The sequence below is a fragment of the Odocoileus virginianus genome, chromosome 16, assembly GCF_023699985.2.
Source record: "Odocoileus virginianus isolate 20LAN1187 ecotype Illinois chromosome 16, Ovbor_1.2, whole genome shotgun sequence".
NCBI classification, from domain to species: Eukaryota; Metazoa; Chordata; class Mammalia; order Artiodactyla; family Cervidae; genus Odocoileus; species Odocoileus virginianus.
Window position 1 is genome coordinate 56084174 of NC_069689.1, and position 72089 is coordinate 56156262.

The window sequence follows — 72089 nt, forward strand, 5'->3', positions numbered from 1 at the left end:
ACCCTCACCCTCACTAATAAAAACCTAAAAACAAGTTAAAGAATGCCTCTCGAGGAAGTGGTACGCACTTTGACCCGCCAAGTCAAACCAAAAACACAAGGACTTCCAGGTAGTCCAAGTTAAGACTCCAAGCTTCCAATGCAGGGGGCATGGGTTCAGTCCCTGGGATGGGAAATTCTGCATGCCTATGGTGTAGCCATAAAAAACAAACAAACAAACAAAATAACAGAACAAAAACAAATCAAGAACACGAGTAGGCATTGTGCACTCACAGCCGTGCCAGGCTCAGAGCGTGAAGACAGAGCACAGTGGCTTTATTCTTGAATGAAGAACCAGGCCCACAGCCGCAGTGGGGGCCCCTGGTACCCCCCCCCCCCTAGGGAGGTGGAGGGGGCAGCGTGCCAGTCTGATGTTTCTGGGAGAGCAGAGAGGACCTCAGGCGGGCGAGAGGGCCGGCAGCACTTTCCCCGCACACTGGCCGAAGCCAATGCGGTACCCATCCCCCTGGCAGTGCCCTGCAACAGAGAGAGGACAGGGGGTCAGCCACAGAGCCGCCAAGCTCAGGGAACCAACGCCCAGGCAGCCACAGCACCAGTCAGCACACGGCTGGGCCTGGGGCAGAAAGGCACCATCAGGATGACAAATAGGTATATTCAACAGAAAACTACCCTCCCCAGGACCTGGGCAGAGCACTGAGATGGAACTCCAGGCCCATCCTGCTATCAGGGACCCCAGAAACTAGTGCAAGGATGGAGCGATGGCTCTCCTGATAGGTGAAGGAAGAGGCAGAGGTCAACTCTCCCTATGTGAGTCTGAGTTCAAATCCTAATTAGGTCTGCTAGCCTGAGGCCAGGGTTCAAAGCCTGGTTCCTCCACCTACCTGGGTCTCCTGGGAACTCAGTTTCCTCATCTGTGAAATGGATCTATGACAGTACTCACTGAGCAAGACTATTACAAAGATGATGTGAGTTAATACACAGAGAAGTCCCAGAAGTGCCTGGCCCAAGGCAAATGCTCGGTGTCAGCTATTAGGAGAATTAAAGCTGGGGGCCTAGGGGTAGCTTGTTTAACCTCTGAGCTCAGCTACTCCCTTGTCTACAAATGGGAACAGCAATCCTTTCCTCTCGGGGTGGTGGGGATTTAATGACACACTTGGGTGAAGCCCCAGCATGACACCTCTCCCAGAGCAGAAGTTTAACAAATTCAATCAATTCCAGAAAGGCAGACAGCAGGAGGCCCTTGTGCCTGTACCTAAGAAGGATCCATTCAGCAGGAGCTGCCAGCTAATATGAATTAGAGTAGGAAAGTCTATGAGGTGCTGGGAGAGCAGTGTGGAGGAGACAGGAGAGGAGACGAGGGAACTTTCTGTTGATGGGAACCCCACCTGAGTGGGGACTTGATGGGTGGGTAGGAGTTCACTGGGAGAGGGACAATGAAAACGGCGTGCTCAACAGAGGGAATAGCATGAGACCGAAGGCAGCCTTGGGAGATGGGTCAAGGACGTCCCCAAAAAGCCCTCCCAGTGAGCCCGGGCACAGTCAACCCAGCCACCTGTGGCTTAGCCCTGCTGACCCAGCCCGTCTCCTCCCACCTCCCCCCTCCTGACTGGCCAGCCGCCTCATTCTCCCTGCGTGGGCTATTCTGACTGCTGGCCTTCTCTGGGAAGGTGGCCAAGTGGACCCCACAGCAACACCCCCAAACCTGCCCCTCACCATCCCTGGCATCCCCAAGGACATCCTGGCCACCCCAGCACTGACCCCTAACTCTCAGGGTCACCTTTGGTCCAGAGCAACATCCTTGCCTATTTTGTTGCTCGGTTTCATTATTTTTCCATCAGTCACTTTTGAATCTCGATGCTCAGAAGTATTCGTGTCCCCAGGTGGGGAAAAAGTCTATTAAAGCAAACCCTGGCAGAAATGCATCAATCATCTATCAAGACAAGTCACGCCAAGAGGATTTAAGAGCCTTCTTCCTGGAGAGCTGCAAACACTGATGGAGTGTCTTTCTCCTCCCCACCCCCAAAGCTGGGCTCTCTGTCAATCACATGCCTCCTTCCTGCCCTGGGGACAACAGCACCAACCCTCCCAGCAAACGGCACTGCCTCCTTCCTTAAGCACAGATGCACAATGACATCTTGGTAAGAGAGCCAACCACTTCCTCCCCATCTTATAGCTGGAGGGCAGATGCCTGAACAGGGTTTCTGAACCTTAGTGACTAGGGACAGTTTGAGCTGGATGGATGATTCTCGAGACAGGCTGTCCTGTGCACTTGGGATGTCTACCAGCATCCCTGGCTGCCCTTCAGAGTTGGGTGAAACTGGCTCCAGACGATGCCAAATGTCCCCCAAGGGCCATGGCCCTGAGGATGGAAGTGATGCTCTGCATCCAGAACCATCTTTCTGGGTTCCCAGGCTGCTGCTCTCCAGGCCAGGGAGGAGGAGTTGGGGGCAGGTGTATCCAGGCAGGGACAAGGGGCCCAGAGAGGCCAGAGAGTGAGGAAAGTCTACACCCAAGTCAGAGCAAGTCACTGAGACCTGGGCAGAGCAGGAAGGCAGCTCCCTGGCCTCACTGAGTTAGGTTCCATCAACTGTGGACATGGAAGGGAAAAGTGTGCTCATCTCCTCTGGGATGTCAGCCTGGTCGTGCTGATCTCACTGGCTTTTTCCTGGAAACTGACCCTCTGTCTGGGGCTTCCCTGGTGGCCCAGATGGTAAAGAATCCACCTGCAATGCAGGAGACCTGGGTTTGATCCCTGGGTTGGGAAGATCCCTTGGAGAAGGAAATGGCAACCCACTCTAGTATTCTTGCATGGAGAATCCCATGGAGAGAGGAGCCTGGTGGGCTACAGTCCAACGGGTTGGATATGACTGAATGACTAAGCACAGCATAGACCCTCTGCCTGCTCCCCACTGCATCCCAATGGGAACAAGTGTCCACAGTGACAGCTCAGTTTTCCAACTTCCCAAAATGCCCCATCTGCCAAAGTATAATTTTTATTCTTCTTCCTGGGACTTCCATCCACCTATCTCCATTTTCCTCTTCTCTTTTTAAAATTTTTTTAAAATTTTACTTATTTATTTTTGGCTGCACTGGATCTTTGCTGCTGCACGAGGGCTTTCTCTAGTTGTGGGGAGCAGGGGCTACTCTCTAGTTGGGGTGCCAGGGCGTCTCACTGCAGGGGCTTCTCTTTTGTGGAGTACAGAGTACCGAAATTAGAGAGTAGCTCCAGTTCGCAGAAACTAGAGAAAGCTCGTGCACAGCAGCAAAGGCCTAGTGCAGTCATTAAAATAAATAAATGAATAAAATTTTAGAAATAATATGCATTTTTTAAAAAAAGAAGGGGTCAGGATGCTGGGCCTTCTCAAGAATAGGTTCTGGAAAAAAACATCAATAATGATGAGGACAGCGATGAACAACTGTTGCCAATTTTAAGTGCTCACAAAGTAATGCATGCTTTGTGAGGCTCTTTAGATGCTATCAAAGGGGTGAAGAATCAGGGTTCTGAAAACAAGCTACCTGGATGGGAAATCTCTTTCCTGACTTACTGGTTGCAAGATCCAAGGCAAGTCATTTACCCACTGCTGGGCCTTTGTTTTCACGTCTGTAAAATGGTGCTGCAGTAGTGGTGGAGCATGACCCCAGATGGGTGGGCCCTGAGGCTCCCTGGTGAACATCGGAACCCCAGCAGGACCCACAGCCCCTGCTCCTGAGCGATTAGACTGGGTTGTCTCATCCTTACAACCATGCTGTGAGACTAGGCACCGTGTCCTTAGCTCCATTTTAAAGATAAGGAAACTGAGTCTCAGAAAGGCTCAGTAACCTGAGGAAGGTCCCAGGGCTACTGGGGATGTGGGAGTCCAACCTGAATCTGTGTGACTCTGACCACGGTGGTGCCTTCCTCTCCAGCAATATTAGATGATAGGCCTAACGCCCCTCAAGGGTAAGGGTGCCTGAACCTGCTTGGATTGTGCATGCTCATATGCTCAGTCATGTCCAACTCTTGTGACCCCATGGACTGTAGCCCTCCAGGCTCCTCTCTCCCTGGGGATTCTCCAGGCTAGAATACTGGTATGGGTTGCCATGCCCTCCTCCAGGGCATCTTCCCAACCAAGGGATCGAACCTGCATCTCTTACGTCTCCTGCATTAGAAGGCAGGTTCTTCACTACTAACGCCACCTGGGAAGCCCCTCAGAATGGGCTGTTGAAATCTTGTCAGTAACTCAGGTAATAGGCACAAGGTCTCTGCACTGCAAAGTCCAGAATGTGAAACCTGCCATTATTGTATCACTTTGATCTGGGAGGAGGGAGACCAAGGATCTGGACTTCCCTAGTCTTTTCGCTCCAGGAAGACTCTCATTTAAAGTTCGCGGCAGGGACTTCCCTGTGGCCCAGTGGTAAAGACTGCACTTTCACTGCAGGGGACACAGGTTTGATTCCTGGTCAGGGAACTAAGATCCCACATGCCACACAGCTTGGCTAAAAGATTAAAAGCAGATAAAGCCAGTCCCTGGCAGGCAGGGCTGGGGTGAAGGCCAGAACAAGCAGACACAAGAGCCGGGAAGGCTGGAGTGGGGACAGCTGGAACAGATGGCTTCCCGGCCAGATGGCGAGGACGGCAAGGAGGAGATGCCGCCCGTGGGCCTGGCGCCCTCCCTCACCTGTCATGATGACTTCATCCCCGTCCAGCAGGAACTTCCTGGTCTGGCCGTTTCCCAGCTCTACGGCCCTCGTGCCCCTCCACGACAGCTCCAGCATGCAGCCGAAGCTCTCTGGCTCCTTCACAGCAAGAAGGGGAAGAAGTCGTCATGGGCATTTACATCACAGTATTTACATCACGGTGTTTACATCACGGTTAGCAAGGCGAGGGGTAGGGGTGAGGCCTGGGAAGGAGCAAGGGACCCCACAGCCCTCAGAGACCCTGCCTTGGTGGGAATCACCCTGGAAATGTCCTCAAACCTGGGCACCCTACGTGCCCTGCTCACTTCATTTAGGACTTGGGGGTTGGGGGGATGCTGGACCAACCTGCCCAGGCCCATCCTGCCAGGCCCCTGCCCACTCTGGAGGCTGGGGCTTACCCAGATGCCGTTATGCCTGACCAGCCCCCCCACCCTCGCTAGGAAGAGACTTTCCATCAAAAAGAGCCTAAGGTCTAGACCTTGCAGGAAGTGGCTAGTCCATGCACCAGCCAAAGTCATCACCAAAGGTTCATGGTCGGGGCGGTTAGCAGTGGGGCCATCTCATCCTGGAAGGATGCGCTGTGAGGTGGTGACAACCAGATACAACAGTGGCCCCATGTGTTGTACTCCCCTGTATTGTTCTTACTCCCCCGACCCCAGTAGACAGAGGCAGCCGCTCACCCCTATCCTGATCTCTTCTGCATTTGAAAAAGGCAAAGACGGATGAAGCTATGAGGTGGACAGGGTCGTAAGATGTGCCTGCTCAGGCTGGACGCCCCCTCTCGAGGGAGAACCCTCCAGTCTGTACAGGGAATAGGGATGCTCCACGCAGGCAGCTCCCAGGGGAAGCAATCACATACTCACCGGCCCGCTGATGGTTCCAGAAGCCAAGAGGTCGCCTGGCTGCAGGTTGCAGCCATTGACAGAGTGGTGGGTGAGCTGCTGCAGCATTGTCCAGTACATGTACTGCGGGCGAGGACACAGAGATGGGGACGGGCAGGACCGGCTTCTCCCGAGCTGCCCGGAGCAGCCAGCCCCACTCACAGCAGCCCGCCCCGGGCTCTCTCCCAGTCCCAGGAGCAAGGACAAGCTGGCCTCCTGCACTTACCCTGTGACCTACCCCAATTCTCTCCCCGCCCCTTCACCAGCTAGAGCCCCAGCTCCTCGGCTCCTTCTAGCCCGACCCTAACCCACATTCTCCAAGAAGCACTCCTGGAGTTGCAAACCTCACTGCTCAGACCCTCAATGTGCAGCGTGCTCAGGAGTCCATGATCCCACTTTGTCCTGCAATCACCCCAGAGTCCTAAGTTGACAGGGTCTAGGTCCTGACTATAGCAGAAGTGTCCCATGAGCAAAGACCTCAGGCCTTGGAACAGACACGGGACAAAAGCGCTGAACAACTCAAACAGGACCTCAGAGCAGCCCGAGGGATGAGGGAGCACTGCGGGAGGTCAGGCCTGGTGGGAAGGGACCAAGGACCACGGCCCACCGAGCATCTCAGGGGCTGCACTCCTGCGCCTCAAATCCACAGCTCCTCAGGTCTGCCCCTCCTGAAGCTACACATCCAGGCAAAGGAAACCTCAGAAATGGATTCTTGCACAAAAGCCTCCTCAAGCAGGCCCCCTCATTCCTTCTTAGCAGCCTAAGGAGCCCAGAATAAAGTTAAATTAAGAGGGAAACTAGAAGAAACAGGAATACATTGAATCAGAGGATGTTCAAATGGTCAACAAGCATATGACAGGATGCCCAGCTGCATTCATCCTTGTCGTTGTTGTTCAGTTGCTCAGTCATGTCTGATTCTCTGCGACCCCAGGGACTGCAGCACACCAAGGCTTCCCTGTCCTTCACCATCTCCTGGAGTTTGCTCAGACTCATTTGCTTTGAGTCAGTGATGCCATCCAACCATCTCATCCTCTGCCGCCCCCTTCTCCTCCTGCCCTCAGTCTTTCCCAGCATTCATCTTTAGGGAGATGCAAAGTGAAATCACAATCCCCAGAACAGCTGAAATGAAAATGCCAGTGGCTCGCCTGTTGACCAGGATGTGGAGCAGCCGAAATGCTCAGATGCTGCTTGTGGTGAGTGCAAATTGTAACAAGCCCTTTGGAAAAGTGTCTGGAAGGACTCCTCAGCCAAGTATGGATATACACCCTCTATGACCCAGCACAGCACTTCTATCCCTGGATATCCAGACATATGCACATTCATGCACCCAGAGACACGGACTAGACTTCACAATAGCTCTACCAAAAAATGGAAACAACCCACCACGTGCTGACCTGTCATCACATCCCAACATGGATGCTTTTCTCCTGGTCCTGCTGGGAAGAAAGGTCTCCCTCAGCTCCAAAAGCAGTCTGCCCAGCCTCAAAGCTTACCTTAAAATTAGACCGGCATATGGTAGCTGCTTGGCTCATTCCTTCTCCTGTTGGGAAGACAAGTAACATTGACAAGAAGACTTAATTCCATTTATCAAGGAGAGGGGAATCCCACCTTGTAAGAGGAACTGTTTTGTGGCTTAGGCTTTCCATTGTCTAATATGACTCTGCCTAAAGAGTCTATGAACAAATAAGCTCAGAGGGTAGGGTCTCAGAGCTGGGGGACTTCCACAGAAAAGTCAATACCATCATTATCCCATTTGCCAGATGACAAACCAGACAGATTTAGTAACAGACAGACTCAGTAACATGCCCAAAGTCCCAGAGCTGGTCAGGGATGGAACCAAGACTTGAACTTCAGCTGTAGCCTGCAAAGCTGGGCTCTCTCACTACTGATCCACTGGCCTTTAACTCAGCCCAGCCGAGCAGCCTCAGAAGTCCACCCAGCTGCACACAGCCTCCGACCCCACGGCAGTACCTTTCAGGGCAACAGAGAGGTTGATGTCGAATGTGTATGGCTGGTCATGGCAGAGATACGGCAGGGGCTTGGGGTCCTGTGAGGGCAGAGGAACACAGAGGGGCTGGGTTGGCTGGCCGAGCTGGCCAGGCTGGCCCCACAACAGGGCAGCTGGCCAGGAGGACCTGGGAAGAAGGGGTGTCCCCTCTTTCCAGGACAGTGGTGTGTCCCTGGACCCTGGGGGGTGAGGGTGGCAGAGGGCAGGGTGGTCAACAAAGGGTGCACAGCCCCCTAGTGCTCCAGGACTCAGTGATACAGGCCACTCTGATAGCCAGGCCAGAAGGTCTGTACTTTGTCCAAAAGCAGTGTCTTCCCCAAGAGCATCTGTGACTCCTTAGTGATCCCTGAGCTAATGTGGGGTGGCTTTATTTTCATGATTATGTGTTTCTTTTCATGATTGACTTGGTGGCTAGTGACATGGATAGGGACCTAGAAGTTCCTTTTCTAAATATACTATGTTTTCAAATGGAAGCTGCTTTAAAGAAAAGCATTCAGCCTGCATCCTTTGTAGATGCTTGCATACATTTATATCTAAGACAATTCTGTGGCTATTTTTGTAGTGTATGGATTTACTCTTTTTTAGCACTACTGGGGTTGTAACCATAAAATCTCAATATAAAGAACCCTTGTTGTTTAATTGCTAAGTCATGACCAGCTCTTTTGCAACCCCTCGGACTGTGGCCCACCAGGCTCCTCTGTCCATGGGATTTTCCAGGTAAGAATACTGGAGTGGGTTGCCATTTCCTTCTCCAGGGGATCTTCCTAACCCAGGGATCGAACCCACATCTCCTTCATTGGTGGAGAGATTCACCACTGAGCCACCAGGGAAGCCCAAAGAACCATTGTAGGGATGGGAAAATAAAAAGAAAGAAAAAGAAAAGCATTCAGTAAGTCATCATTCAAAAGTGGCAAGAATCCTGAAGGTTGCACTTCAACAGTATTTGGGAAGGACTGGTAGATAAGGAGATAGAGCCCAAAGGTCTTCAGTGAGGGTGATCAGTGCCTGTGAGCAAAGAGCTGGACCAGGGATAAAGCCTGAAGGGGACAAGCCAGGGATGTGACTGTGGGCCAGGCAGTCCTCGGAGAGTGGGACTCACCGAGGAGGGAGGAGAGAAGTCTCAGAGACTGAACATGATGGGGAGGCAGATGCTGGCAGGAGCAGTGGAGGAGGGAGTAGGGGGTCCTGCCAGAGAGCCCAAGGAGCCTCATGAGGAACTGGTCTGCAGGGAAAGACTCCCAGTGTTTCAGTACAGTTCCATGAGAAGACAGCAGGCTGAGACATGTACAGGGAGCCACATGTGAGGTGGGGGCAGAGGCCATGAGTGAGCAAGGTCAGATGTTCAGGGGAGCAGGACCAGGATTGGGGGAAGAGCAAGGCTGAGGGCTCAGCCCGAGCTGCCCCCACATGGAGGACAGAGTCCACTGGAGCATTGCAGGAGACACAGGAGGACTGAGACTGGTCACGTGCTAGAAGCCAGGGGCACAGTGTCTAGGAACAGTAGGGGGCTGCCAAAGGGTCAAAAGGAGATCAAACCAGTGTATCCTAAAGGAAATCAACCCTGGGAATATTCACTGGAAGAACCGATGCCAAAGCTGAAGCTCCAACACTTTGGCCACCTGATGCAGAGAATTGACTCACTGAAAAAGACCCTGATACTGGGAAACATTGAAGGCAGGAGGAGAAGGGGAGACAGAGGATGAGATGATTGATGGCGTCACTGACTCAATGGACATGAGTTTGAGCAAACTCCAGGAGATGATGAAGGACAGGGAAGTCTGGTGTGCTGCAGTCCATGGGGTCACAGAGTCGGACACAACTGAGCGACTGGACAACAGCAAAGAGGTCCATATTGAAGAGGGCACAAGGCCATGGCGTCAGTCAAGGTCAAGTGCACTTTGGTGGAGGTCACTTGGGGTGATGGGATGGAGGCAGCAGCAGACTGTGACAGCCTGAGGAGTGAGGACCAAGATCGGGAGTTGGGCCAGGACAGTGGTACAGGGACCAGGACGCCCTGTGGTCTGACTCCACACTGCAGTTTGCCAGTTGGCCTCCAGGGGGCGCCATCACACAGAACACAGCTTGGCGACCCGGGAGGTTGTGCAATGTGGTGATATTGGAAGCGACCCCTTCTCCTGCCAGCTAGCCAGTTCCTGTGTATTCAGAGGATTCTAAAGGTTACAAAACTCCATGTTTTTCCCCAGAACTGTGCAAGGAACAGGGAAAACACAAGGCAGAATGACTGGCGCCATGCTTGCCTAGAGGTCCCTGCAGTCAAGACCTCCAGCACGTGGGCATGCTGAGGACACAGAGCTCACCCTCCAGACCCTCTCCAAGCTGGATGGCAGAGCTGGGAGGCAGAGGGGCCCGGGTGTGGGACTTCTCCCGGAGGGCGTCTTACCTGATCCGGGTTGGGCAGAGCAAAGGGCATGAGGGCATCCATGGGCACCACCCATGGAGAGATGGTGGTTCCAAAACTCTTCCCGAGGAACGGCCCGAGGGGGACGTACTCCCATTTCTGGATGTCTCGAGCTACAGGAGAAGGGACAAGCAGGGCTGACAGAAGCTGACGGGGCCACCGGCCAAGTCTCCCCTCTCCCCTTGATGAAGCAGCAGACGCCCAGCTCAGCCTTGCCCCACCCCTGGGGCTCCAACCCCAACGAGCTGGTTGCCCCAGGACCAAGGACAGAGGTCCTCTGAGGTCACCGTGGCAGGCTGCGGCCAAGAGCGAGATGACCAAAGGGCAGGAAAAAGAAAAGTACTCTTCCAGTACCAGGAGGGAGAGAGACATATTTGTCACAAGAGAGGAATTCAAGGCCAAGAAGAGTTTGCAAACAAATCTTGTTACTTCTTCAAAAATTTAGCACCCCAGACCCAAAATCCTGTGTTTCGTCCGTTGTTTACAAATTTATTATTTGTTTGTAAAAAGGTATAAAACCTGCCTGCTTTGTTCACTTCCTTAATTCTCTTCTGTGCACTCCTGTATTTACAAATTATATTTGCTTTTCTGCTGTTTAAATAAAAGGGGGAAGCAGGCAGGATATTTTCCCGTGAAGGGTCTGGAATCTCAACCTCATAGTTCCTGGGACACCTGGCACCGGTTTCCCCCTACATAAGGCAGAGGGGTTGAGACAAACTTAGAAATGGAGCTGTTTGGTTTGAAATCTTAGCTCAGCAACCAGCTGAAATCACTCTGTGCCTCGTTCCTCACCCCTGTAAAATGGGAATAGTAATATTATCATTGGGCTTCCCAGGTGGCACTAGTGGTAAAGAACCTGCCTGCTAATGCAGCAGACATAGGAGACATAGATTCAATCCCTGGGTTGGGAAGATCCCCTGGAGAAGGGCACGGCAACCCATTCCAGTATTCTTGCCTGGAGAATCCCATGGAGGAGCCTGGCAGGCTACAGTCCACTGGGTCTCAAGAGTCGGACATGACTTAGCGACTAAACAACAGTATTATCAGTGCCCAGTTGGGATCTGGCAGGAGAGTCCACAGGAGGAGTTCAGCCCTGGGGCCTGGCACAAAATTGCTCAAACATATTAGCCATGTCCCTCTGTTCTACTTACAAGAACACTGGAGCTCAGAGAGGTCAAGTGACTGGCCAAGAGCTCAGAGCTATGATGTCTGTTGGATACCCAAGCCTGTGCTCTCAACCACTGATCACGTGCTGCCTCTGACCACACCAGACCCAGGAGACCACCTTGGCTTCTGCAAAAAGCATCCCAAACACCCAGCCTTCCCCCAGACCCAAGAGTGCACAGGATGCTCAATACCAGGATGCCCAATTCCCCATAATTACCACTCCAGTCGTTCATAAGGACCATTCCAAAAATATGCTCGTGGGCCTTGGAAATGGGGATTGGCTCTCCGAGTTTGTTCCCAGGGCCTACAAAGAAAGCCTGACATGGGAAAGCTGATGAGAATCTGGCTCTGACCTGCTTCCCTGGGGCACTTGCCTGGAAGGCAAAGGTCAGGCATTTCTAAACCCTGGCTGATACCTGGACTGCTCCGTACAAAGCCACCCTACTTCTACATCATGAGCTGCACCTGAGTTGACAGACAGCCACCCCGGGGCCATGGTGAGCAGCAGCGGGCCAGTGCCCACCCAAGACCCCTGCACACCGTCCCTGATCACACAGCAGCCCTCTTCACCTCCTTCAGCCCACACCTCTGCCCTTTCCCAAACTGCATTTTCAGATTTGACAGCTACACAAGGCTTGTGAAAAGTGAAAATACCAGGGTTTGTATTCACGTCATAAAAAATCAGAAGGCTGACTCCATGATGTGGCAAAGAGAGCCTGTGGGGGCATACTCCACCCCCTAACCATCATACAATTCCAAGTGGATGAGAGATCTACATTTTTGCAGAGTAAGGTTCTAACAAGTACTAGAAAAAAAAACACGCCCCAAATCTTCAAATTCTTCAGGCGGGGAGAGTCTAAGATGACATAAAAGGAAATGCTATAAAGGAAGTGATTGATGTGTTTGACTTTATAAAACTGTAACATTTCTGCATAAAGACAACAAATAAAATCAAAATGATACCACACTGGGAGAACATATTTGCAATGTATTACAGTGAAGGGTTAATTTCTATTAAATACAAAAGTGTATTAGTTGCTCAGTCATTTCCAACTCTGCGACCCCATAGTCTATAGCCCATCAGGCTCCCTTGTCCATGGGGTTCTACAGGTAAGAATAGTGAAATGGATAACCATTCCCTTCTCCAAGGGATCTTCCTGACCCAGGGATTGAACCCACATCTCTTATACTTCCTGTACTAGCAGGCGGGTTCTTGTCCATCTCAGTCACCAGGGAAGCCCTTAAATACAAAACAGACTTTCAAATTAATAAGAGAGCACTGTGCAGAAAACTGGCAGAGAGTAGCCAAGAATATCTGTGAAAGGAAAGTATCATTAACACAACATCCAGGAAAAAAGAGAGTGTCTAGACATCACTAGGGGAAAATGTTGGGGAAATAACTACCAGAAGTGCACAGAATCAACTATGACATTTGCAAGACCCAAGTCCGTTATATTCATTCTGTGATGGTGTTTAAACATTGCACATTTTTCGTCAAGATTATAAAAAGAAAGATGCCATCTTATAGAGAATCTCACACCATCATCAAGATGATCTGTGCTCCCTACCCACCCATACACCATTTCTTCACACTCTGACTTTCCATTTACCTTCTGCCCACCCCCTGACAGGAACCAACATAGCTAAAGCATCTGCCTGCAAAGTCCTCCATACTCCCAGAGAGAAGACCCTGGTCCCAGGGCTCTGTGCCCTGCTCTGGGGCATCTGGCTTGGGGAGACCTTCTCTTAGGGGCCACGTGGCAGCCTCACAAAGGCAGTTAGAGGCAGAGGGCTGGCTCGGCACAGCCTCCTGGGACTAGTGACAATTTGTCTCCCCTGGACGGAATCCAAAGATATCACCAGGAAGGACCAGAAATAGAGGGAGATCCAGCCTGCCTCCAATCAACCAAGATGCCCATGCTCACAGTCCAACCAGGGGAGCCCAAAGTGCACACCAGGGGACCCACACCAGGAGCCACTCCGAGGACCACCTAAACCTGAGACTCAAATTTTCTGCCACCCTGTGTGTGTCTTCAGGTGACCCCTCAAAACCTCTCCGATTACTGATTTGGAGGTTACAAATGAACTGTTAGAGAACTTAAACATACAGAATCAGTGAGTAATGAGGCTGGACGGTACTTCTGAAGGCCAGGTGGGGACCCAGAACTGCCATCAACATGGTTGAGATGAGGGAACGGCCTGTTGTCCAGGGCGGCCACTGGGAGAGCCCTCCTGCCCTAGCGTGTATACAGACCCCACACCAGTAAAACACTGAGACAGGGCTTACCATCTCCAACTCGAAGTCTAGGAGTTTGCAGGCACCATAAATGGGAGGCTTAGCTGGAATAACAGCAGAGAGAGAGTTTAGTGGGTGCCAGGCGTGTGGGGACAAAGAGCGGAGCCTGGAAGGCCTGGACACTGGGGGAACTTACAGTCGTCGGGTTGCATCTGCCCCAGGGGCCTGCGGATCGGGGTGCCAGACACCACCACGGAGGATGCGCGCCCGTGGTAGCCCACAGGCAGGTGCAGCCTGAGGAAGGAAGGCGAGAGGAAGCCTTGATGCTGTTACATGTACAGATGAAATTTCAAAGTGTTTTCAGATGAAACAAAAGGAAGTCAACATATACATACATGAGCTTCCCTGGTGGCTCAGATGGTAAAGAATGTGGGTGATCTAGGAAGATCCCCTGGAGAAGGGAATGACTACCTGCTCCAGTGTTCTTGCCTGGAGAATCCCTTGGACAGAGCAGCTTGGTGGGCTACAGTCCACAGGGTCACAGTGAGTCTGACAACTGAAGCAACTTAGCACGCACACACATATATAAAATAGATAAGTAATAAGGACCTAGGGCTTCCCAGGTGGCACAGTGGTAAAGAATACATCTTCCAATGCAGGAGATGCAAGAGATGCAGGTTCAATCCCTGGGTTGGGAAGATCTCCTGGAGCAGAAAATGGCAACCCACTCCAGTATTCTTGCCTGAGAAATCCCATGGGCAGAGGAGCCTGGTGGGCTATAGTCCGTGGGGTGGCAAAGAGTTGGACACGACTGAGTGACTAAATTTCAAAATGCTTTCAAAATAAAAATGAAAGTGAGTCAACACATACATGATTCAAATATCGAAAAGAACTCCCAAGTGTCCAGAAACAAATAAATGGATGAGCAAGAATGTGGTCTCGATAGACAATGGAATATTTTCTGTTGTTGTTGTTCAGTCTGTCAGGCTTCCCTGTCCTTCACCATCTCCTGGATTTTGCTCAAACTCATGTCCATTGAGTTAATGATGCCATCCGACTATCTCATCCTCTGTCATCCCCTTCTCCTGCCTTCAATCTTTCCCAGCATCAGGGTCTTTTCCAACGAGTCAGGTCTTCACCTCAGGCAGCCATTGCTCAACATTAAAAAGAAAGGATTTCCTTGGTGGTCCAGTGGTTAAGAAACTGCCTGACAATGCAGGAGACACAGGTTCAATCCCTCCTCCAGGAAGACACCACATGCCAGATACCATGCAACTAAGCTCATGCACCCTAAGAGTCTGTGCTCCACAACAAGAAGCCACCGCAATGAGAAGCCTGTATGTATGTAGGTATATGTATGTGTGTATTTGTGTATATGTATGAGTGTGCATGTATGTGTGTGAGGCCAAATAATAGCCTCTCCAAAGATATCCATGTCCAGCACAGGGAATTCTGCTCAGTGTTATGTGACAACCTGGATGAGAGGGGCGTTTGGGAAAGAATGGATACAAGTGTATGTATGGCTGAGTCCCTTCGCTGTCCACCTGAAACCATCACACCATTGTGAGTCGACTATACTCCAACATAAAAAGTTAAAAAAAAAAATCCAGGTCTTAACCTCTGGAAGCTGTGACTATCACCTTCTATAGTAAAAGAGACTTGCAGATGTGAAGTCAATGATCATGAGATTATGGAGATTACTCTGAATTATCAGGTGGTCCCTACATGTAACTATGTGTGTGTGTGTGACTGCTCAGTCACGAGCAGCAACTCTTTGCAACCCTTTGGACTATAGCCCGTCAGGCTCCTCTGTCCATGGGATTTCCCAGGCAAAAATACTGGAGTGGGTTGCCATTTCCTACTCTAGGGGATCTTCCCAGCCCAGGGATTGAACCTGAGTCTCTCATGTCTCCTGCATTGGCAGGTGGGTTCTTTACCACTGAGCCACCTGGAAGGATCCTTATAAAGGGAAGAAGGTCAAAGGAGGAATTAGCACTGTTGCAGATGGAGCCTAGAGGCTACAGTCACCTGAGGAAGGGGTCCCAAGCTAAGCAGTGCAAGCAGCCTCTGGAAGCCAGAATAGTCAAGGAAATGGATTCTTCCCCTAGAGCTTCCCAGAGGAACCAGTATTAGAATTCACCAATAGAACTATAATTCACAGCTTACAAATCAAAGGAGCTAGAAGGATGTTGGTGACTCAGTATCTAATTCCAACCATGTTCCCTAGATCAAAAGTCTCAAGGGACTGCCCCACGATTCCACAGCAGGTTCAGGACTGAGCCGAGAGGAGACCCAGAAGCTGGGGTCACTATTTCCAGGTATAGTGATGTCATGGCCCTTGTGGGCTTTCCTCCCTGGTTCCTTTAAACTGAGAAGACCTGGAAGCTCTCAGAACCACATGCTGCTGGACACAGAAAGACATACTTGGAGCTCAGCCACACCAGAGTACGGGACATACCAGTTTGGCATCAACGCATTCTCCTTGCCCCTGAACATGACCCCGACATTGGTGGCATGATGCCGAGAGGAATAGAAGTCCGTGTAGTCGCCTGCAGGGGAAAGGACGGAGATGCTGTCAGCGACCTGGATGCTGAAGGATGGGGAAGGGCCGCTTCCAAGGGTCAGGGTTGGGCAGTTGAGCCAGGAAGGCTAGCCAGCAGGGGCTGGAGGCACATGCCCGGCAACACTGGCACATCCAAAAGCTATTTACACCACTGAAAATTTGTTTTGAGAACTCCCAATTGAAAAATCAGAAACAAATTAGGGGATTTCCCTGGAGGTCCAGTGGTTAAGACTTCGAGCTTCCCACTGCAGGGGCACGGGTTTGATCCCTGGTCCGTGAACTAAAATCCTATCTGCCGCATTTCATGGCCTAATAATAATAAATAAGTAAAGGGCATCAAAAATAGTTCCAAGTTAATAATAAAAAATAAGTTCTTAAATTTGTAGAGATAATAATAAAAATAAAACAGATTTCCTGAAACAAACAATGAAATTTGCGAATGAATAGCTGATACTCCTCCCACCCACCAGCTCCGATTACCAGGCCTTTGCTCAAGCTGTGACTACCCCTGGGTGGACTGGCGTCTTCCTTGTGTCTGTGTGTCCAGACCCTGGCAGCTCAGTTTAGGCTCCATCCCTTAGACCATGAAGCCACACCCACTCTCCCTAGCGGGACCGCCCCTCCTCCAAGTCTACCCAGCATCCAAGCCAGCCCTTCTCCTGGCTGGAGGGCTCCATGTCCCACTTGTGCCCCAGTCATGAGTGGGCAGGTCTCCTCCCTCTGCAAGACTGAAGCCATTTCAGAGCAGCCTCGCCCAGGCTGCATTTTGTCTGACTCTCTCTCAGTGCCAAGAACAAGGGGCTTCCTTGGTGGCTCAGACAGTAAAGAATCTGCCTGCAATGCAGGAGACCTGGGTTCAATCCCTGGGTCAAGAAGATCCCCTAGAGAAGGGAATGGCAACCCACTCCAGTATTCTTGCCTGGAAAATCCAATGGACAGAGGAGCTGGCTGGGCTACGGTCTATTGGGGCCGCAAAGAGTCGGACATGACTGAGCAACTAACACACACATAGTGCCAAGAACAAGGTCTCAGTGGGGCCTGGTGATGAAGACTGGAACAGACTAGGTGGATTGCATACTATAGGCACAGGCTCCCTAAGACAGGGAACTGCTCAAATAGGCAGAAATAGTAAGTTGGGGCAGTTTGCCTGTTTATCCTCCACAATCTCTCTTTCAAAAAAAATGTATTTCTAGTAGGTAAATAAAAAGTTGGATAGAGCCAGTACCAACAGCCTAGACTAGAAAAGACAGTGGTGAAGGATGCATGCTTAGTGTCTGCTCAGTCACTCAGTTGTGTCCGACTCCTTTGCGACCCCATGGACTGTAGCCCGCCAGGCTTCTCTGTCCATGGGATTTTCCAGGAAAGAATACTGGCGTGAGTTGTCATTTCCTCCTCCAGGCGATCTTCCTGACCCAGGGATAGAACCCAGGTCTCCTTAGTCTCCTGCATTGCAGGTGAATCCTTTACGCTGAGCCACCTGATGAAGGATGAGAAGAGAGAAAAGTCTATGAGGGTCTGTTAGAGCAGGGGCACCCTGAGCTTTCATGGCTGCTTTCCATCTTCAGTCCCAAAGCACAGACAGAACAGTTGACATATTTGTTAGAAGCATAAATCCATAACAAGAAGGCACCACCGGCCAACTGGAAATCATAAGGGATTCCTGAAAGCCAAGCAGTGAGCCAAAATCCAGCAGGGCCCCAGGAGAGCATGGGAAGGCAGAGGGAGGGGCTGAAGAGAGTGCAGGGGATTGAGTCCCTGCTGGCCATCCCCATCTTTACCCAGCTTTGCCCAAGCAGCCAATAGCAGGAGACGGTGCCTGGGCTAAGGGGTGGGTCCGGGGAGCTGAGGTAATGCCTCCAGAGACTACAGCACTAGGCAGAAGCAAGGCAGTCTCCCCATAACCACGAAACAAAACCAGAGCTCCCCATCAGAAGTAGACCATGCCCCTTTCCTTGGGGCTGGTTATAGGAAAAGCTGCATTCACCAGCACCTTACGGAGGAGAGTTTCCTACACAAATAAAGATGAGCACAAGGGACTTCCCCGGTGGTCCAGTGGTTAAGAATTTGCCTTCCAACGCAGAGGATGTGGGTTCAATCCCTGGTCAAAGAACTAAGATCTCACATGCTACAGGGCAACTAAGCCTGCCTGTTGCAAAGAAGACCCAGTGCAACCCCAAAAAAGATGAGCACAAAAAGACCCAGAATCACCAAACATCCAGAAGAATCCTCACCATGAGAGAGGTACTAATTCAACTCACAAAAGAAATGAAAGAGAAGAAGCAGGATTAATAGAGACGCCAGAAGGAGACTGAAAAAGAAGCATCCTTTAGGGGACCTCCCTGGTGGTCCAGTGGTTAAGACTCCATGCTTCCAATGCAGATCCCTGGCCAGGGAACTAAGATCCCATATGCCTTATGGTGGGGCAGGAAAAAAAAAGAAGAATCCTTTAATATATCTAATAAAAAAGGATGTCGCATCCACAAATCAAGAAGGGGTCTTTGGGGGACTTCCCTGGCAGTCCAGTGGTTAAGACTCGGTGCTTCCAATGCAGGGGGTGTACTGGGTGCAGTTTCAAACCCTAGTCAGGGAACTAAGATCCCACATGTGTGGCCAAAAAAAACAATAAAAAAATTTTTTTTAAAGAAGAGGTCTCTGGGGGAAAAAAATAATCTGGGATCTTAAAAATGAAAAGTGGCTGGACTGTGCCCACCTCAGAGTCAGGGAGGGGGTCCTGGGCTCCTGCCTGTCCTCCTCCCTCCTTGGAGAAGCCTGGCTGGGTTCCCACCATTTGTTGCTGGACATGTGGAACCCTCTTGCATGATGGAAAGCATGTAAGACACAGAAAACAAAACTCCACGTTATAGCTCTTCTCTTAGTAACAGAAACATGGAAACAAGTGCCTTTTATTTCATAAAATCATAGGTCTCAGGGCCAGAAGGAACCTGCTTTAAAACGATGCCTTCAGGTAGATCATTCTGTTGTCATTTCAGAGATGAGCAAGGCCCACACAGTAGACATCGTGCCCAAACCTACCTGTGAATTCTGATTCTGCTGTTTCTTGGCTACATGTGGCCTTGAGAAAGTCCCTTTGATGCTTTAGAACTCAGTTTCTCCACTGGGAGTAATAATGCCCATCACAGGCATAAAAATGCAGTAAAGGAAATAATACGTCTATAGAATGTGTCTCATCCCAGTGCTTGGCACAACATTGATCTTGCTGTGCTGTCACGGTCAACTCTTTGCAGCCCCATGGACTACAGGGCACCAGGCTCCTCTGTCCATGAGAGTCTCCAGGCAAGAAGACTGGAGTGGGTTGCCATTGCCTTCTCCAGGGGATCTTCCCAACCCAGGCAGAGTCTTTACCACTGAGCCATCAGGGAAGCCCATGCCTGGCACATAGCAGACCCCAAATAAAATCCCTTCCCTTACCCCACTGGGAGTCACTGCTGCCGTGGTTATTCCACTTTCAATTTCTCCTTTGAGAGAATCCAGGCAGACTCAAAGACTGAATCTTTTTTTAAATCATAATCTTTCCAAAAAATTATAAAAACTTGTGTGATACACTATAAAGTGTAGTAGAAGTGTATTTAGCATTTACTTGAGAACAACACGCTGCTGAATTTTGCAATAAGACCTGCCCAGGTAGGAGCCCAGGGTAGAACCAGCACACTATTTCAGAGCATTCCTGCCAAAGAAAATTAACAGCTTCTACTTCCTTGTTTGTTTTCAGTATCTATACACAAAGTCCATTTCATGATCACTTAAAAAGGATTGGAAAAGATGGTGTCCAGGCCAGGCTATAAGACAGTGACAGAGGAAGAACCCCAGCCACTCACCCACTCACCCCACACCCCAGCCAGTGGTGCTTACAGCCCAGTTTAGTGGGCAGGACCTCCTGTTCCAAAAAGCTAAAAATAATATGGGGGACAACGTCATGTACTGGATACCAGTGATACACTTAAAAATCATGAATATGGTAAATGTTGTGTAACGTGTATTTTATCACAATTTTTAAAACATTTTTTAAAGACCTCCTAGACTACAAAACTGAGTGGTTTGTTTTATGTGTGTGCCACATGGCATGTGAGATTCTAGTTCCCTGACCAGGGATTGAACCCGTGCCCCCTGCATTGGAAGCATCAAGTCTAAAGCACTGAACGACCTGGGAAGTCTGTGATTTTCATTTAATAAAAGAATACATGTTATGAAAAAGTAATATGAGGGAAAGAATAATGAGGGGGAATACCAGCTGAGATAGACACAGTAGACCTGCATATGGTGTAATGTTATTTATATGAAATCACTAGGTGAGGTAAAACTGGGGACAGGCCATGGTTGCCTGGAGTGAGAGCAGGGACTGACTACAAACACTTTGTGCTGACTGAGTGTTTTCCAATGTGATGGTGGGAATGACTGCACAGCGGTATATATTGTCTAAAACTCATTAAACTGCACATTGACAATGGGAGAACTGTGGGCTGTGTAAATCATACCTTGGGAAAGCTGCTGCAAAGGTGGAGCATTTAGAAAGAAGTCAAAGGGAAGAACCAAGAGAAAGGACATGAAGGGGGAATGGGAGGAGAAGCGGGGAGCCCAGGGGTGATGATCAGAAGGGAAACGATTGCATTCTCACTATACTCGGGTTTGAGCTATGAGCTTCTGAGCACAGCATCCCAGCTGCCTTTCATCCTCAAACCCTTAGATGAGGGGCAGTAAATACACTGAACCTGTGCGTGCCTGTCTTCTGGAAGATTATCCTCAAGGCAGGCCTTGGGATGCTGCTCCAGGACGTGGCCCATAGAAACAGGGGCAGAAGCAGAAGTCACATCTTCCCGGAAGCACTGGCAGGACCAACTGGCCTCTCAGCGCCCAGGAGCCCAGGCCGATTCAGCAGGCAGGCGCCGCCCCGCCCACCTGCCCCACCACCAGGGCTAGCAGGAAGGGCTCAGCCTTCTGCCTGATCGTAACTCTCTGCTTTGGGCCAAGAGGGTTTGGACAACTGCAACTTTATGTGTGTGTGTGTGTGTGTGTGTGTGTATGTGTAGGAATTCTCCAGAATGGCTCAATGGGTAAAGAATCTGCCTGCAGTGCAGGAGATACGGGTTTGATCACTGGGTCAGGAAGATCCCCTGGAAGAGGAATTGGTAACCACTCCAGTATTCTGGCCTGGAGAATTCCACAGACAGACGAGCCTGGGGGGCTACAGCCCAAGGGGTCGCAAAGAGTCGGACATGACTAAGTAGCAGCAGCAGCAGCAGCATATATATCTATATATAATTTATTTGGCTGTGTCTGGTCTTACGACCTAGTTTCCTGATCAGGGATGGAACCTGGGCCCCCTGCATTGGGAGTGTGGAGTCCTAGCCACTGGACCCCCAGAAAAGTCCTTGGACAACTGCAACTTTCAGACTGAAACTCCAATCAGACATCCAACCCACGGCTCAACCTGGGGCCCTCCAGGACCCTCCGGCCTCCCTCCTCAAAGCTGCTGACTCGTGGACTGAGCTCTGGGCACCCCCACCACAGCCCTCTGGGAAAGGAGAGTGAGTTCCTGCACACACAGGGAGCCAGGCAGCCAGCTACAAATCTAAGCAGTGAGCAACTACCCTCGGCGAAAGTGCTGGCCTTTAGAGACGCCTGGGTCAAGGCTGGGCCTGGGTCCCTGATGGGGAGGCATTGACAACCCCAGAGCCCCTTATCCGTGACCTTCCCCACAGGAAGCAGGGACAGGGCCCTGGGCAGGCAGCTGCTCCACGCACATCCTGTTAAAGAGACTATACTCACCTATGGCGGCTGGAAGATACATCGTAGCGGAAGCCTGGGATGTGAACGCACTGAAACACCAAAGAAGGGGCTTCAGGGTCAAGCATGCAGCAAAGCAGGGTCCCTGCTCTGATCATCCACAGGCTCAGCCTGGATCATGCCCCAAATCCTGCTCATGATCTGCAGTGAGCACTTCCAGGCAGGCATGGTGCCTCACCAGGATGGACGTCCACCCACTAAAGGCAAAGTGACTCCCTCCTGCTTCTATGTTCCACTGTAGGAAATGAACCAAATTACCCTTAGTTTGGAGACCAGACAAGCATACGAATGATGCTGATGAGGAATAGTTGAGTGAAAAGCCGGGGGGGCTGGCATGGGGGGTGGTGCCAGACATGGCCTGGACACCCCAGTCCAGCAAGAGAGGTAATCCCCATTGGTCCAGAGCCCTCCCACCAAAATGTACCCAGATGAGGCCAAAGTAGCTGGGCCATGACTCAGAATGTCCCTGATGACCACACTGTCCCCCTCTGCCCAGGCAGATCTCCTCGTCCCTGCCCACCAAGGTCCACGGACTCCTCACCGCTGCCGAAGCTCCACGTCATCTCTGAGCCTGGCTTGGCTGGCAGACAGCAGGTTCTGCAAGAATGCTCTTGCCTCCTTCCAGGCAGCCTGACCCAGGCCCATGAAGCTGTTGAGAGTTGGCTAGGACCAAGATAGGGAGGAAGAAAAGGAGATCACCGGTGGGAAAGCCCCTTGCACTACCCCTCCTGTTGACAGGAGCCAGCCTAGCAGCTCTCTGGGGCCCCTGTCACTTATCTCTAGTTCATTCAAACCCTCAGGACTGTAGTTCTTAGTTCCATCATTTGTTCATCAAGTGGAGATGTGTCATTGCTCCTATTGGGGTTTCATCCCCACATGGCCTTATAGGTAACTGGCCAAGCCCAAGAGCTGCCTTCTGGGATGGCTGCCCTGTTAAGCTTGGCCCAGCCTGCAATGAAAATGGCTCGTTCCTCCAGCAGAGGCCTTCAGTCTGCAGGGGTCTTGCACCAACTCCCTTCACATGAGCTAAGAAGAGGTTTCTGAGCCACTGAGGTGCAGCCTAAAAAGCACTTGTGGATTTTCAAGGCCAGAGTTCCAGTCCTGGCTCCAACCCTTACAGTCATGTGACCTGGGAGAATTGTGTCTTGTTTCAAATTAGACCCTCATCAAATCTAATGAGGATGCCATTCCTATGCCAGAGGGTCATTGTGAGCATTGAATGAGAGGTATGTGTAAAACTCCTGACACATAGGGAGGTACTCAATAAATATCACCTTCCTTCCGTGGAAGGAGAGGATGCACATCAAAGCACTTAGACAGGGACTTCCCTGGTGGTCCAGTGGCTAAGATTCTGTACTTCCAGTGCAGGGGGACTGAGTGTGATCCCTGGTCAGGGAACTAGATCCCACATGCTGCAAAGACTCTACATGAAGCAACAAAGATACCCCATGCTGCAGCTAAGACCTGTGCAAATAAGTAAATAAATATTTTTTTTTTTAAAGCATTTGACTATTCACAGGGAAGTATATTCACATCCATTGCCCATGGACGTGTCTTTCAGGCTGACTTCTAAAGTGGTGGCAACAAAAAGGGCACTTGGGGCCAGCTGTCCATTCCTCCTAGGCTGTATTTAAACCTAGAGAGTGGAGCTTCTGGCTTCCTCCCTCAGAGGGCCCAGCATCAGCCTGGAACAAGCAGAGACTCAAGCTTCTTAAAATGAGGAAATTAACTAGTTGTCGGAGAGCTTCATGTCAGAGACAACTGGGGAGGGCCCAGGCCTGTGGAGAGACTGACAGTCATCTCACCTCAGAACTCACCGTACAGGGTCCCAAGGCTGCCTCCTGCCAGCCTGTCTGTCTCATAACAACCTCAAACTTATCCAAGGAGTCTACCTGCAATGCAGGCGACCCAGGTTTGACCCCTGGGCCAGTAAGATCCCCTGGAGGAGGGCATGGCAACCGACTCCAGTATTCTTGCCTGGAGAATCCCATGGACAAAGGAACTTGGCTAGCTATAGTCTATGGGATCGAAAAGAGTTGGATACAACTGAATGATTGACTATCCAAGGAAAATCCCTGAGATCTCAAGGCACCACCGCTGTCAGAAATGCAAGGCAGGGACTTCTCTGGCGGTCCAAGACTGCGCACTCCCAACACAGGGGGCCTGGATTCGATCTCTGGTCAGGGAACTAGATCCCCATTATGCAACAAAGATCTTGCCTGCCACAACTAAGACCTGGCACAGCTAAATAGATTTTTAAAAAGAAAAGAAATGGAAGGTAAAGAGCATTTTCTTTTTTTCTGTTTGGTTTTTTTTTTTTTTTTGAAGAGCATTTTCTTAGTGGCATTTGCAACAAATGGCCACTGAGATCCAGGGCAAGCCACATCCCAATGTTCTACCTTATCGAAGACATCCTGGTGTCCGGAGAGGATCGGCCCAGTGAAGAGGTGCTTGATGACACTGAGGTCCAGGATCTGGTCCCCAATGGCCACGCCGATCCTTGGTCTTGGCTGGAAGGAAGATGGCATGGTCAGCACTGGGAACAGTTGGCCGGGCTGGGCTCACTTACCCAGCAAGTCTGTCTATCCAAGAGCCCAAGGGCCCTGCTTTACAGATGGCCCTCTGTGGAGAGGAAGGGCTTCCCAGGTGGCTCAGTGGGTAAAGAATCTGCTTGCAATGTAGCAGATACAGGAGATTCAGGTTCTATTGCCAGGTCAGGAAGATCCCCTAGAGGAGGGCATGGCAACCCACTCCAGTATTCTTGCCTGGAGAATTCCATGGACAGAGAAGCCTGGGGGGCTCAATGCATGGGGTTGCAAAGAGTCCAACACAACTGAAACAACTATGCATGCATGTACACTGTGGAGAGGGGCTGAGGAATCGGATCCTTAGCATCATACCCCAGCTGCTTTTGCCTCTCAGAGGGCTGAAATTGACCCTGTCATCTCTGTCTGGGCAGAGCCTGGCACCATCTCTGCCTTGAGGACACAAAGAGGAAAGATTCTGTTTCCTGCATAATCCAAGCCCCTTATCCAGGCAAAGTCCCCAGGAAAGTTTCTCAGGTGTCACTTAAATGCCTCTGGTGACAGAGAGCTCACCACCTCACCAGGCAACTGGATTATTTCTTAGGTTAAACCTAGGCCTTCTCTTGAGGGCAATTCCTCTGCACAGCAGAGCAGAGAGTGTCCCAGGCACAGAGGAGGGTCAGGGACTTGGGCTAATGTACTCTGTTACGGCTCAATCAGAGCAGAGTTCAGGACATGAGGGGGCAGGAAGCCAGACTGTTCAGAAAATTCGAGGGAAGTTCCTTTCTGCACCATTAGATCCAGGCTTCAAGCCTGAGTGTGAAGATGTCTCAAGTATCTGGCAAAGCGTGGTCTTTGTTCCCACGGTGCTGAACTTGGTTTATCAATGAGGAATCCAAGAGGGACTTCCCTGGTGGTCTAATGGTTAAGAATCTACCTTGCAATGCAGGGGACACACGTTCGATCCCTAGACAGGGAACTAGGATCCCTCATGCCATGGAGCATCTAAGCCCACACACATGCCACAAATACTGAGCCCACATACCAGTGTGCAACTAAAGATCTCGAATGACACAATGAAGATCCTATGAACCACAACTAAGATCCGGCACAGCCAAATAAATAAATAGAAAGTATTTGACTCTTGGTAAAGCTTAAAAAAAACAAACAAACAGAGAAGGAACCTGAGAGCATGTCTGTAGACTCAACCAGCTGGGCTTGTCCTGAGTTGACCTTCCAGTTCTCCTGAACTACCAGCTTTGCCATCTCAGGTCCAGTGAGTTTAAGAGGTAGGGCTACTGACTGGCTTTATCTCCACTGGCTGCTCATTCTGGGGGACTAAGAGAAGACGGTTACCTCTCCACGCACATCAGCCCCTGGGACAGGTGTAGACCAGAGCCACACCCTCACCCGGCCCTGAGGCCCCAGGCCACCCAGGAGGAGGCTGCCTGGAGAACCAAGCGCCTCATTTTCAGCTCCACTGCTAGCTCCCTGGGCCTCAGGCTCCCTGGACAATGAGCTGGGCCACCTGGACCCCTGGGGGATGCCCGCTAAGGGGATCTGCAGGTGGACCCTTGAGCCATTTCTCTGACTCTGGCGCCCACACTCTGCTGGAGGAAGAAGGGCGCTGAGGCCACTAGCAGCAGCCAAGACCTAATCATAAGGGTGCTTGCTTCCTCAGCTGCAAGTAAAGGTGAGAAGCAGCTCGTGTGTTCCAACCCTGACCCTAGGACTCGAGATAGCAAGTCCCTCCATTAATTGTTGGGACTTCTCTTTTTTTATGGCAGTATACTTGCTCTACAATTTTGTTTAGCTTCTGCTATACAGCAAAGTGAATCAGCAGTATGTACATATATCCCCATCCCACCCCTCTAAGTCATCACAGAGCACCAAGCTGAGCTTCCTATGCTATACAACAGCTTTCCACTAGTAGTGTACATATGTCAAGAATACTGGAGTGGGTTGCCATTTCCTCCTCCAGGGGATCTTCCCAACCAAGGGATCAAACCCATGCCTCTTACATCTCCTGCACTGGTTGGCAGGTTCTTTACCACTAGTGCCATCTGGGAACCCTTGTTCACTACTGTTCCACCCAAATGATGCACGGCTGGCCTCTGGCATGAAGGAGAGGGAGGACTATGCCTTGGCAACCAGACGAGTCTGGAGAGGTGGTCACCACCTCTGGAATGTCCAGCGCCTGCAGCCAGAGCTTCAACACAGCCAGTTCCACTTGAAGGGCCTCAGCCTTTTGGAATGCCAAGGGAGCCAACTCACAACCCCCAGCATTCTTTTTAGAAGGCAGTGAACCTCTGTACAGCGGCTATCCTTGCACAGTCTAATACGAAAACAGCTGGGGCATGGGGTCTGCAAGCCACTGGCCACACTCTAAGGAGCATTCATTCTAGAGTTCTCTGGGATAGCAAGTCAGAGCACACCCCCTGCCTCTTGCAAAGGCTTCTGCCTAAGCGATTTGTCCTCCGGATTTGCCCCCTGAGGAAAAGTGCATACCCTTAGCTGAGAGCAGAATGTTAGAGGAGTGCAGAGGGAGGGCTGGCCAGCAGAGTGTGCTTGGCCAACACAGGTTAAGGTTTAACATGCCTCTGGCCCTTCAGGGGACTGTTAACCTTTGGCATCCTTGCGACATCTGGTCAGGCTTGGCAGTTGTGAAACCACACGCTGACTCTTCTAGATCCAAGCATTTGCTGCACATGGGGACAAGGATCAGTCATGGGGGCAGGAAACCACTTTCCAGAAGGTGCTAACTGCCACAAGCTCCATTTAGCAAACGGTTCCTGAACACTGCTGGGCACAAGCAAGTTCTGGAGTTCAAGGCTTCTCAGAGCTAATCAGGAGCTTACCATGAAAGTTGGGAGCAGAAAGCTAAGCCAAAAATGCCATGAATGTATCCAAGGGAATCTGCTCCGCCCCCCCCCCCCCCCCAGAGCTTCTTATATGTGTGTTGGTAAACCCCGCAGTTTTCAAGATTTCTTTTCTGCCCATCAGACTACAGTTACTAAGTGAACTTTCATTTCCCTACCCCCAAAGGGATTCTGATCAGCAAGGGAATGCCAGGGAGCTCAAGAAGCTTAAAGGCCAGTTGGAGGTAAAGAAATTAACTTCTAGGATCCCAGGCCTCTGATGTGAATGAACTCATCCCTTTGAGTTACTAAATATACCGGGTCAATGAATATTTCTAAGGCAAGGGGCTAACATGGAGGATGAACAACCGGCCATAATGTGGTGTCTCCAGGGAAGGAAACAGAGCGAAATGACTTCGGAGTAGGCAGTATGACTGCGCTTTAACTTCTCTGTAATAATAATATTTAATATAACTTGCTCTGCTTGCCTGAGAGGGAGAGCCATGCTTCGTTTCATTTTGCGTTTAATTTTCGTGCAAATGTGCAGAAACAAGCTGACGGTTTCAACAACTCACATCTGGAAAGCTACCAGGAGGGATCTGAACCAACAGCAGGAGGGATCCTAACCAACATTCACCCTCGGCGATCAGCCCCAGACTCCAGCCCCCTCCCATTGCACTCCCAGAAGGGGAGGCACCGCTCATGGGGCCCCAAAGACCCCGGGGGTCTTCGCGAGGGGCGACGAGCCGGGACGGGAAACGACGGGCCCCACATCCAGCTCGGTCGGGTGCCGGCAAGAGAGGGCAAGGCTGGACTGAGGCCAGGGGCGGGGCAGGACGGTGGGGGTCCCGGGCGGAGGGGACGCCCTCCCTCCCCGCGCCCGGAAGCGCGCGCTGCAGCTCACGTTGCCTCGGGTGGAGAAGACGCCGTAGGGCAGGTTGTGAATGGGGAAGTCAGAATCCTCGGTCACCGGGACGAAAGACATGCTGGCGAGCACGGAATAGAGAGGCAGGGTGCGCTGCGGGACAGGACTCGCAGAGATGGGCAGGCCGGGCCACGCCCCCTGCGGATTCCGCCCCCTCAGACCCCCGCCTCCCACCAGAGCTGACCCGGTGACACAGCAGGGCCCGGCCCGCCCCTTTCGAGGGCTCTGCCCCTCCCCGGACCCCTCCCACAAGAGACGCCCCTCGCTGAGCCCCGCCCACCAAGGGACCGGGCCTTCCAGGGCCCCGCCCACCAAGAGCACGCCCTCTCGGGGCCCCGCCCACCACAAGACCTCCCCTTCCCGAGCCCCGCCTCTCCTGGGGCCCCGCCCCTCCACGAGGCCTGTTCCTCAGCAAATTCCAACCCCGCAATATCCATCCTGTCCCTCCCACTACAGCTTTGTCTCTGCGCAGCCCAGCCTCCTCTTTGAGGGCCCTCTGACCTCGGTCCAGCTGCCGAGGGCAGGGCCCTTGTTCCTACCGAGAGCAACACCCATCTTGGCATTTAAGGCTCTTGCCCCGGGTGACTTCAGCCTCATCCCGCACCCCACCCCACCCCCGCCCCCCGCTGCATGACCCGATCTTCAGCTCAACACGAGCTCAACACGAGCTCAACGCGAGTCTTGTCGGGTGTCCTGGTCACAGCAGACAGTCAGAAGCCAGACGGCGCTTCCGGGCTGGAGCTATGTTTTCAGTCGCATCTTTTCTGCCTTCATCAGCTATGCTCATCTGTCAGCTATGGCATTTTCACTTTATTGGTGAAAGGAACAGGCATGCCTGTTTGGAAGGCCTAAACTAATGAAAATTAATGTTCTAGAAAATCTAAGTCACCTGTTTATTTCACATTCCAGTGTTTAAATGACATTGATAAGCTGTTTGACCTTGGACAAGTTACTGAACCCCTTTCTGTCTCAGTTCTTTTCTCTGAATGAGGTTGATGATAATGGTTTCTTCTTCACAGAGTTGATAGAATTGAATGAATCGTGGAGTATCTGTGGAGCTTCTGGCATACAGTAGCTCTACGTGTTTGAGTGTAAAGTTTGAAAAGAGAGACTGAGGGGGAAAATATAGAAAGAAAAGAAAGAGAAGGAAAGGGAGTGAGGGAGGAAAAAAAGAAGGGAGGGAGGGGAGAGGAAGAACAAATTTACATGGTAATACTCTTTCCAGTTCTGGAAAGGATGAAGCTAAAAGGATGAAGATTTGAGAGCCACGTCTGACAGTACCCTCTCCAACCATCTGTTTCCTCATCTGTAAAATAACTGTTGTTCACTTGCTCAGTCCTGTCTGACTCTGCAGCACACCAAGCTTCCCTATCCTTCACTGTCTCCCAGAGTTTGCTCAAACTCCTGTCCATTGAGTTGGTGATGCCATCCAACCATCTCATCCTCTGTTGCTCCCTTCTCCTGCCTTCAGTCTTTCCCAACATTTCCAATGAATTGATTCTTTGCATCAGATGGTCAAAGTATTGGAGCTTCACCTTCAGCATCAGTCCTTCCAATGAATATTCAGGGTTGATTTCCTTTAGGATTGACTGGTTTTATCTCCTTGTTGTCCAAGGGACTCTCAAGAGTCTTCTCCAAAAAGAGAGGTACCAATAATACCTACTCAAGGATTTCTGTTAGTCAAATAATGCCTGGCACAGACTTGGTTATCAATTCCTCCCAAGGGACATTCAGCCAGAAAGGTAACCATTTCTTAGTGTTTGAGTTTTGCTTTTCTTCCTTAAGAAAACAATCAGAAAAGGAGAGAGTATAGCTGTTAAGGTGAAGTGGTCAGCAGTGACGTTTATAATAGGAATGCAAATTTCTCACAAACCTCACAAAGTATTTTTTAAGTGAGTTAAAATTATTAAAGTATAGGCTGCACAATACATATCAATACACAAATCAGTATTTGAAACACTGGCTTTTGATTAATTTGCTTGGAAATTCTTACAACCTTAGAGGCAAAAGTTAATGAATTAATTGATATGCAAGCAGAGCTGACTGAATACATTTGAAAACAAATTAAAGCCAAAATCCTACAAATTATAATTTGAAAAAATTTATTTATTATTTATTTGGCTATGCCAGGTGTTAATTGTGGCACATGGAATCTTTAGTTGTAGCATTCGAACTCTTAGTTCCAGCATGTGGGATCTAGTTCCACTACCAGGGATCAAACCTGGGCCCTCTGCACTGGCAGCGCAGAGTTTTATCCACTGGGCCACCAGGGAAGTCCCCTAGAAATTATTTTAAAAGAGTATTTTAAAGATGGGAGAATCATCCTAAGGTTTGTAAATATAACCCTTTCCCTTCAAAAACATTTCATAATGAATAATAGACAGAAAGATCAAAAAGTAAATAAGAAGTTGCACCTCCTTTTCCTGCAACATCTTGCCCTATATCTCCTGTCATCCACTGTCCAACTCCCTAAATCAGATTCAATTATCTTCGTTCTTGAAGCACACATTTGTCAACAGCCAGTCCCAAGTCCCCCAGCAGTTCTTCCCTGTCTTCCTACCTCTGCCCTCACCTCTAAAACAATGCTGCCATTTCAATGAGATCAGCAGTAATGTGCGTACCAAGTATCTTGCTGTTAAAATCAAGTACTAAAACTGTGAGTGACAGGTAAAGAGGGAAGGGGAGGGAGGGAAAGGGGAGAGGAGGGAAGGAGGGAAAGAATGTTAGGGAGAGTTCAAGGCTTTGTCATCACTCTTGTCCAGTCAGCTACAAACTTCTGAACAAACTTTGTTCAGAAACAAAGTTACATCCAGGGCTCTGAGAACACAATATGACAAGGTTATCTGTGTGGGTGCTTCAGACACACTTTTTAAAACTTGGGGTTTAGTTGCTTTACAATGTTGCCTTGGCTTCTGCTGTACAAGGAAAGTGAAATCAGCTATTGTTCAGTCGCTCAGTCCATGGACTCTGCGATCCCCTGGACTGCACCATGCCCAGTCCTTCACTAATCTCCAGGAGTTTGCTCAAATTCATGTTTGAGCTATATGTATACATACATCCCGTCCTTCTTGAGCCTCCCTCCCACGCCCCCATCCCACCCCTCTACCTCATCTCAGAGCATTGACCTGAGCTCCCTGGGCTATAGAGCAGCTTCCTACTAGCTGTCTGTTTTACAAACAGGTCGTGAAATTCAATACCAAAACACCCAAACAATCCAATTCACAAATGCGCAAAGGACCTAAATAGACATTTCTGCAAAGAAGACATATAGATGGCCAAAAGGTACACAAAAAAATGTTCAGGCACACTTAACCATCCAGGATGCTGTCAGATCCTAGCACAGTTAAAAAAAAGTAGTCAGTAGTCAGGCAAGGGTAAACTCTGCAGAGTTAGAGGGGGAATGTAGCCAATATTTTATAATAACTATAAATGGAATATAAGCTCTAAAATTGTGTCATTATATCATGCACTTGTAACATATTGTATATGTTATATAACTATATTTCAATTTTTAAAAATTAACACACAAGTTCTCAGAATTAGGAAGGCTGTCCTGTAGGTTGGCTTGGAAGGAGGAGGGACTGGGTTGGTGGGAACATATGAGATAAGATGGCCTGGAATCAGAAGGCCTGGGATGAGGGGGCGTTACAAGAGGCTGACCCCCTTCCCTAGGCCCAGCGATGATTGAGGCTGACCAGTGATTACCCCGTAAGAGGCTCAGTCTGGCTCAGCCTCTTCTTGGTTCTCATCTCCTGTCCTGAGTACCTCTGCCAAGGGTGGGCCTTGATTTTGGTTAAGTCTGCCCTGGGAAAGAAGGAATGAAGGGCAGTCTCTGGCAGTGGTAAGTGGTCTGACTCATTTTCATAGGTTCTGTCGTGGTCCCTGTGAGGGTTGGGAAAAGAATTTTCAGACATAAGATGGAATGAGAGGAAAACAGTTTATTAGAATAGAGGCACTGTTGGAACAGCGGGCAGGCTCAAGGGAGAGCGACGCTTTTCATGGGCTAGTAGCCAATTTTTATAGCCTCAAGACAAAGAAAATTCCTGCTGGGAGGGTGGCATTAGGTAGGTGATTGGTTAGGATGCTATAGTGTGGGTGTGTGCGTGCGTGCCAAGTCACTTCAGTCGTGTCTGACTCTTTGAGACGCTATGGACTGTAGCCCCCCAGGCTTCTCTGTTCATGGGATTCTCCAGGCAAGAATACTGGCATGGGTTGCCATGCCCTCCTCCAGGGGATCTTCCTGATCAGGGATTGAACCCATGTCTCCTGTGGCTCCTGCATTACAGGCAGATTCTTTACCACTGAGCCACTGGGGAAACCCTACAGAGTGGGTATTTTACCTAATTTGGAGTCAGGGAGCTGGTTGGTTTAGGTCAGGGGGGCTCATGGCAACAATTGCTATGGGGGTCGGTCAGTTCTGAGATGACCCTGGCATAGGGCTTCACATCTGTGACTTTGGTACAGGGCTCTGGATGTGGAACCTCTCCACAGGTTCCAGAAAGAGGGAAAAGAAAGAGGAAAGGGTCCCAACTCTGTTCTGTGGCTTTATTATAAGAAGCCTTCTGAATGGCGTAACAGAGCAGAAGGCCTCTTCCCCTCCACTCCCATGTCCTCAGCCTGCCTTTTCTCTCTTAGCCAAAGAATAAGTTTAATCAGAGAAGTGAGAAAATGCAGAAGCAAAGAAAAGTAGTCAAATAGGACAAAACAATAATAGTTTAATCAATAGGCAAAGTCAAGGACCTTTCATTCCTTCTCAAGGGCTACAGATAATATTCTGCGCCATGTCGTGTGAGCGCTCCTGTATTGATAGAGACCGAAACCCCTACCAGGTGGAAGAAGTTAGCCACATGATGACCAGGCTGTGGCCATGACATAAGCTGCCACATACTTCCAAGAACTGGCCTCAAAGAAATGAAAACAAACCGACCCTGGAACCGAAGATTAACCATACCTAAAACAATCAAGATGACTCTGGTCAGACCACCCACGACCAATTTGAAGATGACTGTGGAGCTGACTGTGTTGTTTCTGCACGGAGCCCTCTCCCTCGGTCTATAACAGGTCCTGCCCACTGTTTGTCAGTGGGGGGCAGCCAGCCTTTGGACAGGAATCCGCCTACCCCACCCCACTCTCTGCTGGCATCCGAAATAGAGCAAACTTTCCTTTCCACCAGCCTGGCTTCTTCACTGGCTTTTGAGTGAGGAGCAGCCAGACTCTTATTTTTGGTTCCCCTTCCAGGTACCACCTAATACCTACCGAATTCTAGTGACTCTTTAGCTGCAAGGCAATGAACTATTTGGACTTCCTAGGATGGCTCAGTGGTAAAGATTCCACCTGCCAATACAAGAGGCATAGGAGACTTGGGTTAGATCCCTGAGTTGGGATGATCCCCTGGAGGAGGGCATGGCAACCCACTCCAGTAGTCTTGCCTGGAGAATCCCATGGACAGAGGAGCTTTGTGGGCTACAGTCCATAGAGTAGCCAAGAGTTGGACATGACTACGTGACTAAGTACACACAATGAACTATTTGCTTGTTCCATACTGGCCTGGTCTCTCCCCTTAGAGACAGGAACTGTCTTACTCTTTGTGTAGCTTTGTTAACGCCCAGCAAAAATGGCTGGCACAGAATAGGTGCTCCATAAATACTTACGTAAATAATACAAAACTGCTGACTAATGGCAATTAATCAATAACCAATGAGCACCCCTACCTCATCTAGGCATTGGGAATAGTGCACAACTGCTTCCTTATTTACTGAATGTGTGCTGTGTGAGCAACGGGCCAGGAACTTCCACTGAACACACAAGCTAGTAAAGCCTAGATTACAAAAGCTTCAGTTGTGTTTGACTCTTTGCGACCCCATGGACTGTAGTCCACCAGGCTCCTCTGTCCATGATTCTCCAGGCAAGAATACTGGAGTGGATTGCCATTTCCTTCTCTGATAAAAGCCATGTAGAGAGAAAATCAACAACCTTTTGGGGGAAGGGCATGGGGCTGATGTGTGTGTGAGAAGGGGTGTGGGCATGAGATAGCTGTAGAGAGAGTAAGATTTCATAGTTTTAAAATAGACTTGCCAACCCACTAATTATATATAGTGTCTGAAAAGTACCATAGCTGTTCTCTATTTGGAAAAAAAATTTAAGTAAATAACTTGCAAGTACACTGTATTTTCTTTCTCCTCTTCTGGGAGGGAGCGTGTTGAGCATGTACAACAATCATAAAAAAGAATTTTAAAGAAAAAAATGTTGCCCGTAATCCCGCCATCCTACAGTTTTCACGTTTTGATGTTATTTGCTCATTCTATTTGTATGTGCATGATTTTTTCCATCTTTACAGAAAGGCCATTTTTTCAGTCTTTCCTTAGACTTCTCTCCTGAACATTTTTTCTTGTGGCCAAATTAGCTTTGTTATTATTTTCATCAGCTGAAGAAATTGCAGTGCTTGAGACTGTTGTAGTACTGGAGCCATGGAGATCTGCATGCACAAAATGTTTTCCTTTTCTTACTCTGCTTGTTGGAGGGTAAATTCCTGGGTGGCAGGGTCTGGCTGCTTTCAGGACTGGAGGCGAGTCTGGCGCCTCCATCATGAAGGGCTGGTTTGAGCCTCTGTAGCACTAAGCTCGGTGCCTCCCTCGGATGCAGAAGTGCAGCACAGGAGACTCCAGCAGCTGCCTCTGACTCTCAGGGCTGGAGAGGGCTTTCTGAACACAGAGAGAAAAAGTCTTGCCAGAGGCTGGCCCCTGCCATTCAGATGAGTAGGATGTGGAGCTGCCTGCACTTGGGAGCAGGGGAGTTGCCTTTTTGGGCATCTCTCAGGAGTCCATCCATTCCCTTTCTCCCCACCCTACAAATTTCCCTTGCACATGAACTACCTGAGCTCAGTCAGTTCCAAGGTCCTCTAAATGTTGAACTCCTTGCAGAGAACCGAATGTCGCTCATGTGTGCCCAATATATAGCCTTCTGACACTAAAGTGTACGGTATAAAAGCCAAGCCCATGGTGTGCCAAGAAAACGTGTGCTGCTTTGCTCAGTTGTGTCCGACTCTTTGGGACCCCATGGACTGAAGCCCACCAGGATCCTCTGTCCACAGAATTTTCCATGCAAGAATACTGGAGTGGGTTGCCACTTCCTTCTCCAGGGGATGGAACCTGTCTCTTGCATCTCCTGCATTGGCAGGTGGATTCTTTACCACTAGCGCCACCTGGAGAGTCCAACACATAGTGTGCCCTCTAAAATATGCACTATAAGCATTTCTGAGCTAGAGCCTTAAGAAGAGAAGACATTTGCTTCATTGAAGTGCTTTGTCTTTTATCATAGTTCCCTTTTTCTCGACTATTCTGAACAGAGCTAAATGAACCAGCTCAACAAGGGCTAGGTTTTCTGCAAATTTTCTTCTTTCCAGCCCTTTTTTGTGTGTCTTTAGCCTGCTTTTAATTGTTGCAGGTACTCTTCATCCATGCTTTAATGGAATACTACCTCAAAGCTATTTCTCATTGTTTTTTAAACATATGCCAGCTGAGTTGGCCTTTTTTTAACTGGACCATTTTTAAAGTCTTTATTGCATTTGTTACAATATGGAAACTATAAACAAAACATAGACCACCTTTCAACGCAGAGTGTGCAGGTTTGATTCCCAGTTAGGAAGCTAATCCCATGGTGCCTCCAGGCCTAAAAAAACAAAACAAGTCAGAAGTAATATTGTAACAAATGCAATAAAGAGGGTGTAGAGAAAAGGGAACCCTCTTACACTGTTGGTGGGAATGCAAACTAGTACAGCCGTTATGGAGAACAGTGTGGAGATTCCTTAAAAAACTGGAAATAGAACTGCCATATGACCCAGCAATCCCACTTCTGGGCATACACACCGAGGAAACCAGATCTGAAAGAGACACATGCACCCCAGTGTTCATCGCAGCACTGTTTATAATAGCCAGGATATGGAAGCAACCTAGATGCCCATCAGCAGATGAACAGATAAGGAAGCTGTGGTACATATACACCATGGAATATTACTCAGCCATTAAAAAGAATTCATTTGAATCAGTTCTAATGAGATGGATGAAACTGGAGCCCGTTATACAGAGTGAAGTAAGCCAGAAAGATGAAGACCAATACAGCATACTAACACATATATATGGAATTTAGAAAGATGGTAATGATAACCCTATATGCAAAACAGAAAAAGAGACACAGATGTACAGAACAGCCTTTTGGACTCTGTGGGAGAAGGCGAGGGTGGGATGTTTCTAGAGAACAGCATCGAAACATGTATATTATCTAGGGTGAAACAGATCACCAGCCCAGGTTGGATGCATGAGACAAGTGCTCGGGCCTGGTGCACTGGGAAGACCCAAAGGGATCAGGTGGAGAGGGAGGTGGGAGGGGGGATCAGGATGGGGAATACATGTAAATCCATGGCTAATTCATGTCAATGTATGACAAAAACCACTACAATATTGTAAAGTAATTAGCCTCCAACTAATAAAAATAAATAGAAAAAATAAAATAAAGATTAAAAAAAAAAAAGAAAGGTGGTCTAAGCCCCTGACCCCCAGGGAAGTCCCAGGTGGTCGCTTTTCGTGTTGTAGGATTCTACAAGTTTGGACAGATGCATAGTTATATGCATAGTTATGTACCCACCATTAGTGTCATGGAAGCTGTTTCCCTGCCTTAAAACCCCGTGCTTCACCTTTTCATCCCTTCCTTTTTCTACCTGAACGCAGAGCTCCTCTTCAGACTGTAGTTTTGCCTTTTCCAGAATGTCATATTAGCGAGTCTTTTCGGACTGCTTCACTGAGCAATATATATTTAAGGTTCCTTCATGTCTTTTTGTGCCTTGATGGTTCATTTCTTTTTATTGCTAAATACCATTTCATTATACAGATGTACTACAGTTTATGGGTACATATGAAGGACATCTTGGCTAATTTTTGGCAATTATGGATAAATAAAGCTGCTAAAAATATTTGGTGTGGACATGGTCTTTAATTCATTTGGACAAATATCTAGGAGTGCAACTAACTGCTTGTCTGTAAGGCTATGGTTAACTTTAAGAGATTGCCCAACTTCTTCCTCTGTCCCATGTTGCGTTCCCATCACCAATGAATTCAAATTCCTGTTGCGCCACATCCTCGATAGCATTTGGTGTTGTATCTTGGATTTTAGCTCTTCTTGTAGGTATTAGTGCCATCTCATTTTAATTTGCTATTCCCCAATGACATATTGACCACCTTTTTGTTTTATCTGCCATCTGTGTATCTCCTTTGATGAGGTGTCTAGATATTCTGACCATTTTTTAACTGGGTTTGCTTTCTTACAGTTACTTTTCATTTAGGGTTACGTCTTTTGTTGCTGTGTTTTGCTAATCTTTTCTCCCAGTCTGTGGCTTGTCTTTTTGTTCTCTTGGCAATGGCTTTTGCAGAGAAATTTTTAACTCTGAAGTTCAACTTACCCATTTTTTTCTTTCCATGAATTGTGGTTTTGGTATTTCATTTAAAAAAACAAAAACATTAGAAACAGTCTACCTTAGAAATGGTGGGCATACTAGTAAGCTGAGTTACTTAGAACTAAAGTCTCAATTAAGCAATTTGTATAATAATCTTTAAAAAGGATGACCTCTTTTGACTTAAGTATCTGGGGCTTTCTCCTAAATAAAAGTTTTAAGGAATAAATCATTAAGTGGGAAAAACACATCAAAACAAAAAAACCATCACCCAGACTTCCGACTTTAACACGTGGTCACCTAAAACTCTTTGTAATTAAGACTGTGGACTTCAGGTACTTCTATTTTGTTGTCTCTAGGGCCCACTAGTTTTGATCACTATTTATAATCCATTGTAAGAATATATCACATTTTATCCATTCTTCAAGGGGAATTGAGTGGTTTCTGGATTTTTGCTTTCTGTAAACAAGGCTTTGAAAATTGCTGTACCTGTGTACTGTTTTCTATATGCAGGTTTTCTTGGGGCATATTTAGAGGAGTAAAATTTGTGGATTATAGGATGTTTGAAAGTCCAATTTTAAAAGGTACTAGTTTCCAAACCGTCCTAAGGACTGAACCACTTTTGGTTAATGTCAGCAACCCTTCAAACACTAGATACTGCTAGACACTTTTAAATCTTTGTCAACTGAATGGGTATAAAATAGTATCTTAATTGTGGTATTGATTTGCATTTTATCTTTTCCTGGTTTGTAACCTGGCTTTTTACTTTCTTTGATGGTTTTACCGTAAGGTATTTTTGGTTTAAAATGTCTCATTTTAATAGACAAATTCATCAGTAACACTTGCAGTCCATGCTTTGTGTCTTATATAGTCCTTCTACACCCAAGGTTGAAGCAGTAATCATCTTTTTTTGAGAGTTAGAAAATTTTGTTTTACATTTAATTCATGAATTTTTTCCCTGTGGTATGAGACAGGGAACAATTTTCACCTCTTTTCTATGCTGATGACCAGTTGGGCGAGCTGTCATGATCACAGTCTCCTTCCCCCAATGTGGTGTGCCGTATCTCACACCCAGTTCACCTCACGCATGGCTTTTTTGGGGCATTTTGGTCTAATCTGTTAGGATTCTGTATGACCCTTAGGGAATATCATGCTATTTTAATGAACGTGGCTTCATGATGAGTCTTACATAAGAGTGGAAAAATGCCCACCTCCCTGATTTTTCGTTATTGAAATGTCCTAGCCTTGGGCTCATCTTTATCTCTTAATTTAGAATCACCTTAACACGTTTCAGGAGGAAACTTGGTGGGACTCTGATAGGGACTGCTTTGAATCTATAGGTCTATTTGGGTACAAAATACATCTTCATGACAATGTCTGCCTAGCTGCAAACTTCTCTCTCTCCCTACTTTTTCAGGTCTTAGTTGTTATCTCTTAATAATGTTTGAAAATTTTTTCTTAAAAGAGCTCTTCAACATACATTGTTAATTTCCTAGGAACTCGGTGTTAATACTATTGTAAAACGTGTCCTCCAGTTTTGATTGTTACTGATACAAAGAAATGCAACTGGCTTCAGAAAATAAATGTTACACCTACCTCTGTAATGAAACCCTGGTATTTCTGGTACTTTCTCTTTAGATTTGGGTTTTCTACAAAAAAAGAACGTATGTACAAATAATTAGTGTTTCCTACTTTTTATTTCACAAAAAATTTTTTCTATTGACTAGGATGGAGATTCAACACAATTTTGAACAAAAGCAGTCATAGTGGAAAACCAGCCCTTTGTTTCTGAATTTAAAGGGGTATGAAATTTCCTCTTTGTGGCAGATGCTTGTTTTTTGTTTTACAGATTTACACAGAAACTATCACCTTAAGGAAATTCCTTTCGAGTCCTAATTTATCAAAGTTTTTATTATGACTGGGCGGTGTTAAATCCTATTGGATCTACTAAGATAGTCATAATGGTTTTCTCTTATTTAATATTTACAGATTCCAATGCTAAGTCATCATTACATATGGAGGGAGAATACACATACTAATATGGAATACACAAGTATTAAGTAAACAAATATAAACTTAGAAATCTGTATTGTAAAATACTATTTAATCTGTTTTACATACTATTTCAAGTTTTTAAAAGGCTGGCTGCCAGGTAAGTTTAAAAACCACACAACAAATGGCTTTTTGGAGATCTTTCTACTCCACAGTTCTCCAGCTCTCCATGTTTGAGTTATGCTCTTTCAGTTTCTCTAATCCTACTAGAAAAAGAAGCTTCTACTAGAACTAATTCATTGTGACAGAGTTCAGAACAGAGAAACAAACAAGAGCTAGAAAATATGACATGTTCAACTCACGGGAATGTAAGATCACAATTTATCATTGTTAAGTATCAGTCACAGATAGATGTGAGAGCTCATCTCACAAAATCAGTAAAGCAGAAAACTAAAGGACTAGAAGTCAAAATGAACTACCAGCAAGAGTAACGGAGAAAAAGTAATGCAAGGAAACGTTATGGTTTTCCTTTTTATTTAATCAAAGACTGGTGGATAAACATAAATACAACACAATTACTTCAGATCATTCTTCATATTGTATACACACAGACCGATGAACATCATCTGAAAGAAACCTGCAGTCAGCAATGAAATGCGTACAGCTTTTCCTTCCCTCGCTCAAAAAAACTTAAAAACACACAAACTTAGAATCTCATCAGCACACACTCTCCTGTGACAAATGATTCAGACATAAATAGTGGGTGCAAAGAAACTATATGCTAACATATGTATAACCTTTGTTAAGGAAAAATAGAAGCAGCCATAATGATTAAGATACATTCAGTTACTGGTAACTAGCTGTGCCCTAAAGGACATTATCAAAACAGAAATCGTGCTGCAGAGAAAAGCTATATATACATACACAATGAGAAAATAAACTGCAAGATTAAAGCATGCATGTTTAATACTGGGAAAAAATCACAGCCCTCCAAAATTTCTCCACATTTGTTATAAAAGCCCTCTGCACTCAACTAAAATTAAAATGATCTTAAAAGGATAATACTCGTAAAGTTTACTTTTTTCAGCCACAGAAACTGCAATGGAAATAAATGTTCAGAGTCATTTTCAAAACAAAAACAAAAATCTATTCTTCTGATGACATGTATGATTAAAGGTCTATGCAAGATACATTGCTCTACATTCCCAATGACTAGGAAAAAAAACCTCAAGTCAGTTTTTAGTTTGCAGATGGTCAAACGATTTTGTATTCCATCAGGACTTCAAATCTTCTGGATCTTTTCACCAACAACTACTGGATTTTCTTTTCTGATTTTCTCAGCAGCATCAGCTTTGTAATTGTAAGAGCAATTGTGTACATCTGAGTAACGGTGTACACCACAGTAAACATTTCCACACCGGCATTCAAACCCTGAAAATGGATTAATACACGTACATGAGTTGAGTGCAAGGTCTAAATACTAAACTCTCTACATAATTAATGTTAAAAAGATCATGTCTTTAGGGCAGTAATCTAAAGAATCATTCCAAACTAGCAGTTGCACAACCTAGTACACTCTCAAATTCACCAGCTGATGGCTTCAGTTCTTGTTACCACCTACAAACATAGGTCTGTGCCAGCCCAAGTCACAGCCATTTCTCTGAGCTCAAGTTTCTTCACCTGAAACACAACCGCTTCCTATCAAAAACAGGACTGATAAACTGAAAATATAAGACATTTCTCAAATACTACAATGTGAAAAAATAAGCATACTGTCAGAAGACAACCTTAAGTTTTAGTTAAGAAAGATGAAACTCTGGACAGAACTGTTAACAAAAAAAAAAAAAAAAAAACAGTACACTAGCTTTCCTTGGCCAGTCTCCAATGGAGATGTGAACTGTAATCTGGCTCAGTGACTAAGAGCATGAGATCCAGTTGCAGTTGCCTAAGCATGAATCTATTTACTAACACAGGCAAATTACCAAGCCTCCCTGAGCCCCAGTTTCTGCACCTCTAATTCTGGAAATCAGTTATAGTAAGAATTAAATGAGAAAGTATTACCTGCCTAACATACAGTGAACATGCAATAAATGCTACTTATTTTAGGGAAATGCCCCAAGAATTGAAGCCAAAAGAGAGAAATAAGCAGGGTGAATAGTCTTTAAATAAAACTAGTCCTGCACCCCTAAAAAGGATTTTACTGTATGATGGAATTGTTAGAACACAGGAATCAATATTTTAAATGTTGACATTTGATGCAAACTTCTTTTGTCACATTTTAAAAAAAAACTTCCAAAAGATATTCTGTAACTTCATATTTTATTTTTAAAATTTCATTATTATTATTATGGCTGCACTACACATCTTGTGGGATCTTAGTTCCCAGGGAGTGAAAAGTGTGCAGTCCTAACTCCTGGACCACCATGAAGTCTCCTGTGACTTCATAATAATGAATGAAAAATGAAGCCAAAAGTAACACCAGACTAACAAGACTGGACAAGATGGAAATTACTAAGTCGCAGCCTTTTTTTCATGAAGTCTAAGTTTCTGAGATTTAGAAACAGTACTTGATACTATACATATATATTATATAGTATATACACACACACACATTTTAAAATGCCTTATTTGTTCATGTTTGTATTCTTTAAATAAATACATTTGCCAAACATAAGCTAGTCTTAAAACATCTTTGATATCAGACTATAAATCTCCTTTCCTCTTTTGTCTACTCCTTAGCCACATAACCTTCCTAAAACATAATTTTGCTCAAAATCCTATCTATTGTTAAGTCAGTTTCTTAGGCAGAGTATTCAGCAGAATGCCCTTCACACAGTAAACAATAAATGGAAACTATTTATAGCTGCCACTCTTCCCCATCAGTTAACCACAGCACACATCATCAGCCTCATCTGATGGTTTCAAACACCCTTCTGCACATATATTGTGCTACATTCCCTATTTATGGTCCCTAAACATGCCCTATTCTTTTCTTTCTCTGAACGTTCATTCAAGCTATCTTTTTTTCTGCCTGAAATGCTCCTATGTCCATCAGTTATAAGTCCCACTAACCTTTCAGGACCCAGCTGAAACATCCTACCTTCCGGATTCTTTGATGGGCCTCTGCTCCTCTCCTACAAATTATCAATAACTACACACATTTCTGAACTCCCAAAGCAATCTACTTGACTGCATTTAAATGTACTTTCTTTTTGCCAAATAGTCAAGTAGTATTTCGAACATTTTCCCCCTCTCTTAGTACCATCTAATAGCTCTGTTACAGCAGTCAGCATGTACTGATTACTTACTGGGTGGCAGGACAGGTCTATCACCTTACATGTATGAACTCTGTGAGCCCGCACCACCAACCAATGACTGGCCGTTTTACACACCAAGTACTTAAACACTCTCTCTCACACAACTATCTGGCGTTCCAAAGGCAGGAGCCACACCCCTGCCCTTTCACAGAGCCTGGCACACTGACCTTTCTTGTCTAACATTCTCAAATGCAGCTAAAATGGATTTTAAAAGAAAAGCTACTCATTTCACTATTAGGTATGTAATTAAAGCTACTTTTACTTAAGAAAATTCAGGAGGTGAAGCATATCCATTATTAACTCACACAGAAACAATCTTAATTGAAGCCATTAATATTAAGTCAAGCATTATCTTAAATAAAATCTTAATTTAAACCTTGTAACTCAGGCCCTTACCAGTAAGTCCCACTTTCTTTCTGCACATGAAACAGCGATTCTTTTTCTGTTTTGGTTTTTCAAGAGACTTGCTTTGCTCTTCAGATGCCTGCTGTGCCGTTTCTGATACTGAAGCTGACAAAAATAAGGTGGTGAAACTTAATTGTACAATGAGATTCTGAGGTGAGGTGGTTGCTACCCTCACCTGCCCCCACTGATCTGTTTATTCAGAGGATAACTGAATTTATTTATTTATTAACATGGAAAGATGCCCACAGTTAAGTTACAGAGTATATAATATGACCCCCTTTTTGTTAAATGCATATATGTATGTTAAGTATGTATGTATATACACATGCAGAAAAGCTAAACTATACATTGAGATGTTAACAATAACTCTAGAAAGTGCTTATTTTTTAAATTTTCTGATAATTATGTATTTGATCAATAAAAGACATACAACACACAAACACTACTTGGGTATTCTGAGGGGGAAAGAAAGAAAATGTGTAAGAAAATGGTCACATGCAAACTTCTAAATATTGCTGAGTCAGAACTATGTAGATTTCAAACAATACAAGGGAAAGAAATCCTAAAACCAAGATTCAGTGGACTATTAAGTATGTTCAAAATTCTCAGAATATTTCATATAAAACCTTTAAAATATGGGGAATAAGATATATTGATTAAAACATTACAATTAAGATAGTAAATTAAGTAGTGAACCCAAGGCCATCTGCACCAAAATTCAGGTCAAATTATTGGCCCTACACCCTAACTTATGGGTTTAATAAACTGGAAACCTGTCGTTCCTAACTGATACACATTCCTCACTGTATAAGTGAGATACTGCTGTTTATTAAATCACAAGGCATAATTAAAAGAGAAAGATGCTTTAATATAGTAAATTCTCAATTAAACATGAAAAAAATCCTTCAGAGCCATGAGGACCAAATGGAAGCAGTGCCACCCACCTGGTGACAACGTAACCTGATTATGAGCAGAATACCTACAGAGAAAAAAGCTGTTTCAAGGACACCACTCTGAAAACTCCAATAAACAATGTTAGGGAATTCTGGTTTAGGCACATAACAGCTACTCATGTGCCTTCTTCCATTTGGGATGATTTTCCTATCTAATAAATTCTGCTTGAGGGATACAAGTGGAACAATAAGGAAGAGAGAGAACAGATACCTGGGCAAATCACCAAACCAGCTGACCCTCCCTGGGAACTGAGGGGGCTGGGAGCTGGCAGCAGGAACACACACACTAACAGCCTACCCCAGGAAGCACCACAGCTGTCTAGTGGAAAGAATAATGGCCTGGAGTCAGGTGCCCAGGTTCCAGTTCCAGCTCAAATGACTACAGCACTTGAGTCAAAGATGTCTTTTGTTTTTGTCCATCTATTAAGTAGATGAAAAAAATATTCTCTGCATTTATTCCTATCAAATAGGGAAATCACAGGTATATTGTGTGTCATGAGTGTGTGCATAGATACACAGTTGTATGAGGGTTTATAATAAGACACTTTCAATTCAACAGTATAAGGAAAAGACTTTTTTTTTTTTTTTAAACTAGCCTAAGAGATTTTACACATGGAAAACTAACCCTCTCAAACTCGTATGAAACTTATACCTGATTGTTCAATGATTCTGCTATGCTGAAAATATAAATGCTAAGTTCTTGAAAGGTACTTAAGTTAATACTGGTTTAAGTTAAATCACTGAAATTACACACGAAAAAAAAAAGAAGTCTATACAATTTAAAACCCCACTATTTAAAACCTCAATAGTGGTACAGAACACGCTTGCCAATGCAGGAGATATGAGAGACATGGGTTTGATTCCTCGTCAGGAAGATCTCCTGGAGGAGAGCATGGCAACCCACTCCAGTACTCTTTCCTGGAGAATCCTATTGACAGAGGAGCCTGGCAGGCTATATACAGTCCATGGGGTCGCAAAGAGTTGGACATAACTAAAGTGACTCAGCATGCACAATTTCTCCTAACATAGCATCAAGACCATCTTTTGCATTAATGTGCTCAGCACTAGGTGAAGAAAACTGTTGTTATTATCCATATACCATAAATGAGTCTTCGTATTATAATAGTTTACCAACTTAAAATCTTTTTTTTTGGTCAAACTTGTAAAACAACCAGTTTTATTCTTAAGCAGCATATATTTTCTCACTATCAACATTCTAAAATTTGTTCAACTTTAAGACGTAAATAACACCTTCATGGCTGGCAGCCTGTTTTCATTCTTCCATCCTTGGCTCTCTCTGGAGACTGCCAAGCAACCCCTGTTTCTCAATTCTCTGCATCTGGGGCCTGAAAGTAACCAGGATCTAGATAATGTATCCTCTCCCTGGTGCAGACTTGGTACCCTACCTGCTCTTCTCCATTCTGCCTCTCATCTTCCAAATTGGGCCAAGGAATTCCAAACCTCAGACAGAAGACTGCTCATACGTTTAAACACCCATTTACCCATCTACTACCTCCAATTGAGTCTTTTAAGTTTTGACTACTTTCAATTTGCTCTATCTAAAATCTTGTCTCACCATCACTTCTTTCAACTTCCCTGGTGACAACAAACACATCATTGCCGTTTCAACTGTCATCCAATTAAAAGATTTAACATCACCCTTGTCTTATTTCCCATGTCTAATGGGTAACTAAATTTTGGGAATTTTTCTATTTATGCTTTAAAAAAATATCCTTTGTCTCCGTCCACCCTTAAACTTTTCTATTTAACTAAAAATAATAATAATTCACTTATAATAATCATGAATATTTACAATATTCATAATTACATGGAATATTTATGCTGATCAGACAGTTACATTTTCTTTCTATAGCAAAATGTGTAAGGAGGCAAATTATGACAATCATTTGTTGGGCATGAAATCAGAGGAAGGGGAATTAGCTAGCTTAACTAAATTTAAACTTTAGCAAACTTCAGCTAAGATTGCCAGGTATACCTATCATCACCCTGTGAACACCATGTACAGTGGAAGGCTTCAATGGGTATGGCATCGCGTCCATTTAAATCATGTCACAGGTCAAATGACACACAGCTCATCTTCGGGCTTCTTCCCAGAGTATCCTTCTCAATTAATACATCATTTCCACACACTAGTAGAATATAACTAACCAAGCATAGATTTTTTTCACAGCACCCTAAATGTCTCCTCTACTAGCTCTGCCCACTAAGAAAGCCTTCATACACATATTCCAGTCTTCCTAGATCCACTTCACCTTGGTTCACATAATGGGGATACAAAGAGCATGGGCAAGAACTTGAGATGCCATGCTATAAATAAGAGTAACTGAGCATGACTGTTAGGCTCAAAGTCACACGTGGGGAAAGGGAGGTCACTGCCAGTCAAAGTAAATAGATAATCCAAGTCCAAAGCAAGAGATTACTCTTAAACCAGCAGCCCTGGTTCATGGGAGAGGAAAGAGTATTTAGGTTAAAACAGACAAAACAGTAAAAGAGAACAATGTAACACAACCACTCATTCATTTAATTATATTTGTCAAACAAAACAGATTTTTAGATTTCTATGTTGATGCTGATGACCTAATTACATATAAGTAGGAAAAGGCTCCCTATATTTCAGTCAATTAAATACTTAAGAATGTAGAACACCCTGATCATAAAGAAAACAAATATAAAAAATATGTATCAGGCAGGCAATTTAAGAAACACATGCATCTAGGAGAGTGCCTGGCTAGGAATACTCTAACATTAAATAAATGACCAAACATATGCTAGATTATGTACAAACCTTGCAGGTCTTCTGTTTCAGGTATTGCTTTGTCCACAGATGTACTGTCCACTTGGGAAGATGATACAGACTCTGATAAAAGTGACTGATTTGACACAGGGCTAGAAAAGCAAAAATATTTAAATTTTAAAAGATGATCTCTATTCATAGCTAGAAATTAAGTGATTAATTAGTAAGAGTTCAACATTATTTAAGCAGATCATTAAGACAGGAATTAATCAGAAATTAAAAAAAAAATAACTTCTACATAACTACAGAATTTTGAAATTTGAGACCAATTTGGACCAAAAATTTTTTTATTTTGAAATAAAGCCACAGAATGTGTCTACTGTGTATGAATTCACTAAATGAACACTAGTATGATAAAGACATGCTTCAGGAACCCTAACACAAAGTTGTATATGATGTACTGATGGACACAGGAGAACCAGAAAAAGGAACTTCAGAGCAGAAACTTAGTATATGTTTCCTAACAGCAGGGTAAGAATGAAACAAATATTTCTGTGTTTCCAGCTTCTAAAAGACTTCAGTTAAAAAGAAAATACACTACAATACAAATAGATACCAGGACGACATCATAATATTAAACAGAGAACAGGATCACATGATATTAAACAGAGAACCTGTGACAAACCCGTTTTTTAATACAAATTTAATACAAATACTAGTATTTGCATCAAAGGCCTATGACTAGAAGAACTTAACATGCTTCAAAAGGACTTCAAGGGTTGGTCAGAATACATTATGAAGAAAAAGAAAAAAAGCTGTCTGAAAAACAACATCTTTTCATTAAATTTTAAGACAACTCCCTACTCTCACCGTAATGTAATACCAATAAAAAGATTTTTTTGACTAGTCAGTGATAATAATGAGACAGATACGATTTTCTGCTAGTTAATCCTAAAGTGACTTTAAATCGTTTTCCTTAAATAACAGAACTGACCAGATACAGAAAAAAATGCCTTACTTTTCAATAGCTCTCTGGTCACAGTTCAGAGGCGGCCTCTTACCTTGGCTGCATAGATGAAGCTGTTGAGTCTAGTGCTGACTGAGCCTCTGGGACACTACCGTCTGTGCACTGGACTGGTAAGGACTCAGACAGACTTGTGACAGAAGGTGCTGCAACAGGACCACATCGCACGTTAGTGACTCTGTGCCCTGGGCGGGCCAGCACCTTATCTAAAAAAACCAAGATCAGTTTCCCACGAAATACAGTATACGGGTTTTGTTTTACTATGTAATATGCTGGTTCATTACTTTAGCTAAAAGTTTTCAATAATTTTCCTATGAAAAGGATGCTAATTTTACCACACACAAAATATACATAGTCAAGACCTAAATGACTATTTTTTTAGGATTATCGCCAAAACTCTTTAATTCATAAATGTCTTCCAAATAATAGTGCACAACGAGATCTTTAAAATAAAAAAGAATTCAGCAGTAAGGCAAATGTAAATTCAGAATTAAAATCTGCACTCAGGTTATATTATTTTACCTGTTCTTCATAAGGCAAAAACGTAGACAATGATTTTACAAAACAATATAGTAACTTATATTCACTTAATTTTAGCCTCAAGAAAATTTAAAGAAGTCTGGCTTAAACAGGAAGCAATGATGAAATAGACTCCACAAGCAATTTTAAATGAACTAAGTAACAGCCTGCACTCTCATTAACCACAGAAACCTACACATTCAGGCATTAACATATATGAGAACTATCCTAGATGAGTAAAGTTCATGTTCAAAATCCCTTTTTACACAATCACTGACGCAAAAGCCACTTCAATTCCAGGAGAATCCTCTGACAGAAAAATGAATAAAGAACTCAAGTGAACTGGGGATGAACAAACACCCTTTTCTCTGAGTCAAACTGCCCCACCTCTCCTTCCTATGTAGAATGGAGGCTTTCTCTGAAGTCATCTGTGGCTATCTAAGTGGAACTCTCTCCTCCGACAATTACGTTGGCCTCAGAAGTCATCCTAGAGAAAAGAACCAAGGTCCTCCTCACACAGCCCCCACTCCTTCAGAGCTTATTTTCCAAGACAGCTCTACATACTCGGAGTGTGCATCTATTTTATTAATTAGTAAGATAACAGTTCTCGAGCACAGCACCTAAGACTGAGATGGATCTACAGTAGTTCTTTTCAATGAGTGGAGATACTCCTCTTTCTCTTGCCTTACCAATGATCCTTACAATGTGTACTGAGACATTTTCCTGATGTAAATGTAGTAAGGCAAGTACAGTGTGAAAGGGGAAAGAGGTGCCAGGTATCCTTTGCTATTCAGGTGTATCTCAGTTATGAACAGCACTGTGTTTTACTTACCAGGTAAGAACTACTTACCAGGTGGGCTTATTCTACCATTACTACTATTCTGTCTTTGAAGATGTTCTTTATAGCACACTGAACACATGCCATTCGTACGAGGGTTTCCATAAAATCCGCAGCCAGTGGAACAAAGCATAGGCACTTGGCTGTGATTAGTTTCTTGAGCCATGTTCCTCTGTTGCACACCTGAAATTTACACAGAATGAGCAGAGAACTCTGATACATACTACAATCATACATTATCCAAATCTGCTTTATGTAATAAAGGAAAATGCACATATACTCCTCCCTAAACCACTCTACAGCTGTCTGAAGTAGAGAGAGGAAAAAAAAAAATATCAAAAGGATACAAATCTGAACTTTTATCTCTGACCCTCACTGTACAAAAGGATTGTACTGGCTCAAACAATGTTATGAACTAGAGAAAGGTATCTGATCTAAAGACTCCACAACATCAGAATGGTAAGAAAAATCCTTTAAGTTTAGTTCAGCTTGGATACCTAGGAATGAGAAATACAGTTTGCTCTTTGTTGTATTAGTAAGGCCTAATCACTTAACTTTTGCTTAAAAAGTTCATGTTTTAACTTGCATAATGTTTTCTGTTTAAGAAGCATTTAACATAGTATCAATGCTGGTGAAGATGTGGAGAAATACAACACTGGTAAAATGAGAAATTGAGTCAATCATTTTAGAAAGCTACATTGACAATTCATCTTAAGAGCCTTGTGAAAGATTGCCCTTTTGAATCCATCATCTCCTTCAACAGAATAACTTGGGTAGAATCAGAAAAAAATTATAAATACATATGTATATATACACACACATACACAAGGCATGGATGTCACAGCTTATTTATAATGCTGACAAACCTATTAATCATCAGTAATTATAAGAAAGAATAAATCTAAGGATGGGAAAGCTAATAGATTTTTTTTTTCTGATGTGTATCTTCTCTGTACTTTTAAAATCCTTTTAAATGAAGTACTACTATATAATTGGGGACAAAATATTTAAAGTACTTAAAATTTAAAAACTAACAATCAGAAGAACTGTTTGGGAACCAGAGGCAATAATCAATTACAGCAGACAGAAGAACCCTGTGTGCTATTTCTCCCACACAGCAAGCGGCTCTCTGGCAGGAATGACAAGACAGATGGTAATAACAGGCTCTATCTTATTAAAAAAAAAAGCCTCCCAAATGAAATGAAGGTTACTCCAAAATGGGTGCAGGTGTCTTACAGAGGAGACTATGTTCAGACATCATAAATGATAAGACTAACAATGAAGGACAGTGTTTTGCCACTGAAGTTTTCTCGAATTGATAAACAATGAAAGAAACCTTCACTATTTACCACTAACATTTTTTTTTTCACCTAAATTATTTGCAAACACTGTTGTGGATTGAGGGGTGAATGGGGTGGGTTTAATGCAAATTTCAGAACCAAGAGCAATAATGCATTTGACTGGATTATAAAACAAAGCAGGTTTAGCATTTACCTTTAAAAAGAAAAACTTAAAACTGTTGATAATCTTTAGACCTTTAGGCCTAGGAAGAGAACCTGACATTTTGAAAAACATCTTTTTTACTTTATGAAGCCAAGTCATCTCAGAATCCAATGATGAGTAAACAGCAAAGGTGCTAAGAACCTGGAAACTCATCAAGGAGTCAAATCATGACATACAGTACCATTATATTCTTGATCACCATACTGTCAGAGCAAAATTCTTAATTTATTAAATCCTGAGACTGAACACACACAACTTGTTAATATTTTGTGTGACAAACTGGGAAATACACATAAAGCATTCCTGCTGTATACAAAGGTATGGTGAGTGAAGAAAAAGCACTTGAACAACTGTTTGAGTTACAAGCTGAGTCATCTTCACAGAACAGGTTTTTTGTTTCAAAGAACTGACAAACTGATTATTTAGACTTGATTATATCAGATATTTTCTCAGAGATGAATGAAGCCTATTACTTCAAGAAAAATAACTAATAGTATTTACTGCCAAGGACAATATTTAAATAATAAAATAAAAAAGCTTGACAATAATTTTTAGAGAGTCTCTGAAATGATTAGTGAAAAAAGTGAAAGTGTTAGTCGCCCGGCCATGTCCTAGTCTTTGTAAGCCCATGGACTGTAGCCTACCAGGCTCCTCTGTCCATGGGATTCTCCAAGTAAGCCTACTGGAGTGGGCTGCCATTTCCTTCTCCAGGGGATCTTCCCAACCCAAGAATCAAACCCATGTCTCCTGCATGGCAGGCAGATTCTTTACCATCAGAGCCACCACGGAAGCTGATTAGTGGTGATATTAATGACATGTAAGTATTGGTTCTATTATCAACATCTGGGAGATCTGCATAAGCCAGGAAACCAATATTTTCTAAATGACCAACATACGATGGTACAAAATTATTCATGAACAAAACACTCACTCAAAGGGAAAGACAGACCCATGGGTTTCAGAGTAACTGGACAGAACATTTTTACACAGTATGAGATTCTACACTGCAATTTATCCCTTTAATAAACTACAAATTGTCACATTTTGGTGTAATATCAAAGAAGAGAGATATCTACTATCTGAAAAGGTTATCAAAATACTCCTTCCTTCCTTTTCCAACTACATATCTGTATGACACCAGCTTTTTTTTTTAAAAACATTGTAACAGACTGAATACAGAGGCAACCATGAGAATCCAGCTGTTTGTTCTAAGCCAGACCTTGAAGAACTTGCAAAAAAGCGTAACAATGTCATGTTTCTTACTGAACCCTTTGAAGGGGGTGTTATTTTTCACAATAACTTTTAAATAAATTAATAACTAATAAATATTTGTGACTGTCTCACTTTAATTTGTAATATGGTGAAATTTTCACAAGATATGACAGACACAGGCTAAAGGTCCTCAATGTACTCAATAACTTCTGAAAACTCAAAGGTCCTGAAACCAAAAATTCTGAGACCCTGCTGCTGTAACTAGCACCCAAGCAGCACCAGCTCAAGCAGACAGACACTGACCCTGGAGATGGGAGTACAAAACCCCCTTACTCTGAATATATGAAACAGACATACATGTAATACATACACAGATAACTGCATCTGTGGGATTAAAATTTTATGGAGGTAGGAAGCCAATAAGGAAAAAACTGTTTCAAAAGACTCCTGGGAGTGGGGTGGCGGGCAATAAAGGAAAAAGATTGAGACACAGTGTTCTTATTTTCACAGCTTGCTGGATCTTAGTTCCCTAACCACAGATCGAACCTGGGCCCAGGCAGTGAAAGTACCGGGTCATAATCACTGAACAGTCAAGGAATTCCCAAGAAACACTGTTCTAAATCACCAACTATTCTATATTGCATATTAATGACATTAAAATTATATAAGAATTAAAAACTTTCTCTACCAGTACGGACAAATTTTTCAATATATGCTGGCAATTACAAGCATCCAGAAAAGAGAATTATCTTATTTCTATAAAAACTCAAGCAGAGAGTCACAGGTAAGAAGTACAACATGACCAGGACGCTTTTTGTATCACAACCTCTGCTTTTGAACAGTAAGACTAAAATTCAAAACGTTGTAACAATTTCCCCAAGCCAAAATACCCTGCACAGTAGCAAATTAGCAGTAATTTTGTAAGTTAAAAGCTTTCAAAAACAACTATTATCGTGGCAGATAAAAAGCACAAAGGATTTCACAGGAAAAGAAGAGAGAAATAAAAGGAAAAAAAAAAATCAGTTTTATTTATTCATGGTTAGGCCACAAAATGTTAACTTTCCGTGAAGATTCAGAAAAAAGACCAAGAGCCATAAAAGGGTGTCCCAGTTTACCTTTATGTGTAGTGGCAAAGATGGGGTGGCTCTGGAGAAACTGAAAGCCCGAGGTCCCCACGCGCCGGTACCTTTCTGGTAGGTAAATATGAAGGGCCCACGAACCTGGCCTTCAGGAGGAAAAGAGGAAAGAGAAGGAGAAAGCAGAACAATTCCTTGAGTGCTCTAGGTATTGTGGGATTATAGAACCAAAAATCCAAGGAGGTAAAGACTGAGATTGTCAGAGATACAGAGAAAAATGGATTAGCACGGTGGAACTGAAAAAAAAAAGTACGAATTAAAAGAATTCAGAAAATGTGATTTGACTCTTAATAACATTCATAATTAAACCCACACCTGACTGTCCTCTCTACCTTCCTCGGATACTTAGTTACTCAGAGTTTACTACGGGCCACAAACCATTTCTATTGTTTTATTTATATTATCTCACTTAATTCTCTCCAGAACCCTATGACATTGGTATTACTGATATCCCTATTTTAAATGAGAAAACTGATATTCAAAGAAACCTAATAACTTGCCCAAGGCCACATATCTATAAGCTTTGAGGTCAATGTCCTTTTTTTTTTTTAAATCAAAAACAAAATTAAAAGAGAATGACTTTCAAAGTCCATCCTGTCCTGCCAAACCTACAAATTTGTGAACATTCATGAATTCTTATTCTTTTCATTTAAAGGTAATTTAAAATTTCATTCATTTATTCAACCTTAAAGTTGAATATGCAGCTTTTAAATTTTTTTAATTATGCAAATTTAACTAGCTTAACTAAGTTCTTGAGAAACTTTTTTTCCTTTATGTCTTTTAACCTAAGAAATTTTCATTAGCATAAAAAATTCAAGATCAAATACTTTTAAGACTACAAGGAAAGTTCATTACTAATTATTAAAATTCTGACAAAAGAACAGCAATGAATGAATCCAACATAGACTCAATTATAACTGCAAATACACATCAAACTTATTTCACTCTGCTTCATTCCTTAGAGTTCAGTCACCAAGTTACAATAATTTTCATTTGGAAATCTCTCATGTTCTTTTCTTTTGCATCCCAATTCTGATTCTCATTATTTCACACCTGGGTTATTTTAATAGTATTTTTTCTTCTGTTTTACTGCCTCTCCTCAAAATCTACTTATTTAAATTCTCTTGAACACCAAGTTCTCATCATATTTCTTCCAGTTTAGTTACTCTATATGTGCTCCAGGAAGGAGTACTAGACCTGGGATTCTGAGCTCTACATAATTTACCGTAACCAGTCCAATTTCCCTGCAAAGTAAATGCCAAGTGAAAAGTGAATAGGCTTGGGGTCAGGGCCCAGCTTTGCCATTTTTATTGCCTATAAGAGCTTGAACATGTTACTAAACTTCCCTAGGTTTCAACTCCTTAAAAGGGTGTTCATATTTATCTAACTAGATCAAGTAAGACAATGTATACAGAAGGCGTCCATACAGTGCCTGCCTGGCACAGAGTGGAAACTAAGTAACTGCTCTATCTCTGCTCTGCCTAAAAGTAGAGGGTCCTTTGCCCCCATCTGTTTGCAACAAATCATGCTCATTGATGGAAACAAGAATCTAACTCATACTGCTCCTTCCTTCATAAATGCCGTCTGCTTCTTCACTTTGCCTACGACAGTCCTATTCAGGAATCAGCTTAAATTCTATCTCTTCTGGTTTTATTTCTGTCCACCTCGATCCTCCTCTGTTTTGTATTCCAACAGACACTCTCCATACCACCTTTTGGGGGCACTTAAGCTCACCCATTACTCAGATGCTTTACAGGTTATACAAGTCATTTCCCAGATAATGATTTCCTTTTAAAATTCCCTTTTTGCCTAATATGAATACTACAAAGTATTTTGTTGAATACATACATTTCATTTTTGTTGGACTATTCACATCAGGCCCCCCAAAAGGGTTACTTTCCATTGAAAGGGGGAGAAAACAGACTGATGAAAAATGTTTCAACCACAGTACCCATGATTCATATATTGAAACAGTCACTCAGCAAGAATGATCAGTAATCCAAACCAGTTATAAAAGGCACGTATAATTTTTCATTTCATTGTTCCCCCTCCTGAAATAAATAGGGAGGATACACGGTTTACAATGATGAGTTAAATACAGAAGTTGTGAACTGGCAAAGAAGTGAAATCTGACCCACGGGCATGTTTGGTTAGCCAGCACATATTAATTTTTTTAAACTAGTTTTTAACTTTCAAAAGTTGGGGAAATGTCAAACAAAAAATCCCAGATTTTCAGCTCCTCTTGAAAACAGCAAAACCTGACAATAGTAGACTGATGTTCCCAAAATTAAACCAATTAGCTGGGATCCTTCTCAGAGAGAGCCTATATTCTCTAACGCAAGGCTACCTTCACTTTCAGTTACCTGGTTGGTAAGCATCAGAATTTTAATTCTTAGGTTAACACCAGAACCGTTTCAACTTGGAATCATTATTATTAATTTCAGGAGAAGAAAAAATATACATGCTGAGTTACATAAGAATGCCAACTAAACTTCGAACTAATACTCGAGGCACAAAGTGATAAAGACAAGCTTTCCCTTTGCCCCTGGCCTTTACTACTCAGAACTGGCTAATCTTCTGCAATTTTATCAAATGGAGATCTCAGAAAAGAGCAACGTAGAACATTCTTCTATAATCTGTTTTATTAATAATAATTAATCAAAAGAAGAATACCCATTCTGTCACAGGTGTTTGAGATTAATGTCTCCTGGCAGCATACAGTAATTTCCCATAGAGTTCTCAGCATTTGGCTCCATCAGCTATCATATAGGCAAGAGACATGTTCTGGGGGTCAGGAACCTCTGCAGAGGTTACAGAAAACCTAGGGACATTCATAAAGCGAACAGATGAAGGAGAAGATGCGGCGATGCTGCTGCTCACTCTGATAGTCTAGGGTTACCCTATTCACTCTGAGTTAGGGTTCCTACTGTCCTGAGGGTGCCCTGCAGCACTCTCTCTGTACAGCAGTTCTTAGGTCCCTATGTTAGCTTGTCTTTCCTGCCGCTGTGTGGGCTGAAGGACAAAAAGGCTTGAGTCCAGCTAACACGAGGATGACATCCTGGGGGATACCACATATTCCTTCCCGGCAAATAATTAATCCATCAGTTTCAACACACTCAGTTATACAAGGATGAGAGACCTCCGAGCCAATTCTACTATACTCAAACCTCACTTCCCTGGTTATTGACGTAAAGAAGTTTCACTGACCAGCACAACAGGTCTCACAAATCGAGGCCACTATGGTACTTCCAGGCGAAGAAGATGGGCTTCAGGAAAGCTCTGATTGGCATTCCCACCTTAGATGACTCTACTCTGCTGCACCCAAAAATGTGTAAATCAGGGGCCAGCAAACCTTTCTGTAAATGACCACACAGTAAATATTTTAGGCTGCAAGGCCATGCAGTCTCTGTTACAATTATTCAATTCGCTGTTATCACATAAAAGCAACCACTGACAATGTTCCAACAGAACTGTACTTAATGATCACCAAGATTTGAATTTCCTAGAATTTTCACATTATAAAATGCCCCTCTTGATTTTTACCTTAAAAATACACCACTTAAATATACAAAAGCCATTCTTGGGTCATGTACTGAACAAAAACAGGTGATGAACGAAAAGTCTGCCAACTCCTGAATTAAATATAAGCAAATGGTGTTAATGTAATCATCACGGGTGAGAAGGTGGGGAGTCTAGGTGGGCCTGGGACTCCCAGGGGCAGAGGTCCTATTAACTGTGGGACTCTCTCTAATCCAGACAATGTAAATTTAAAGTATTATTTGCTCCCTAAGCTTCATCTCTTAAGTATATGTTCATCACCCAATAAGGGGAAAAAACTATGAAAGGCAATATTTCACACAAATCTTTAACAGCAAGGTATAGTTTACACAAAGAGTTGTAGTTATGATGGAAAAAATGACAGCAATGCTCTTGGTACAGACTGTCCTCTATTTAGCACACTGCTTTCTATTCACCAAGGCTAAATAACATCCACAGTGTCTTAATAATTATAAAAGCATTGAATAACTGGACATGAAGACATCATATTCCTGAACTGACAGTTTCTGTCTGCCTAGTACATCTTCCTCCTTACCCTTTCAGATAGCAGAACCTCTCTCTCACTTGCTGGGATAGGCCTAACCCCGCCTCCTCAGAGCCACACCTGTCTCAGGGGTGGGCATGTGATCCGAGCCTGGCCTATGACTCAGTCACTCCTCCCTGGATCTCACTGGTACTGCTGGGAAAGAGGCAGGCTTTGCCCTGTGAGGACACTGAGACAATACCATGTAAACCAGGTGCCAGCCTCCAAGACGAACCCCAGAGAGCCCCAGGATTCCTGGCATTCAGGCCCTTGGTAGTCCCCACCCGCATTTTCTGGGTGTTGGTCTGGATAACAACAGAATGCTGTGCACGTGATGGTCTGTATCTGAGTCTAGTCATGATAGACGCTGCATGCTGCAGCTGCTGGCCTGCTCTCTCTCGGCCCTACGGAGCTGTAGAGAGGGCCCCACCTGCTCAGTCACTGAGGCCTCAGGCCACAAGGCATGTGAGTGAACCTGGAAGCAGACCCTTCAGTCCTGGTGAAGTCTTCAGATGACTGCAACCTCTGCTGACACCTGAGCTGCAACCTCATGAGAGACCCTGAGCCAAAATTCCACAGCTAGGTCACTTCTCTATTCCTCACAGAAACCATGCGAGACAATAAACATTTGTTGTTTTAAGCCATTAAATTTTGGGGTAATGTGGTATATGGCAGCTGATAACAAATACAGTTATTGATACATCTGTCTCCCCTGCTTCTCTTATTACGATCCTATGGTGTCTTTTCAACACAACAGCCAGTGATCATGTTAAATCTAAAACAAAGCACACTGCATGCTTGCTCAAAATCCTCCAGCTGACCAAGTAAAAGCCAAACTCCCTACGGACATAAAGGCGCTTTATAATCTGTTCCCCCATTACCTGACTTCCTCTCCCATTCCTCCGGATAACGCACACTGCCAGGCATGCTCCGGTCTTAAGGCCTTTGTAACTGCTGTAACTTCTACCCTCCAGAATCACTAGGAGGACAGGAGTCCTTCATTTCCTTCAGGTCTTTGCTCATCTGTCATCTTCTGAAGTAGGGTTTCCCTCATCCCCCTATTTGAAATAACCAGCAGCATCCTTTATTACCCTATCCAGTTTTATTTTTCTTCAGTGCCCTTATCTTTTTACTATTAAATTATACTTATTTCATCTGTCTTCCCTCTACTAAAATGTTACCTCTGTAACAGCAGCGATTCTGTCCATTTTGTCCACTGATAACTTACAAAAATGCTTGGCACATGGTAGATATTCAGTATTTGCAGAATGCATGAATGAAACTGTGCTGCAAAGTAGCAGCCATGTACTACAATCTGCAGTAACCAAGCATTTACCCCAAAGCAAATAGGCTGCAAAAGGCTCCTTCTAAAGAAACTGAATTTGCTGTTCGAGACAGGATCTAGGTTTGCCAGCAAGGACCACTACATGTTATACAGTTTGTGCCCTAAACAAAGACGCTTAGCCTCATGCTCTTGAGCTTCAGGATATTTTTTCTAATTCAGTTCACTCAGGGCTTCATTTAGCAATGTGCTTAAGCTGGCACACCATGTGATTTTTAATAATGAAAGTTGTAGCCAATTTTATATTCTCAATTTTATGCAGGCTCCATACTGCATATCTTAAAGAATTTGACATAGTCATTATCTGCACAAAACAATATCATTTTTTTTCCCCTGGCAAAATAGGGAGCCCACTCAAATTTTCCCATTGGTTCCCACATTTATGTGTTTTCATTTACTTTTCTTCTCCAAATGACTAAATAAGTGGGCATAGCTGTGTTCCAATAAAACTTTTATTAACAAAAACAGGTGGCAATGGGCTGCAGTTTGCCAATTCCTATTCCAGAGCAATGGCAGGTACACAAGAGGCACTCAAATATAAGACAGATGAAAAAACACCTTCAAAACTATGCAATTTAGAGTGTGATCAGAAAAGATACAGCAAAATTACATGACTATAGGACGATTTTTCTTTCTTTTATCCCAGTTCTTCACTTAAGGGGCCTTTCTTATACACTTGTGCTGTGTACTGATCTCTGAGGTACCATGAAAGATGAAAGCTATAACAGATGGCTCTGCTTGTAAGGATCAGTGCAAGTGTTAGGACAGGAATACAGATGTGTGACTTCCATGTATATACACAGATGTCACTTTTAATTTCAATAATCCCTATGAGCCACAAAACTATACAATGTACCCAAAACACTCTTACTTTCACAGAGTTCCTCCCTTCTTTTTAATCAGTTAAAGAAACTAAAGTTAGGCATGCCAACTGACTCCTTCAATTCCTTTTTAATACAGTCTGTACCACCTACAGGTCTTAACTCTAACTGCCCCACTGGTACCATGGGATAATATTTCCAGAAAAGTTAAGTAGAGAAGGGTGAAAATCTGACCCAATGACTCAATCTGAAAAGGTGTGGAGAAGAGGAAGAACACCAAACACAGAAAAAGGTACCAAAGCTGTAAACCTCTTGCCAATTCCTTGAAATTTTTCACATTTCTTTTAAAATAACCTCCCAGTTCCCTTTTTCAGTTAGAATGGTTATCTGTTCCAATGTGTTCTGTCCCCTGATTAGATTCCAGAAAACAGCAAGATCTTACAGAACATAAAACCATGTTTCTACTTCTTGCTATCAGAAGAAGCAGAAACACACGCACACACAGTGAGTGATGTAAGGTTTATAGCAGGACCATCTCCAACAGAGGAAGATTCTCTTATAATAAAACACTGGTACTGAGTCCTTCCTGAAAGACTTAAGTTTGCCATCCATTACACTGCCAAGCTTTCAAAGGTGCTTCTAGATTAGAAAGCACTCTTCCAGCATTAAATGTAAAAAGTAGCTCACTTTAATCCAAGGAGCAGTCACTACTGACAGAACTCAAGACCTTCAACACTGCTTAGTTCATCCATACATGCCTTTATTTTAAAATATCATTATAATGACTCTTGACTTAGTCAATGCTATGATTTTTTTCAGTAGTCATGTATGGATGTGACAGCTGGACCATAAAGAAAGCTGAGTGCCAAAGAATTGATGCTTTTGAACTGTGGTGTTGGAGAAGACTCTTGAGAGTCCCTTGGACTGCAAGGAGATCCAACCAGTCCATCCTAAAGGAGATCAGTTCTGGGTGTTCATTGGAAGGACTGATGCTGAAGCTGAAGCTCCAGTACTTTGGCCACCTGATGCTGATGATTCACTGGAAAAGACTCTGATACTGGGAAAGACTGAAGGCAGAAGGGGAAAGGGATGACAGGGGATGAGATGGTTGGATGGCATCACCGACTCCATGGACATGAGTTTGAGCAAGCTCTGGGAGTTGATTATGGACAGGGAAGCCTGGTGTGCTGCAGTCCATGGGTCACAGAGTCAGACACGACCGAGTGACTGAACTGATACTGACTTTGCTGAACTGCCTAAAAATCACTTGACCTAAAACTCAGAGAAAATATCCCTAACTTTAACCAATATTCTTCAGTAAGTATTTTTACTTCCTTTCTTCCTCTTCTGTGGAGTTACATCTGACACCAAGACCAATGTTTCATGTTCTAGACAAATACAGCTGTGTGTCATCAAGATATGCCATGTTTAATGTAAATATATTACAGATTCAAATCCAACCATCTAGAACAGCACTGTCCAGTACACTTAGCCACATATGTCTACTGAAAACTAAAACTTGGCTAGCTAATATAGCAGAATGAGAACAGAAGGCAGGAGAGTAAGGTTCTCTATTCTACTGGTCAAGAGAGATCTTCCATGATGCCCAACTGAAAATGCCTTCCTTTTTGAGTTTCCAACTCTAGATCCTAAAGCCTTACAATTGATTACTTTAAGGACTTGGAATAGGCCACTTACTATTAGTCCTCTCAAAGAAGAAATAAAAGATTAAAATAAAAGCAATAATTTGCAAGTATCGATGACTCACTTAAACCTCACAAGACCCCATATCAGGTAACAAATTATTATTGTATCTATTTTACAGATTAGAAAAGTGAGTCACAAAAAGGTTTAAGTCATTTGTTCACAATCATGTTAGGATCTGAATCAGGCAGCCTGACTGTACACTCTGGGCCCTTAACCATGTTACATGCCTTTCAGTGTAACTCAGGAACTCCATGTTACTACATATTGCAAGACACAACAACATAAGAAGTTAAAATGTACATATGATCTAAGCAAAACTCTGTCACAGAAGTGAGTGCAAGATCAACAAGAAGCCTATGTGGTGTGCTAAGGGTAGGGCAGGCCAGGGACAGAGCAGAAGCAGAGTTTACAAACGGTGCTCTCTCTCTCCTGCAAGCACGTCCTAGCCCAGGAGACTTAGTTTCTCAGCACTCTGCTCTACCTGCTCAGCAGAAGAATAACACAGACACAAAGAATCATCTCAGAGCAATAGGAGGAGAAATGGAAACAGGACTAATCTACTGGCGGAGGAGAAATGGAAACAGGACTAATCTACTGGCATACAGTTTTCCCCAAATCCTCCATAGTTATTTATATATAAGCTTCTCTTGTTTCCTACTGTGTGTCCTTTCTGCCTAATTTCATCTTTAAAAATCAAACTTTCACCTATGGCTGATTCATGTTGAGGTTTGACAGAAAACAACAAAATTCTGTAAAGCAATCACCCTTCAATAAAAAACTAAATAAATCAAACTTGCACTAAGTATGTACTAAAGGCTTCCTTCACCTACATTTTCTTTATTCAACAATAAAGAAACACTAAATAAAGAGAAGAGCATAGAGTGCTAGAGTACTGCAAAAATAGTACCAAATTAAACTGACCCTCTATAGGGGAAATACCAAATGACTGTAAACTGAAGAGTTAAAACCTTGTATTATAGACCTTAAAACCTCACTAAAGTGAGACTTGTCATCATTAAACACGAGTTCTTTACAGCTACTGAAAAATTAGGACCAAGGTAACCCCTGGGGATTCATACAGTACTGTCCATTTACTGACCAGCCCAGAAAAGGGGGGAAAAAAAAAATCAACCAGACTGAAACTTCAAGATTTTTAACTACTTTTGAAGGTACCCACATTCCTCTCTTCATTTCTGGCATGTAACCTTTGACTATTTTCATAAGAATATCCATATTCACTACATGTTCTTCATTATGCTTTCTAAGAGACTTCTCACTCACTGATTCTAAAATCAGTCAGTTTTTATTTCCCTTCAGTCAACACATTCTGATGTGAAAGAGAAAGTAAGCTCATCTTACTGCAAACAGCATTTCTTTTATTTCATACTTCCCTAAATAGTAAGATTTGATAAATCTTAACCTACACGTTCATCACACTGCTCATGGCAATGTCTTACATTTTAATTATCTTTTCTATAAAACAGTGCATTTCGCTACTGTGGGAAACATTTCAATTAAAGAGTCTTACTCCTAAATCCATGAAGGAGGAGGAAAAAACCCAAAACAAAAACAAAAAAGAAAGTAGAATAAAAAATCACACCCCTCTATCCCAAAATGATTCTTGAGGTGATAGCTTTTAGTAAGAGAAAAAGGAGAATCTTTCCACAATATCTATATTACAGCACTTTTAAAAACAAAGTTGGCAAGTGTAAAAGACTTTTAACTTCATTCAGTAACTAGAGTTTCTTTATTTTGAAGTATATACTCTCTCTGATTAAACAGAGCTATTATAAAAATTATTAATTATAATTTAAGTTATTAAATTATTTCCAAGAGCTATTTTCTATATTAATATCTAACATCATACTTCCAAAATACATTTTATGATTGATTAAAATATTAACTTTAAAAGGATGAAGTCAACTATAAAATAGAGTGATCTAAAGAATTTTCTTCTTTTGCTTCACAATAATAGAATAATGAAAAAAGATGCATGGTCACTAATGATACTTAGTTGTTAAGTTTTATTCTCAAAAATACTTTATAAATAAAAACCTATCACCCACTCCACCCTCAACATTCTACCCACCAGAAAAAAACAGACCCTAAAAAATACCTCATCATGCTGACTTAAGTGTATCTTTAAGTACTTTAGATTAAAAAACTATAAGTTATTATTATGCCTAAGTACACAGTGTTACAGGCTTAAGTCTACTCACACAGTTGAGGTTGATGAGCAAACAGCTGTCCTGTATCTTGAGACAGACATTAGCTTCCTCCCTTCCCTATCCTCATAAGCAGCTACTTAAAGTTTGAGTTTTATGCAAGAAAACATTTTAAAGCCTTCAGTGTTTTATTGCAGCAGACTTCAGATTCATTCCTGTAACACATTTAACATGAAAGAGAGTTGAGACAGTTCAAATTAACCATGCACACTTTAATTGTCTAAAAGTTTAAGGAGTGCTTTCACTCTTACAGCTACATAAAAAGGGTTGCAATGTAAAACTAAGAATAACATTTCACTTGGTATCTGACACCAATGTACAATATGAACAATATGTAACTGTAACATAGATTTTTCTACCTTTTATAATCATTTATACCCAAAGTAAGAAAAACTAGGTCTTTCTTTTTTCCCTAAAGTTTAGCTTATTTCTTTAGCATAAATAACCACCAATGAAAGAACTTTTTATAAAGAGACAGTGAATGGGGTACCCTGAGTGTACCAAGAATATCCCTGGGGACTCTCTGATTGAGGAGAATATGACTTTTGGTCCTGCTGTGACAGAAAGAGGAGCCACACTTCTAACATTACAATGAAGGGTTACAGCACATTTCCCTACAGACTCAAATTCCTATAGTATCATTATTGAAACAGGTTCTTCAAGTGTTCTAGACAGCTTATCTGGAAAATAAAACTGCATTCAATCAAGATGTCCTAAAATACCTGGGTAACTATGTTCCCCCAATATGTGTGTATTAATAAACTCAGTTTCTACAGTAAATTTTAGGAAAAGTTTTACGATTTCACAAAGTAAATTTACTATTTATATTAACAACATGGTTTTAAAATGCCGTAAGAAACAGCATACAAACACTCAAAATTCACTAATTTTTAAAATATTATTTAATGTTGAAAAACTGATTGTGTATTTGCTATGCAATAAAAGGCTAAAGGTTTTAGGATTCAGTCAAAATAACTCAAATGTTTGTGTCTTTATAATCTACTTATAATGAACATATAAATAATTTAAGAAATGACTCTAAGCTTTATCAAAGTTGTCACTGATAGAATAATATTCACATAAGTTAAAATATTTATTCAAGAGTCTAACTGTGCTTCAGTAGCACTTATTGAAACTTTCTGATTATCACCACAGATTTAAATGAGCCTACAATAAAAAACAACAGCTAAAAATAAATTCCACCAATCATGGGTGTAAAAATAGAAGCATCCTTTCTATATAATAACAATAAACATTTGATGAGTGATTGCAGTGCAACAGACACCATTCCCATAATTTTACATGCACACTTAATCCTCATTCCCCCCCAAAAGGTAGCTGCAATTATTACCAACTCTTTTCAGATTATGGAACTGAAGTTCAGAGATGTTACGAACCTGCTGAAGAGGACAGAGCTAATAAGTGGCAGAGACAGGACTTGAAGCCAGATTTACCTGATTACAAAGCCTCGTGCTCAAGCTAGATTATAAGCAACAGCAATCTACTGTATTGAATAAACCATATATGGAACTGGTATCTGGATCTGGTGCTAGATCTATGATATTGATAAATGAATGTTAGCAGGAAACCAACAGTATGGTTATAAATTCAGGAAAGCTCTCTCTCACAAGAAACAACTGTTAGAAATGGGAGTAGTAACTAAGAGAAAAGACAAAAGTGGAATGCATTCTGAGGGGCTGTTATGAAGAAGAAAACAGCAGGCTTATCTCACAAGTAGCATAAAAGTAGAAAATTTGAAATAATGTGTCAAAGTCTCAGAAGAGAAATTCCAGTTCAACACAAAATACTTTATAAAGCCAAGGAACCCAACAGCTGGAACTGACTCCCTCCCATACTACTGGGTTTGTGCAATCAAAAGATTTGAACTTCATCCACCATACTAACGATAGATTCTGGCAAAACTGCCAAAGAATGTTAAAATTTTTTGAGGATGAAAGTTTGATGATGAAGAGCACATATGAAGTCTCCAAGTATCTCCCCAGAAATTGCTTACTGGAGAAAGAAAAACAGTAACTTTTCCACACTAATGGGAAGATCAAAGCTGGTATCACTGCAAAGAGGACAAGTGGATACACTCCTCCTGATGAGAGGCCCTGAGAATCACATGCAGTATCACAGCATTCCTGCTCACCTCCTACATTCAATCACAAGGACACATCACACAGACCCCAATCGAGGGAGATTCCATAAATAAATGGTCTGTCACTCTTCAGAAGTGTCAGTGTCATAAAAGACAAAGAAAGGCTAAGGATAGGGTTATGATTAAAGGAAACTAGAGACATGACAAGTCAATAAATGATTGAAGATTGGATCCTAGACTGGAAAAAAATTATTAAAGAACATTACTGAGGAAACTAGAGAAATCTGAATGTGGGCTGTGTATTAGAAAAGTGTACTGTATCAGTGTTCAATTTCCTTGATAACTGGAATGTCCCTGAAACCATTAAGAATGCTGTCCTTAGATAATATACGTCTTTAAGTATGACATGGTAAAGGGACAGGGTGCATGCAACTTTTCAGAAAGTTCAGAAAAAAATAAAATGACAGCCCGAATGCAGCAAAATGCTAACAATGAGTGAATCTTGCCAGGGGGTAGATGGGAACTATTTGTATTATTAATGCGATTTTCTAGAAGTTCAAAATTAAACCTGAGAAAAATAAATATTTGGACCTGATGTTCTAAAGGAGTTCAACCAGATACCGAACAACAAGAGAACCATCATTTCCTATTGCCATCTCTGTACACTCAAATCCAACCCAACATCAGTCTAAACTGATTTGTGACTATCCATTTTAATCAATTATAAGAAGCAGTGCTCTCATTTAAAACATTGATGTGAGAGCTAGAGTCAAGTGAATGTCTGCCTCTTCTCAACCTAAAAAGTCAAGTGAATGCCTCTTCCCAAACCTGTTAGCCAAACTTTTCCCAAGAAAGCACAGCTATTCTTCAATTGGATATGCAGTAGTGGGTGTGTCCTTGCTAAAAACTCCAAATTAAGTTAATTTCTGGGTATGCCAGGTAGCAAAGCATTACCAAAGTCAAGAGATAATCAGTGATCAGTAACCTACAAGGGAAATACTGTTAATAAAACAAACGTCCCACCCAAGCCAATCCTGCACTGCCCACAATAAGCGGACAATGCCACAGTGACTACAGAGCACCTGGAAAAGACAAGAGAATGTTAATCACTGAGAGGCCAGGTATAAATGGATAATGTACAACATTCCAGTGGTCTAAATCCACAAAGAGAGGGAGGGAAAAAGAGGAAAGGGGGAGGAAAAAAAAAAAGAGAAAATAAAGGGACATAGCAAGAAAGGAGAAAATCCTGACAACAACATACCACTTTACTGATTTCATGTTCTCCTCTCTCTCCAATAGCTTAACACACTCTCCCTCACTTTAACTTATCTTCAATTGTCTTTTACTAACTCTAAGAGTCAATCTCTGTAAGACGGCAAGAGCTGTTAAGAGCACAGCTTTGACTATACAATCATTATTTGCATCCTATGCCCACACTCCATTTTTGTTTTACTTGTCAGGAGGCCCAGAACAGTAGTCTCTCTAGTAGGAAATCTCACAAACAGTTCATCTCGAAAAGGAACAGAAAAACACATCACCCTGCTCACAGCCTAAAAGAGACAAAGGCAAGAATGGAGGGAAAACTGAAGGGTCAGGACAAAGAAGAAAGGATTTTAGTCTCCTATACTAATCTGGATACACCCTCTGTCAGGTATGAGCAACCTAAGTGGTACAATATTCACTGGTACTTAAGCTAATTCCAAGTCAGGAGCACTGTTACTGAACCGTGGCCTTCTTTCAGGCAAGCTCTATATCAGATTAATCTTTGATATAGCACCAAACACTACCTTGTTTAAAAAAAGGCACTTTCATAGGCACTTGTAGAACTGCTGTTGTTTAGTCGCTAAATTGTGCCTGACTCTTTGTGACCCCAGGGACTGTAGAGCACCATGCTCCTCTGTCCGCAGGATTTCCCAGGCGAGAATACTGGAGTGGGTAGCCATTCTCCAGGGATCTTCCCCACCCAGGGATCTAACCCTTGTATGGATTCTACCCAACTACAAAACAGGCAAAATTATTTTATCCCAAACCCTGCCTTCTCTCCCTTTTTCTCAGGTAGCATGTGTCAAATACTCTCCCCTACCAAACCTATCTGCTAGCTCTACAAACTTTCCCTCTGATCTCAATTCACAACTCCAATTTCCTAAATGCTGCAGGTAAACACTGTTATAATAAAAGGATCAGAACAACTCATACTGTGAATGAAATATGACCAACTCAAACCTAAAAATTTAATCCAATTTTAAATATAAAATCTCTAGCTTAAATATGGGATGTGCACATGGGCATCTCTATGTATACCTATGTATGTATTCTGGAGGACAGGGAGCAAATTTTCAGGTATCACCTGCTTCTAAATCAACTCTTAACCTACACTGCCAAGGAGATTGTAACACCGATACATGTGAGTCAGAAAATGCAGCTCACTTCAGAGGTTTTATTAAGTCAGATCAACATGGTCTTCATCTGAATTTCCAGCAAACTCCTAATACAGGACATGACAAATCATGAACCTTTATCTGTATTTGCCATATTTCCCTTAGCTCTTCTGTACTATACAGGTCCCAACTCTGAAGAGAAAGGGAGTGCTACAGAAAGAAATGAAAAAGGCTCCAAGACATGTTAATACACAAGTCACTTTTGTGGTCAAAGTTATACCATGTAATTCAGCTCACTATATTTTGATAATGGTACATTTTAGGAGCCATCTGTCTTGTTAACCTCTGTATTTCTAGTATTTGGCACACCTACACAGAACAGGTGTTCTAGGCACTCAAATATTTATATAATGGATTAACACTTGACTTACACTTACCCACATCACAAAAACAAACCCTGAACCCTTATATATCAATTATATGAAATCCAATCACCCATGTAAAAATCAAATTACCAGTATCTCCATCTTTAATTTTTAGAATATGGGAATGCTTTAACAGTGTAGAAAACACTAATCCAGTTTAAATTAGTTCCCTTCCCCTTTCCAGGCCACTAAACAGCCAGATTAATCTATGACAATCTAAAAATAGTATGCCAGATGACAATTCTGTATTTCAAACTTTCTAATTTGTATGATATTCTTTTTAAGAATTTAATGTAACCCATAGGTCATTTAAGAAAGACATTATTACTATACATAAGTAAAATGAAGGGCTTCCCTTGTGGCTCAGCTGGTAAAGAATCTGCCTGCAGGAGATGTGGGTTCTATCCCTGCATTAGGAAGAGCCCCTGGAGAAGGGAAAGGCTATCCACTCCAGTATTCTGGCCTGGAGAATTCCATGGACTGTATTATGTATTAGTCCATGGGGTTGCAAAGAATCGGACATGACTGAGCAACTTTCCCTTTCAAGAAAAATCAAAGTAGTCCCTTTTCCACACCATTAAAATATCCTATGTGTATCTTTTCACTACTTCAAAAGCTGAAAAAAAAAACCCAGTAATTTTCAAGTCTCCCTAAATTAAGAAAAAAAGCAGCATATTAACTTTAAAACTACTTAAAAGTTAACACACAAATCTGCATTGGATCCTGCTTCAATAATACATAGAGGTCATTCTGACAATTTTAAGTTCCTGGTAGGATACATGCCATTTCAAGATCAGACTTTTCTCTTCTGTTTCTATGTGTAGTTATGAAACACAAAATAAACTGCTAAGCACCATACTCTTTGAAGCCATTCAGCTGAAATTGTTCCTACTTCATCACCAGTGGGCCCTATAACAGCTCCTTATTTGTCTCACATCTGCTGGAAGTCCCACTAGTTCCAATATTAGCCTCAAAATACTGCCAGCAAGTTAAAAGTCCCAAGAACCTGGCTTTAAGTCATACAGAATCAAAGACCAAGGATTTGTTGTTTTTGTTGTTTAGTCGCTAAGTCGTGTCCAACTCTTTGCAACTCCATGGACTGTAGCCCACCAGGTTCCTCTGTCCACAGGACCTTCCAGGAAGGAATACTGGAGTGGGCTACCATTTTTTTCTCCAGAGGATCTTCCTGACTCAGGGAATGAACCTGCATCATCTCCTGCATTGGCAGGTGGATTCTCTACCTCTGAGCACCAGGAAAACCCAAGACCAAGGAAAGTATGATTCAAAATTTCAAGAGATAAGCAAGTTAAAAAAGTCTTGAGTTTTCCTCATAGTCAGAACACTCTTTGACCTAAAATTGTAGCAATTTTTTTAATCCATCCCCTAAAACAAAGGAAATAAAAGCAAAAATAAACAAACAGGACCTAATTCAACTTAAAAGCTTTTACAGATAGCAAAGGAAAAATAACCGTCAACCAAATGAAAAGACAGAGTACTGAATGGGAGAAAATATTTGCAAATGATATAAACAGTTCATACGACTCAACATTAAAAAAACAAACAACCAGATTAAAAAATGGGCAGAAGATTTGAATACACATTTTTCCAAAGAGGAAATGCAGATGGCCAACAGGCACATGAAAAAACGCTCAATACAACTAATCACCAGGGAAACACAAATCAAAAGCACAATGAGATTATCACCTTACACCTGTCAACAGAAATGGCCATCGTCAAACAAAAAGGACACAAATAACAAATGCTGGAGAGGATGTGGAGAAAAGGGAACTCTCATACATACACTGTTGATGGGAATGTAAATTGATGCAGCCACTGTGGAAAACATGTGGTTTCTCAAACAACTAAAAATAGAACTATCCTATGACCCAGCATGCTTTTGAACTATGGTGTTGGAGAAGATTCTTGAGAGTCCCTTGGACAGCAAGGAGATCCAACCAGTCCATCCTAAAGGAGATCAGTCCTGGGTGTTCATTGGAAGGACTGATGCTGAAACTCCAATACCTTGGCCACCTCATGCAAAGAGCTGACTCATTGGAAAAGACCCTGATGCTGGGAGGGATTGGGGGCAGGAGGAGAAGGGGACGACAGAGGATGAGATGGCTGGATGGCATCACCGACTCGATGGGCATGAGTTTGAGTAAACTCCGGGAGTTGGTGATGGACAGGGAGGCCTAGCGTGCTGCGATTCATGGGGTCGCAAAGAGTTGGACACAACTGAGCGACTGAACTGAACTGATGACCCAGCAACTCCACTCCATATAGGATATATACATATATAAATATAAACACTAATTTGAAAAGATACAGGCACCCCAATGAGAAAACAAATATTTTAGAGAGAAAAAAGCACCCTGGCATCACACACTCTGCCTCAATCCTTTCCAGAGGGTGAGAACCAAACCACATGAGAATACTGTCAGTGTTACCCTTCTGTACTAATGGAAGAGACAAAACAAGTCCTTCAAATGGCTATTTCTCATAAACAACTAAGGATTTTATGGGCTCTTCTCTGTTTTGTTTTTTAAATAAAAAAAGGTAACATATGTGACACGTGGGGCTTCCCCAGTGAGTGGCTCAGTGGTAAAGAATCCACCTGCAATACAGGAGACACAGGAGATGTGAGTTCAATCCCTGGGTCAGGAAGATCCCCTGGAGAAGGAAATGGCAACCCATTCCAGCATTCTTGCTTGGAGAATCCCATGGACAGAGGAGCCTTGGTGGGCTACAGTTCCTAGAGTCTCAAAGAGTCAAGTGACTTAGCATACACATGCGACAGGTATACAAATTTCATAGAACAAATTATGCCATTATGCCAGTATTATTCCAAGGTGGGTGTATTTTGCAGAGAATAACTTCTGTGGTTAATGTGGTTTCTTTCCCCGCTTTTTCTAAACTTCTAAAACCAACTAACTATGCAATGAAGGTTTTCCTTGAAAAGATGGAATGTCCATTCAATATATACATTCCAATTAAGCAAATGTGAATTATGAAATAATTAGACCTCCTGGGATTATGATCATTTAAAAATGCTCAGCTGTGGCTAACACCTTACAGAAGCTCTGGGGTACAATTATCTTGCTACCTATGTACTTTGAACATTACTTAATACCTTTTTATCTCTTCTAACTATTTAAGGAGCTAAGTCTAACAAATGACAGGTAATGAAAAAAATATTTTACCTGCAATACAAAATAATTCTTTTTCCTGTTAATAAACACTCAAGTTTCCTTCCCCTCGGCTTAAAAAAAAAAACAAAACAAACTGACAGCCACTTTAGACTCACTTTACATGCAAGATTTCTGGTTAGTACGAAATATATTTGTTTCTATGTTATTCATATATATATTTTTTTGTTTTGTCTCTTGTACTTCAGTCATATCCGACTCTTTGCGACTCCATGGACCGTAGCCTGCCAGGCTCCCCATCCATGGGATTCTCCAAGCAGGACTACTGGAGTAGTTTGCTATTTCCTCCTCGAGGGAATCTTCCGTTCCAAGGATCAAACTGGAGTCACTTATGTCTCCGGCATTGACAGGCAGGTTCTTTACCACTAGCACCACCTGGGAAACCCCTGTTTTGTCTTAAGATGGACCATAAATGTGAAATCAAGCAAACACAAGCAGCAAACCAGGATATTGTTCTCTATTAACACATATCCTCAATTTATGCAGCACTCTCATTTTAAGAATTAAGGTACTGAAAATACAAAACAGCTTCCATCCCAAAATGTCAACTAAATAATCACTGCAATTGATTTGGTCTTGAGAAGTAAGCTTCCTCACTGTATCAGACAGTAAAATTTTAAATTCTAGAATGTAAAATTCTAATGCTC

The 72089-nt window shown here is 43.5% G+C and overlaps 2 protein-coding genes across 9 annotated transcripts in view; both read right to left on the bottom strand.

Annotated features, from left to right (window-relative positions):
- Positions 1-254: 254 nt before the first annotated feature.
- FAH (fumarylacetoacetate hydrolase) lies at positions 255-28180 on the bottom strand. Its single transcript, XM_020900679.2, has 14 exons — positions 28040-28180; positions 24152-24262; positions 22294-22415; positions 21735-21784; positions 15846-15936; positions 13584-13681; positions 13439-13491; positions 11369-11468; positions 9967-10097; positions 7529-7604; positions 7051-7097; positions 5540-5641; positions 4658-4775; positions 255-515 (listed from the first exon to the last, which is right to left on the bottom strand). The coding sequence occupies exons 1-14, from the start codon at positions 28118-28120 to the stop codon at positions 436-438; spliced, it is 1260 nt and encodes a 419-aa protein (XP_020756338.2). The 5' UTR covers positions 28121-28180; the 3' UTR covers positions 255-435.
- An 11819-nt stretch (positions 28181-39999) lies between these two features.
- Positions 40000-72089, bottom strand: part of ZFAND6 (zinc finger AN1-type containing 6) — a 52480-nt gene continuing 20390 nt past the window's right edge. For 4 of the 8 annotated variants that reach the window (XM_020900688.2, XM_070478250.1, XM_070478248.1 and 1 more), the window contains exons 2-6: positions 49318-49488; positions 47986-48094; positions 46976-47076; positions 43208-43321; positions 40000-40925 (exon numbers count right to left, since the gene is read on the bottom strand). In XM_020900688.2, coding sequence (XP_020756347.1) covers positions 40777-40925; positions 43208-43321; positions 46976-47076; positions 47986-48094; positions 49318-49471 — 627 coding nt within the window. In that variant the 5' untranslated portion in view covers positions 49472-49488 and the 3' untranslated portion in view covers positions 40000-40776. Of the gene's footprint in view, positions 40926-43207; positions 43322-46975; positions 47077-47985; positions 48095-49317; positions 49489-53135; positions 53246-63326; positions 63488-72089 lie in introns of all 8 variants that reach the window. The other 4 variants (XM_020900682.2, XM_070478247.1, XM_070478249.1 and 1 more) reach the window with 3 other exon arrangements.

What these genes read in the sequence shown, in the direction of transcription:
- FAH (XM_020900679.2), bottom strand. Translation starts at nt 28,120, where the DNA reads ATGTCTTTCGTCCCGGTGACCGAGGATTCTGACTTCCCCATTCACAAC. An exon ending in TAGACTTCGAGTTGGAGATG is followed by an intron (nt 11,469 to 13,438) that starts GTAAGCCCTGTC and finishes TTCCCATGTCAG; the next exon opens with GCTTTCTTTGTAGGCCCTGG. An exon ending in CTCTGCCCAACCCGGATCAG is followed by an intron (nt 7,605 to 9,966) that starts GTAAGACGCCCT and finishes CTGCCCTCACAG; the next exon opens with GACCCCAAGCCCCTGCCGTA.